The 72,089-nt window shown below is 40.8% G+C and overlaps 1 protein-coding gene across 2 annotated transcripts; it reads right to left on the reverse strand.

Annotated features, from left to right (window-relative positions):
• Positions 1–15,529: 15,529 nt before the first annotated feature.
• Positions 15,530–51,265, reverse strand: RAD23B (RAD23 homolog B, nucleotide excision repair protein). Of its 2 annotated transcripts, none has more exons than XM_048930772.1 (10): positions 51,026–51,265; positions 38,940–39,021; positions 35,402–35,481; positions 33,228–33,481; positions 29,902–29,957; positions 26,527–26,654; positions 21,608–21,731; positions 20,474–20,601; positions 19,921–20,097; positions 15,530–17,702 (listed from the first exon to the last, which is right to left on the reverse strand). In XM_048930772.1, the coding sequence occupies exons 1-10, from the start codon at positions 51,089–51,091 to the stop codon at positions 17,589–17,591; spliced, it is 1,209 nt and encodes a 402-aa protein (XP_048786729.1). In that variant the 5' UTR covers positions 51,092–51,265; the 3' UTR covers positions 15,530–17,588. The 2 variants fall into 2 exon arrangements, with proteins under 2 accessions (XP_048786729.1, XP_048786730.1); XM_048930773.1 differs by lacking the exon at positions 51,026–51,265 and adding an exon at positions 44,095–44,210.
• Between the last annotated feature and the right edge of the window lie 20,824 nt (positions 51,266–72,089).

Below are 72,089 nucleotides of genomic sequence, written 5' to 3' on the forward strand. Positions count from 1 at the left end.
TCAATTTCTATTCAGTACTACATGGTTTTGTAATTATTTTGAGACCTTAGTGGCCGCTGGGAAATAAGCTCAGGATTGTTCATTCTTTTAAGGATTATACCTCCCTCACAAAACAAAATTAAAATAACAAAGCCTGCCGGTTAAAAAGCACTTGCCCCAGGCTCAGAAACACAATAACATAGTTTGACTGCTAAAAAAGGTGAAGACCTCACCCCAGATTGTAGAGAAAGTCAGATGCATAGGAAAGCATTGATGTTTCTCGAGCACTGAACCAATATCCCGTCTACAGGCCCAGAAGCTCCTTGAACAGTACACTCAGACTAGCTTCAAACCTAATCGATGCTCTAAGAAGTATTGCTTATTGCCTAGCAGTGGCTGTGGGTGAGGGCTGTGAGCCCAGCAGCGCATGGAGATACTTCATTTCACATGACAACTGCTGGGATGCCTAGGTACCTCAGACCTGCATTGCTGAGGGTCCACCCATAGGGTTAATCCCAGCTCCCACATACAAGAGTGGCACTGAGTGCTGCTCCTGTGCTCAAAAGCAATGTCAGCATGTCAGGATCCTGCCCTCTGTGCACAGACCACAGAGAGTGCAATTAATGTTACACTCAAAACACTTTGTTCCCTCAACTTCTGAGCTCTCCTTGGGGGGTTAAGGGGGGGATGGAGAGAAATCAAAACTCTGATGTAAAAATGATTTTCCTTTTGAGGAGACAGTTACTGAGCACTAAGGTTTTGTTCTCCCTCCACCAGCACATCAAATCCAACCAAGAAAAAGCATATGAGAACGAAATCACACCGCTGCTGCCTCCCTGAGTACCACAGGCTATCACAGCCATTTTTGACTTCATTTCATACAGCAACAATATTGTCACTGTCTTGGTGGGTGCAATAGCAGACAACTATCTGTTTCTACAGGTGTCTAATTTGTAGCTTGTTCTCCTCTAGAAATGTTCAAAACTTTGCTTTTTGCTTTCTGAATAGTGCCATATCCATATTGCTTAACAGAGGACATAGAATCACCAAGGTTCGCAAAGACCTCTAAGATTATCCAGTCCAACTGTCCACCTATCACCAATATTTCCCACTAAACCACGTCCCTCAGTACAACATCTAAACATTTCTTGAACACCTCCAGGAACTCCACCACCTTCCTGGGCAGCCCTTTGGTCAGCCAGTGCCTGACCACTCTCTTGAAGAAGTATTTCCTAACATCCACTCTGAATTTCCCCTGGCACAACTTGAGGCCATTCCCTCTACTCCTGTCACTAGTTACACGAGAGAAGAGACCAACACCTACCTCACCACAGCCTCCCTTTAGGCAGCTGTAGTGAGTGATGAGGGCTCCCCCGAGCCTCCTTTTCTCTAGTGAACATGGTGGGATGAGCTGACGGTTGGACTTGGTGATCTTAGTCTTTTACAACCTTAATGAGTACACGATTCTCCAGATTGAACAATCCCAGCTCCCTCAGCTGCTCCCCATAAGTGCTTCAGATCACTCACGACTTTGTTGCCCTTCTCTGAACACACTCCAGGGCATCAATGTCTTTTTTGTAGAGAGGGACTCAAAACTGAACACAATACTCAAGGTGCAGCCCCACCAGTGCTGAGTACAAAGGGATGATAACTTCCCCGCTCCTGCTGATAACACTATTTCTGATACAAGCCAGGATGCCATTGGCCTTCTTGGCCACACTGCTGGCTTCTGTCAGCTGAGCACTGACCTACATCCCAAGATCCATTTTCTCTACACATTCTTCCAGCCACTGTGCCCCAAACTTGTAGCATTCCCTGGGGTTGTTGTGGCCAAAGTACAGAACACAGCATACGGTCATGTTTAACTTCATCCCATTGGCCTCAGACCAGCCATCCAGCTTGTCCAGACCCTTCTGTAGGGCTTTCCTACCCTTAGGCAGAACAACGCTCCCTGCTAGCTTGGTGTCATCTTCAAACTTGCAGACAGTGCACTCAGTGCCCTCATCATCAATAAAGATATTGGATAGGCCCCTCTACTGACTCCAGGGGAGCACCACTCATGACTGGTTACCATGTAGATTTAATCCTATCCACCATCACTCTCTGAGCCCAGCCAACCAGCCAGTTCCTTACCTCTCAAAGAGCCTGTAGTTCTTTTCTGAACCTTCAGACTCTTCTCCGTAACATAGCACTAAGTTCCGCAGGAAAGCTTGGCTCTTGCCATACTTCAGAGATTATCTTGATCTTCTCTCAGCCAAGGTTGCATATATTTGAATGAACTTTTCATGCAACCCTTCAGCAACAGTTTTGTGGAATGGCTGAACAGCTGTACACTTACCTCAAAAACCACCACTCCTCCTCTCTGTAATCTTAGTAACTCAGTTGTGATACAGAGTGCCCTGAACTGATGCTGCAATGCTCATATAATTGGGAATAAACTTTTGGCCAAGGAGAAAGGAACACATTTACTATTAAAAGAACAATGTTTGTTATGAAAATGTGCAGTGGGTATCTCCAAACTTAGTCTCTACTTTATGTGGTTATGACACATTCAAGAAGTGTTTATGGGTTTATATATAACCATTATTATCATTATTAGACTTTCAACACTCAAAGACTTCAAAGGTTTCAGGTGAAATGCTATGTCTTCACATCTTGGGCCAAGCTTTAATGAGGGATTCAATTTTTGGAGGTACAACTAATTGCTAGTACCAGTGGTATAGCTTAAACAGCTGAACACATCATGGAAGCCATAAACCAGGCAAGATCCACTAGGTAAGCTGTAAGTAAGATAGAGGGATGAGGGTTTTTTGTTTTTTGTTTTTTGGTTTTTTTTGTCAACAATACAACAGCAGAGTTCTCTCATTTGTCACATCCCTTTATTTATTTCTGTATGAAAGGAACAAGACAAGACGCTGCTTCTCACCTCTGAAAGTACACTTAATGCTCACTCTGTGAGGCTTGAGCCTTGCAGGAATTATCCCCCTGAACTGAAAAAGACACACAAGGGAGAAGAGAACTTGAAACCTTGAACACAGCTACAGACATCACGGTTTACTTCAGGAGAGTGGCTTTTCTCTATAAAGGGCTGTCTGCATTTTGCCTCCGTACCACAGAGAAGCCCATGGCTGAGAGGTAACTTTGTTTCAGAACAGGGAGAATCCAACCATTCAGAAGCAGATATGCAACTGGTGCCTCTTCAGATCTCCTTCATCAAATGTTACACATGACCTCTGCTGAGGTTTATTTTATGCTGAGTAGGGATACTTACAGGTTTAAAGGAACAGGGAAAAAATTGTACTTATTGGGGCAATCAAAAACATCTGAAGAAATCACAGTGGATGGCCACGCACATGTTGAAAAGCTGACCTTTCATCTTTGCCGCTCATACCCAGTTAAAGATGGGGACATGTAGGATAATGGAGGCACCGGTACCTGCCAGACTCATTGTGAAACATAACAAATGTACCGGAATAAGAAAGAGCAACCTACTACAGACTGAAGTACCTAGGCACATGGGAACAAAGGCTGGGAAAGGAACAACAAAAACGGGCCTGGGATAACCAGTTCTGAGGAAGAAAAGCTTAAAGACTCCCACTGACTTGAGTGGAAGTTGTGTGAAAGGCTTGATTGTGTATGCCTTGGTGAAACAATGAAGGCACGGATGCAAGGCTGCAGAAGTGTTAAGAATCAGTCATAAGAAGGGGTCTGCTGCAGATCGAGGAGGCAAGCAGACCAGCATTACTTATCTGGATAAGAAGCAAAAAGCTGAATGTACAACAGAGCATATGAAATTACTACAAAACTTCACTTCTGTTGGAATTAAGGGAAACAACATCCCCCTCACTACTTTGGTAGCATCTAATGCTTCTGACCCAAGCAGGATTACTTACCTGAATTAACTGAGCTGTAATGCTCCTTGGTTAGGTCACATGGACTTGCTCTCAGAGCCACATCTGCAAACCAAGTCACTTGAGCCTTCTGAATACAGAACACACCAGTAAATATGCTGTAAGAACAGCCCTGCACAGGTGCTGAACAGGTTTAGTGGGTTTTCAGCCCACAAGATGTCTGCAAGTCCCTTCATTGCCACTCCCAGCCCCACATGGCTGACTGGAGCATCACAGAAAGGCAGCAGAGGCAGGGGTAGGCACATCTGCACCAAGTCCACCAGCAGTGAGATGGGCCCCTTGCTAACACAGCCATAAGTCTGGCCTGCTCCAGACACCTGCTTGGAACCAGGAGTGTCCCTCTGCACAGAGGAGCTGGCCATTTTCACACTGTCATGGCACAGGAGCACGAGATGAGGGATGCATCTGTCATGGCTGTGAGGTCAGACTGGTCAGACTGCATGTTCTGAAAGGTGCGTCACCAGCCAGAGGCTGATTTCAGCTCTTCAGGGCCCAGGAAGCAATACAATACGACCTATTCTATCACGTGAAAAGGAAACAAAATAACTTTATTAGCAGATAATGGGATTAACACTGGGAATTTCCACAGTATTTCAGAAGGACACTAGTCTGATCCTCATGGTAAGGCTTCAGAGGTTACACTGGGAGACACCAGCTTAGCAGGTGAGAACACAACTGTGCTGCACGTCATTTTCGATCATGTGAGTAATCACTTTGAAGTCTAGGGACCGAGTTACATGCATACTCAATCTGCCAGCAAAGGGCACTAATTTGCATGTTCCGAACTGTATTTAATTTCTGAAGCCAGTAATTACAAGTACAAACAAAAAGCCTCAAATTTAACAACACTGCCTGCCCCTATAATCACACAACTGTAGGAAGTCACTGCAACCCCATTCTAAAAATCAACATGTAAGTTCTTTTCTTGTTTTAAAGCAGGCCTTTAACACCCCGTATCAGTGGATTTCTTCAGTGTTGCTTTTTGTATCTGTGAAAGCTGGTATATCACTAAACCATCTCCCAGTGGCACATTCTCAGCCAGGATGAAGGGATACGAGTCCCCTGACAAGTAGAACTGTGGTAATTTACATCAGCAGATGCTCTGGCTGCCGCAGTAGCCTTTGTTGTTCTATTGCAAAAAGAAAATTAATGGCTGTGTTTGTTATCCCTCTGCACTTTAAACAGTGCCTGATTCTTATTTGCACTCAGCCGTCCTTACATCACTCCAGCTTTGGAAGAGGCCTCTGAGAAAGTGGGATTTCCAGAAGGGAACCTCATGGTTTTTGTTACTGTTGCTCCTGGAAAAAAAGAAAAAAAAATCATCTGGAACTCACACAGAAGCTGCCATGTCATTGTGAAGAGTACTGGATGTGTTTAAAATGAACTTCTATAGGAGTGCTGACAACAGCTTTGGAGGGGTTAATGGGAGATATGGAGAAGGTTTTTGAAAGATGTCTGTGCTGTAATTATGCAAACAGATTGTTCCATGTTTTAGAGTGAAGGTCGCTTCATTTTTTAATCAGTCACTTTAAAAATAATAAAGGACTCTTTAAAAAAAAAACCAAAAAACTCTTTGGAAGGGCAGTTGTACAACGACAGAAGGTACTTAGCAAATAGAATAGCTCAATAACAGGTATTCATCCAAAAAGTTTGCTTATTAAATGCTTAAGCATTTAATGCGGAGGAAGCTTGTGACAGTTTGCAAAATGGCACACAGGAACTGATGGCAACAAGTACAGATGGCACTGAGGATTTAGGACTCAGCCGTTGGGTTTGGTGTTTTCACTAAGATTCTGAACAGAACTTTTTTTTCCTAACAGCAGTCACATCAGTGAGATTGACATAATTATTTGCTGTTCTCATATCTATCCGTTCAAACAATTCCAATCCTATAAACCCAATCAACAGTTTTGATGTGGGCAGATGTTTCCAGCCTAAGAAAGAAACATTCACAGTATTTCAGAAAAGCAGAGCTTAGTGCAAACTGGAAGCGTTGGTGCTGAGAAACCGAAATAACAGATAAGTGAAAGAAAGTTCTATAAACATCTCAATAGAAAGCTTCTGTGAAGCCTTAACGTACAGCGATATATACGAAACTACAGACAAGCTGGTTTCATTGTTTCTGACACTCAAAGTTAATAATCTTATTTATTTCCATTGTTACGATCTGAGTAAAATATGCTTCCCCAGTCTTCCTCCCAGCACTTCAGATGGTTCAGAAGAACGCTAGGATGATGCAGGTTAAAACAGAAGAGGAGCACAAAGGAGTTGTCAGTTCATCTATTCTTTACAATACATTTTGTTCTTTGCTCAATTACTAAAACACCCATAAAGCTAGTATGCAGTTACACCCTTTCTAAATCTCTTTTTATGAATGACACAAACGACCCATATACCAAGAACGTAGCACAAGTACTCCATGTTCTATGTATGTTCCATCTGAGGATCATGCCTTAAAACACCCACACCCCCAGGAACACTCAGCTGCTGTTTTGGCAGCAAAAGCCCTCCACTTCCCAGGAACTATACAACTCACATTCAAGCTGAGATGTCATTCAAGCGCCTCAAACAGAGCCTGATTTTGCTTGTTATCATGTAGGTAAACACCCTCTCAGGCTGGCAACTGCCACAGCAAGAACAGCTTTGGGTCAGCTAGCTCCTTGAGAAATGGAGACCTCCACAATGACTACAGGAGGTTGCAGGGACAAGACAAGATCTAACACGGTGGGGTCCATTACTACACAACAATAGAGTAAAGCTCTGGGCCAACAGAATGTAAACCACATTGCTATTTCTAATTAGGAACCACCAGCTTAGGAAAGAACACAATGCACTAGAGATGACTTGGGGACAATTGGGAGTATTTTGAACAGGAAGGTGAGGGGGAGAACTTTTTAAATTTACTAATACAACGAAACAGATGTAAAGCAAATTGCACCATGCAAACAAACCTCTGCTTTATAATGTGCAAACCTCTAAAAAATCAGAGAAGACTATTTCTGGACTCCCAGATTGCCATAAGGGAGCAGCTTAATGGTGTGAATTATTCTTACTGTGTCAGAGTTGCATCTAGAGACCTTCACAGCATCAAGCCCATTGTTCACACACATTCAGCAGCATCACTGTTTTTCCTTTCAGCAAATGCTCTGCAGTATGATACTGTCTGGTCAGCAGATGGCTCTTTTTTCTCCTGAATACTCATCTAGTACGTGGCATGTTTCTTTGAGTTACTGCCTCCTCCTCCATCTGCTCACGCTCAAAATCAGAGAAAGCCAGACAGGCAGGGGCCCAAAACACAGAGCAGTGGTAGCACTTCACTCGGAAATACAGCCAAGCAGTCCTTCAGCTCCAATTTTTTTCATATCCACTGTGCAAAGTTCTGTTCATTGGTTTGTCCAGACTCTTCTAGAACTCAGGAATGAGTTCTGATTTACTGGCTTGAGTTAGCTCACACTGTGCACATTTGCAAGAAGCAAATGCTTTTCACCATCCTTCCTTTTTGTCAGTGAGAAAGGTGCATGGTAACTCCAGGGCTGATAATGAGGGGGTCCTTTGAAGTGAGACAGCAGACAGTTAAAAGCACCCAATTATCTGCACTTTCCTGCTCTGTCGTTCCAGCATATGAATTCCTCTTCCTGTCACCCAAGCAAACACTATAAATTGAGAAATCCTCTGAGAAGCTTCCATATGGACATTCATTTTCACATTGTCGTTTTCCAGTGGAACAAAAAAATTAAATTACCAATGTCTTAGTGGCACAAAGACTAAAGCAGTTCAACCTAAAAAAGGAATCAGGAGACATTTTAGTAGGGTGGAAATGTATTATTCTTGTGGCTGAAAGGAAGCTTTGACCTGGCTCCTAAGAGTCCTGATAAACTCTCATGCTGTTTCACTCCTTATAGATTGCCAGACTGATTCAGGATAATGAGATTCTCATTCTTCATTCTAGACAGCTGGAATTTGCACATTTCAGAACACAAAAACCTGAAATAGGACATGACAGAGGAAGTCACTGCACAAACAGTTAAAGACTTGTTCTGTTCCTAAATTTTCAGCTTTTGCAAATAGCCTCCTCTCAACTTCAACTCAAATAGCTTTTTGACAAAGAAAAGTAATTTTGTTAAGAATAATACATCTCCCTCCTCCCTCCCTCCTTCCTTCCCCACCCTCACCCCCCCTAGTCTTCATCCCAATCATCACTGTTACTGGCTGAACTTAAAATACACCACAAATTAAACGAGCCCATCTTGGCAATCCAGTCAGAGAACATCAAAGAAAATGACACTTAGGTAGGAGTCAACCCAGGGCAAAAAAAGGAGACAGCAAGCACTAGCTTGCACATCTGCTTTGTTCTACAGTCATCAGAATGGTCTAACAACTTCACACAGGCACATGGAAGAACATTCCATGACAGATAACCCTGATTTTGTAACAGAACAATTGCATGCATATCATCTGAAGGAGCCTGTACAATTTTATACTGAATAATAATGAGATGCAGAGGACTTTTACCTTACACGCTATTCAGATTCTTTCACTTTACAGCATATTCTTGAATAAGACCTGTCAGCCTACTCTACACAATTCTGGAATTTGGGATATAGAAACTAAAGATGAACCTTCTCCTAAGTTCTGTCTCCATCACAAAAAAGCAAGGTGTATGGCAGTTGAGATGCTGGAACGATCAGATTGGAAGGGGCTTCAGGAGGTTCCTGGCCCAACTCAGAGCAAGATTAGCATTGAGGTCATACCAGCATGCTTAGGGCTTCAACCAATCAGCACCTGAAAAGCTCAAAAGGTGAATGCAGCACAACCTCTATGGGCTGTATGTTCCAATGTTTGACTTAAATGAATTTTATTTCATCACTTAAGAATCATGAAGTGGCTTGAATTGGAAGGCACATTTAAAGAGCATCTAATTCCAAACCCTCTACTGTGGTTAGAAATATCTACTGTCAGATCATGATGCCCAGGGCCCCATCCCATCTGGCCTTGAGCACGTGCACGTAAGGTGCATCCTTCGCACAACCTGTTGAGTGCCTCACCACCCTCATAGTGAAACATTTCCTTCTTATAACCAATCCAGTTCCACTTTCTTTCAGCTTAAAACTATTGTCCTTGTATTGTCACTACATGTCTTGGTGAAAAAAAAAAAAAAAAAGTCTTTCTTATAAACCAAGCCCCTTTTATATTCCGGAAGGCCACAGCGAGATCTCTTTACAGCAATTTCTTCTCCAGGCTGAACAAACCCAGCTCCCTCAGCCAATCTCTGTAGCAAAGGTGCTCCAGCCTTCTGGTAATCTTTGTGGCCCTCCTCTGGGACCCCATCTAACAGCTCCACACCCTTCTTGTGCAGGGGGCCTGAGACCTGGATACAATAGTCCAGGTGGGGTCTTCACAAGAGTACAGCACACGCAATCACTTCCCTCACTCTGCTGACTATGCTGCTTTTTACAGAGTCCTAAATACCACTGATTCACTGGACTGCAAGCATACATTTCCAGCTCAAATCCAATTTTTCATCTATCAGTAACCTTAAGCCATGCTTTGCAAGTCTATCCTCAATCAATTAATCTCCAATAACGCTTGGTTCATGAATGGTGATCAAAACCACACAGCCTTTCCACTTCATCTAAGAATTAAGCTTGTAAGTGTAATAGAACATTTTCCTTTATGGAAAACAGCAAAGCCGGTAAGATGAGAAACTTTGCTAGGAAGCCTTTACAGCTATCTGCACAGTGCAGACAGTGTTGTGATTCTCAGATGCCATTTCCAAAGCTGAATGTGCCATAGCTTGGTGATTCATAGCCTGTGATCTGTACGGTATCTGCAGACAGTCCCACAAACTGCTGCCAACCAGAAATGGAACGTTTCTAACGCAAATATAAGGAGACAATAGAAGGACAACATAGAAATTAATAAAAGTAACATCAATTGAGAGTCCAAGTTTCACATACTTGTAAATGTAAGCTATTGTATTGTGACACTGCCCAGACACCAAGCCTACAGATCTCAGGTGCTCCATTTTTTTAGGGCAATCACCCTTCCATGCCTACCATACACAATCTGTGCACAAATGGTAAAAATCAGAACTGGCCTGCACACAGAAGAAATACTAAGCTGCTACGTGCAAGATCTCAAGTTTGTTGAGATGGGTATGATGAACAGTCAAAAACCTTCAGACTTCTTGTACCACAGCCCATCTACGTGGACATGAGCATTGGAAGCCAAGGGAAAAACTCAGTTTGTTTTTTCCTCTTTCTGGCCCCAAGTACACAGGTGAAAAAGAGACCATATCCAAAAACATCTACGTATCTTGTACCTCTGCTCAATGAAACAAGCTTGAAATTGGAAAAAAAAAAGAAAAAAAAAAAGTGTTCCTTTTGTCCCAGCATTGTTTTCCAAAACAGCAGAACATTTTTATGTGAAATATATCCAAAAAACAGACAGTATAGACTGTGACAAGGAGACATCAACCACGGAAAGTTTCCTTCCAGATTTTTTTCAAATGGAAAAAAAAAAAGAAAAAATAGAACAGAAGGATTTCAGAACAGAGAACGTAAATCAGTTTTCTTTACTGGCAAGTATCTTCAAAACTCCCATCCCACCTCCTTCATCAAGCTGCATATACCTGCATATGTCTACAAAAACTCTCAGATGCATACTGTTAAATTCTTTAACCTTAAGCTCCAGTATCAGTAGAGCCTCTCAGATTGCTACAAACCTGTATTTTATCTTCTCTTGCTCCGAGAATCATCCTGTCTTTTTCTCCTCTCCTAGTTACCTCATATGCCAGCTTCGTGTAACTTCTGTCTACATATCTGTAACTTCCATTTAATTTCACGGATGAGCTGCACAATTCTCATCTTCCTAGTGTAGCTTACTCTGCAATTGCAAAATTAATTGTTAGCATGAGAACAAGAAACAAAGCTGGTGGGGTCAGAGATGAAGAAAATGATATAGCAAAGCAGCTAAGATTTGAATTTTATTAAAGCCACTGTATGTCATTCCTATAAAAGAAGTTATAGTCCTTTTCCCAGTACTGGATTGTCTACATATACACAGAATTGGGTATTAGAACACGGTAAACAGCAAAGACCCATATAAAAATGGGTTTCATTTGTCTCACTCCAAATCGTATTCGTTCCACAAAGCAAAACGGCCGAGGAGAAGCTAGATGAAAAGAGACAACATTCTTCCACACCCTCTAAAATACACTAATTGTTCCATGCATGCTATGAAGGTGATGGGACAGCCAAACAGAAATCTTTCTCAGTCGGAAGAAGTAAGATGGGAAGCTTGCAGCTTCTCCACCCACCAACCACAATCATGCAAATGAGATCTTATGACCAAAAAAAAATTTAATGTTTAATGTATTTTTAATGTAAACACTTAAATCACTCGGATACTAATAAGGCATTATTAAAGCACAGTAAGGCTCACTAAGGCATAATAAAGCATTCTAAAGATATCACAAATTCCAGCAATGCTAGCAACAAGAAACTACAGCCAGTGTCCTCAATTCAGCCTAAACACAATAAGGCGAAAATCTGCCCATGCCCTAGTTAAACATTATATATATTGTATATGTACATACATACATATATATACACTATATACACACACACACACACACACACACATATATATATGCACCTTTGCCACACTAGCTTCCAAGAGGTCCTCCTCTCTCAATTTTTTCTTTCCTTCAAAGGCAAAAGAAAAAAATTGGCATCCGGTCCATCAAGAGCTGGAAATTACTGGATCATATAACCTCCACCAACTTGTATTCATAATACTTACGCTTACATAAGGCGAACTCCACACAAACACAGATTTCAGCACAAGGATTTTTCTCCCAGGTGATCTTCTGTGACTTGAAGAGGACGCATGCAGCGATTTAGAAGCAATTTGTTTTCACTTCCCTTAAATTATGCTCTGCAGACTCACTGAAAACTTTATCTCTCTGCCAAGTGATGATGTGAACACTAGATATACTGCATCACATGCAAGATTTCAACTTCAGATCAACTTACATTACTATGCTCATGTAATATAGCTCTTAAAAAAAAAAAAAGGTTGAGTTCTTAACACTTCAGGAAGCCACAAGTAACATCACAGAATCACAGAATCACAGAATCACCCGGGTTGGAAGGGACCCCAAGGATCATGTAGTTCCAACCCCCCTGCCTAGCAGGGCCACCAAACATACACATTCAGATCAGGTTGCCCAGGACCCCGTCCAACCTGGCCTTGAACACGTCCAAGCACGGGGCATCCACAACCTCCCTGGGCAGCCCGTTCCAGGGCCTAACCACTCTCCTAGTAAAGAACTTCCCCCTAACATCTAACCTAAATCTTCCCTCCTTCAACTTAAAACCATTTCCCCTAGTCCTGCTGTCGTCAGCCCTTTTGAAGAGTTTACTCCCCTCCTGGGTGTAGGTTCCCTTCAGGTATTGATAGGCTGCAATGAGGTCACCCCGCAGCCTTCTCTTCTCCAGGCTGAACAAGCCCAACTCCCTCAGCCTGTCCTCATAGGGGAGGTGCTCCAGCCCCCTGATCATCTTAGTCGCCCTCCTCTGGACCCTTTCCAAAATCTCAATGTCTTTCTTGTACTGAGGGCTCCACACCTGGACACAGTACTCCAGATGGGGCCTCACAAGAGCCGAGTAGAGAGGGACAATCACCTCCCTGTCCCTGCTGGCCACCCCTCTCCTGATGGAGCCCAGGATCCCATTTGCCTTTCGAGCTGCCAGAGCGCACTGCTGGCTCATGTTCAGTCTCTCGTCCATCAGGACCCCCAGGTCCTTCTCTGCCGAGCTGCTCTCCAGGCCCACTCCTCCCAGCCTCTACAGGTGCCTGGGGTTCTTCCGGCCCAAATGCAAAACCCTGCACTTTGCCGTGTTGAACCTCATCAGGTTCACCCGAGCCCAGCCCTCCAGCCTGTCGAGGTCCCTCTGAATGGCATCCCTTCCTTCCACCGTATCAACCGCACCACTCAGCTTGGTGTCGTCAGCGAACTTGCTGAGGGTGCACTCAATTCCCTCATCGATGTCATTGATAAAGATGTTAAAGAGCACCGGTCCCAAGACAGACCCTTGGGGGACACCACTTGTTACCGGCCTCCACCTGGACATAGAGCCACTGACCACCACCCTCTGTCTGCGGCCTTTCAACCAATTGCTTATCCATCGGGTCGTCCACCCATCAAATCCACTTCCCTCCAATTTGGAGATGAGGATGTGGTGGGGGACCATGTCAAAGGCCTTGCTCAGGTCCAGGTAAATGACATCGGTCGCCTTCCCTTCGTCCACCAATGCCGTCACTCCATCATAGAAGGCCACAAGATTAGTTAGGCATGACCTTCCTTTGGTGAAGCCGTGCTTCAACATCTTCAACATCTTCAATTCTTCTCTCTTGCATTCTTAGGTTTAATTAGGATCTCTTTAAGGAGTGTAGGATATACAGCTCAAGTGACAAAGCTCACTTTCTTAATCTTGCAGAGCAATAAATCCTTTCCAACAATTCTGAGGCAACTTTTTAGCCTGAATTCAGGAACACAAGGCAAGTTGCATCACTAGCAGAAGCATACAATACCACCATTAAATGTTACGTTTCTTTCTCACACACTGTCATTCCAGCAACCAAGTCTCCATTCAGCTATCCTGCATGTGAACAAAGTCATCTCTCGTCCATGGCAAACCAAGGTTACATAAACACCAAGGTTCATAAACACCATTTGTCACCACTATTCAAAAGTAACTTGAACACTGCATCAATTCTATGATTTTATGAATACCTTAAATGAGTGTTAAAACTGGTCTTTCATCTACTTTACCTCCTTTGTACTTGTGTACCTGTGAACCAGTTCTTTTAAATTCCAAGAAATGAGAAATTAATCAATATAGTTATGTCCTTATTCATTGTAATAAACAAATAAATAAAAATACTGCTCCGTTGACTTACAGCCCAGTTTCATACACCAGTAGCTTCTCATCCTGACCTTTCCACACTGTCGAGATTAGCTAATTCCAGTTTTTGACACAGCTTCCTACAGGTCACAGTTTACAGTTTAAGACATGCACTGATGGGCCATGAGTTATTTATCCAGCATGATTCCATCAGAATCAGTTCTAAAAATGAAGTTTGCAGCACTGGTCTATTGGTACACTAAATAATTCTGCACCTTGCTTATGGAAATCTGATATTTTGCGAAACTGTATAAATAAACAGAACAGCGCTATTACTAAGAAATGCACAGTTTAGGTGGACCACCCATTTTTCCAACCTTGAACAACAGTTTCTGAAGACTTGAAGAGCACTTCAGGTCATAACAATGCGGTATGTAGTTAGAAGTGGGAAAAAAAAACCACTTTTTTTTTTTTTTTTTTTTAAATCCAGCTTTAAACAGGAGCACTTCAGTGGGTCTGGACAATCCAAGACTCTATGTTGGCAGAGGTCTTGCAAACAACTGGTTAACTTTGTCATTTCTTTCCCTCTGCAATCCCCTGGAATGCCAATTCTGCCCATGCTTTCTCTGTTAATAAAAATCTTGCTTATTTATGTGTGCAGTCACACCTACAGTTCACTCATTAGCTGACTCTCCACTCAGTCCTGTGGCACCTTCAACATGCTGAACTCTCCCAGGCACGCAGAGTCACAAGCACTACTGTTCCTCTTCCACTGCTTCCCCTGAATACCCAACGTATTCAGCACTCACTGTTTTGTTTCATATCCAACCATTTCATTACCCAACATCTCAGCTTCTGAACTCTCTTCTTTTCTCTAATGTGAGTTGATAGCACTCCTTTTTGCAGCTTGCATGCTTTCTCCAACAATAAGGAGGGAGGAAAGTAGGGCTGGGAAGCACATTTAAAGGGTATGGGGTGTGTAGGGAGTTAGTTTAATTCAAAAGATATCTTTGGCAACAAGAATCTCAAAGATTTTGCTCTTTGCCCTTTGTCATACAGTATTCACATTAATACTTAAAAATTTACCAAAATAAAAGTACCTATTCTGCAAGTAAAATGAAGTTTTCATTCTAAGTCTCCACACACAGCTGAAGTGTATATATGATACAAAAACTGTCCCAGATCCCTAAGAGATCTGCAGAAAACAAGCCAAAAAGCATTGTGTGCAGACCATTCCTGGTAGCATTTGATAAGACGTAGGGCACAGCATACCTGTGCAACTTGCTCAGGTCACACTTACCTTCTCAACACGAACTCTATATATTCCTTCCCTTTGGCTGCAATTAGAAAGATACTCGTTCTCCTTGGCATATATTCCAATACTGAACAGAAACAGTTTTTACTAGCATATAAGATCATACTGCCATTCATCAGAAGTCAAATGAACACTACTTCACTGCTGAAAATTGGAAACATTAACTACTACTAGGTCTTCAGCCACAGCAGCTACAAACCTCTCAGTCAGTTTGTTGGTTTTTTTTTAAACAGAGACAATGCTGAACAGTCTTTAATTGAAATGCACTTAGAACACATAAACATTTCAGAATCTTAACTACAGGGAGAAGAGCAAAACATTCACAGGCATCCATTTCCTCCACCACCTTCCCGAGAAAGTATGGTTATTTCTGACAGCAAACAAATTAATCAGTACAGAAGACACCCACAAGCTAAAGGCTTTTTTTTTATTTAGATATCAGCTATGTAGTAGAGTACATTCAAGAAGTACTTGCATCAGGTTTGGCATTTCTCAAGCACCTGACAGCTGCTCCTTTTACATATAACAATTATCCCCTTTTTTTCGTGCAGAGTGTTACATCATTACAATCAATCTCTCCAAGTCCATAAATACACTGATATTCCTGCTTAGTTAAAACCTACTGGCTGACTCAGGTATTAATGTTAATTTGTGCAAAATGAAACATTATGAAAGATTTATTTTCCATTTAGCAGTATCACTTCTACTTATACAATTTTGGTTGCATCACTGATAACTCAAACAATCTGCACCTATGAAATTTGAGTATAATGAAATTTGAGCAACTAAAATACACGCTATCTGGAAAAACATCACAGATGTTTAAGAATAAAGAAAAAAGCAAAAGGCTTTATTACATTTAATTATTTGATGCAGATAATTATTTACAGACTACAACAAAGCAAAGAAGAAACAAAATACAAATGCTTCAGTCTTTCTCGCTCTCTTTTCTCAGGACTTGACTTCTACTCTGAGCATAAGTAGTTTTTGAATCCACTTCTGCACCAACAAAGCAGGAAATCATTCTTTGGTTGTACCACTAAATCATTACTATCATTAATGGCACAACTCACTGCTGTACCACTAGTGATACTAATAACATCTTCGTTATTAAATACAGAGATAAAATTGTAATTCAGTTAATTGGAGTACAACAGTAAAAAGTCAAAATATCCCCAAGTTGTGTTCAGGAAAGGATGCATGAAGTAATTTTAGCCAAAACTTGAATTTGCCTTCACCAGTAGCATTGCAAGATTGTCTCTGACAGAGAATGTATGATAGAAGGAAAACTACATTTTATTATGACTAAACATAAAGTGGTAAGAAGGTACCAGGATCTAAAAAAATCAAGAATTCTATAATTGGAGTTTATTTTCAATAGAAAGGAAGGTATGCATGCAGATTTTTTTGGACAGCAGAAACTTGTCTGTTTGCTGGATACTTCAAATTCTGAACTCTGTTCCTCAAAGTGAGAGGAAAAAAATCCTTACTTAACAAAAAATAATTTGATTTTTACAATCTCAACATCAACAGAATGCCAGAATCTTCAGATGCTTACAACTGTATTTTTATTTTCTTTTGCAAAGGTTGGTCCAAGATAAGTACGAAAGTGAAATCTGATTTGATGATTCAGTCTCATTGCAATGGACAAAACTAAAACTTGTGTTTTGTCTACTGGCAAAAAAAGGATATTCAGTTCACTATAAAGCATACAATAAAGTCAAAAATGCAGTCTATTGCTTTTAACACTTTTACTGAAACATAACACCAAAGTGAACAGTAATAAGGTATCTATGAATTTTTCCCAAAAGAAAACAAGTGAACAAGGAGAATCTTCCTTGTGTATATACCTTCCCAAATCATAGGTGGCATGGGTGGGAGATTTTCTCAATTAATAATCAAGATTAGCTGAAATAGGTTTTCATTTGAATAAATCCATTTAAATTCAGCATTAAAATAATGTGCTTCTTGCACTCATTTAACACATTTCAGACAGTAAAATAAGTACCCACATGTTGGCATTCATGTTTATATCTAATCAGATCTTTTAGATGTCATAAGGTTGCTTTCCAGTGTTGCCATGAAATACAGACTATAGAGTCTAGTAGTGTAGGCTATTTCTGATACCAACAGAAAGGAACATGAAGCAAGGCATTACACTACCTTTCTATAAAAAGTACAGCAGGAATGAAATCCTAGAAAAAATGTTAAACTACATTACAGAAGGAGCTAAATGTCTGCAGAAGCTCATTTTTGGTTGTATTTTACACTGTGTGGTTTGCTGCATCTGCTAATTTAAAGCAGAAATGCTTACTGTTTTCTTTACTTGGTTTACCACATTTTCTTCTCCCTCCTCATACACCATACCCCAAGCATTAAGAATATAAGCCCAAATATCCCAGACAATCCAGTGAACAAAGTTAGTGTAATGCACTGGTGTGAGGTGTAGCATTAAAAAAAAAAAAAAGTCTCTCAATCTTCATCGAAGTTTTGTTGTAGAAGAAAATTGGCGGCCAAGTTTTCATTCTTCTCACAAGCAAAATATGCTTGTATCACAAGTCCTTCAGGAAATCCTAATGCCTTTAGCTGAAGAAAAGAAACATATTTAGAATGTTTTTTCTATTAAGCTTACTTGTACGTCTCGTATCTTCAGATAACATTTAAGCAAATGTCTTTTTTTTTTTTTTTTTTACACAGACACTGCTGCCACTGAAGGGAAGAGGGTAAGAAAATGTTGCCTCTATCTTTAGAAACCAAAAGTTAAGTTTCTAAGTTTGTAATTGAAGAGAGATTTCCATGAATCTAGACACCGTAAATCACAACTTTGTTCACTGCCATAGTAAGTCACTAAAATAAACTTGTGCCACAGTAGTGTCAGAAAGTAAGTGCACATTGCTCTACTGTTGAAAAAACATTGTTTTGATGTCTTAAATGATTAAAGGTACAAAGCTCATGGCTTCTACCAGAACTTGCCTGCAGTAAGATCCCCAGACTCTGATTTGGCTTATCACTGGTTGGCTGCACAACAGACCACATGAAGCCATACTGGACTTTCATTAAAATTTCAGCTATGAGTATCAAGTTGAGAGTAGTCTTTTTTTCAAAAGTCAGTGGACTTATATCTAGGATACATTAATAACTGGGCCTTAGAATATTTAAAAGATCCATTACTATGACAGGGAAAATGGGTTTAGCTTGTATTTAATATGCTTTCAGCAAATCAAATTTTGTTTTAGCCAAAGTCCAGAAGAGGGCAACAAAAATGACTCAAGGGATGGAACAAGGACAGCTGAGGCTATTCACTCTGAAGAAAAGAAGGCTCTGGGGAGACTCACAGCTGTCTCTGAGTATCTAAAAAGGGGGGCAATACAAAGGAGAAGGACAGAATGTTTAGCAGGATCCGTTGTGATAGGACAAGGGGAAAGGGGTACAAATGAAAAGAGAAGGAGATTTAGACTACATATAAGGAAGAAGCTTTTACAATAAGGGTGTGAGGCAGTGCCACAGGTTGCCCAGAGAGGTGATGGATGCCCCATCCTTGGTGATGTTCTAGGTCAGGCAGGACAGAGCTTGGAGCAATCTGATGTAGCTGTAGGTGTCCCTGTTCACTGCAGGGGAGTTGGCACAGACAGCCTTTGAGGGTCCCTTCCAACTCAAAAGATTCTACAGTATGCTGTCATTTACGGATTTTATTAAAATCTTCACAGCACCTGCAAGGTATTTCTTTGCATAGGGCAGGTCAAATCTCTGCAAGAAACTACTTCCTACTATGCTTGTCAGCCATTCTTAGTTTTAATTTCATGCTTACAAATAGCATCATGTGTAGCAGCATGATACCTAAGTTTCCTGTGAATAACAGGAGAAGCTCACAGCCCCAGCCCTCTCTGTTGGGTTTTGCAACAGGTTATAGAGGTAATATACCACTGCATAAATGGTGTTGTAAGTAAATGCAGCAGACTGGAGAGGACGAGAAGTATATGGGAAGTATACAGGCAAACAGTTTTGTCAGTCAGCAATTGACCATTTCCTTGATATCTAGAAAGTTGACACATACTGAAGGGCTCTTCTGATAATACTTAGGAACCTTCTGATTTGCCATTAAAAAAATCCATCTCTGATAAACAACAAAAACATTACTACAATATGACAATTCTTCACTATTTGCTTCCGAAAAGAAAAAAAAAAATCAAAACTTCTCAAGAGGCACAACCGTCTAGGTAAATACACATTTTAGTGTTACATGCAGTACTATGAATGCAGTGTAACCTCAAAAGTGTATTTGATTAACATCTTTATCTATATATTAAAAGATAAAATTAATTAACTCTCATGATGAACAAATGACAGAGTTAAGAACAACTTCAACTGATCTACTTAACTACGAGAGCTTTAACTATCCCAACACTTTGCAAAGAAGGATTACATAGACTCCTTTGTACATGGAAATCAATCACAGTTGGCATTATCTTAAATAGCACTCTCTGAGGTTTTTGCCAGAGGGACTGTCTAACATCCCTTTCCTTAGGGAAGCTCAATCATCTACTATTTCAGATGGTCTCTGATCACTTAGAGGACTTAGCACCTTCAAGTAGTACAAACTCAGATTTTAGACTTAATGGCTAAAAGGTATGTGATTTGAAAGAAAACTACTGCAGCTATGAAACAGCAGAAATAATTCATAAACTACTACATGCATTAACTAACAACAACAACAAAAAAAAGCTGAAGTTAAGGCACATCTTAAGCATGCAACAGCCAGCATCTTAGAGCAAGAGACAAACATTTCAAAGGAGAAAAGTCTCACCCGTTCAATAGCTTCTTTTTCCTGAGGTGTTACTTGAATGTAGCTCATATGACCATTTCCAGCATCTGCTACTCCTCCAGTGCTGGCACTATCATCACTGCCACTTAAACCTTGTCGAGACTCTATAACTGGCTCATTCAACATATGAATAAAATGCTCCTGATGTTGACTTATTTGCTGCAATGTGCAGGACAATAAAAAAAAGAAATATATTAAAATAAAACATGTTTAGTTCTTCATTGAATTAAGCAGTCAAAAAAATGTGTAAAAAATGTGAAAAAAATTATTAAATCTAACTGTAAGAGATGCAATTTCACATTTAAGCTCAGTTGTGGCTACCCTCTCCTCTTCTCAATGCTCTGCATCTCTCAGAAAGAGTAAGTCTTATTTCTAATATCACAGCACTATATTCTATACAGTAAGACAAGCTGAAAAGTCAAAGGTAGTATTATGGAATTCTATTAATATTTTATCTTAGGTAATGGCAACATTTCCCTTTCTTGTAAAACCTGCATCAGAATTAGCAGCACTCTTTTGTTGGTTTAAGATTCACCTGCAGTAGTTGAGGATTTTCCCGTCCAATCTGTTGCAGCAATGCTGGTAACAGAGAAGGATTTTGCTGAATGATTTGTCTCATCTGCTGGAATTGAGGCTGATTTCGCAAGAACTCAAGAGGATGTCCTGAAAAACAGTAAGATAATGCTTTCAAAAGGTTAGCAAGGCTGTTGTAAAGTACATATCTAACATTTGAACTGTAGAAAGAAAAAGGATTCCAAATTGGACAATAAACCCTTCACTGAAGAAGAGCTTACTTCCTCACACTAAGTTACTAAGGTTAAAACATGCATTTTCATCTTACTCAGCTTTCTCTGAAAATCCAACAGGTTTCTGTATCTGACCTCCAGCAGTTTTCTCTTTATGTCTCATCTCTGAGTAACCTCATTCAGAGGCACACAGCCAGCTACTGTCTTTCCTCTAGACCTACAACTGAGTTCCAATTACTGTAATAGGTCAGTTCTTTCCTTCTCAAGTAAATCTTAGAATACCATATATTCTGTACTATTAGATGCTGCAGTGAATTCAGCACAATCAAAGCTGCTCTGAAACATTCAGTTCTCCAATTCTCCCTCCTTACAGATGAAGCCTGTCAGTCCTACCTGTATTTAATACTCTGGATGCTAAACAGGCTTACAGCTTAGACAATGTCTTTGCCATAAACACTCTTAAGTCTAAATTTTCTGCTGTGGGTCCAAACCATTCTGTCCACTATGCACTGCATAGAGAAGTGACCTAGTGGGTCTACTAGGTGCTACATTTAACTGCCTTAATTTGTGGTAAATATGTTAGTATAGGCACAGGCAACAGTACATAATGAGATAAAAAGGAGGAAGCCAGATCCTATGTGAGAAAAAGTACAACCGTCTCCACATTTGTGATCTTGTAAGCCTAGTGGGGTTATGCGTATGGTCAAGATCACAGCATTATTAGAAATTTCAAGTATTATTCCAGATATATACACATAAAAAGCTTTTCATTGCAAGCCAATACCACACTCAGCTAATTTTTGTGTTACAGCTCTTATCAATTCACTTTGATCAGTTCAGAATTACCAGGAACTCGAATTCACAGAAGCACAGAATGCTTCAATACACGTTTATTCTATCTCCTCAAGAATAGTCTTTCTTACCTCCAAGTGAAGTAGCAGTTGTAGGTATGGTTGCTACAGCTGCTGCCACTGCTGAAGACTGAGAGGTACCAGTGCTTGCTGCTTGAGTTGGTTCAGCCATAGCCTGATTATCTCCAGGTATACCCTAAAGCCACAGTTGACATTGTTACCTACAGAATACTGCACATATTTAGATTTCAGAACAAAGAAAAATATTACTATTTCCACTGCAAATACAAAGCAAGATGCTGTGACAGGTATGCTTTTACAAGTGGAGGAGCATTCTGTGACAGAAATAATTCGTCATGGTAAAGCATCTAACACATCAGTTTAAAAGCACATTTCAGTCCATGAACAAATAATTATGTTCCAAGATATTTGATATGAATAGAATAACTTACTTACTTAACTGCTTACAGTGTTTATGTTACGGTGTTTTGCAGACAAAGTTACATCACAGCAACAGGATTGTATATTACACAATGATAATTGAACTTAGATCAGTTAAATTAATTTTTGCTGATAAGAAATTAAGAGGTAGCATAGCTCTTTCAACCACTTTCCTCAACAGAACAGTTTGACAGTCAGCATTCACTAAATCTTCTGTGAAAATGCCTGAAAAATTACAGTTGTACTGTTACTCACAGGGATAATTTTCTTGATTACAGCTGTATGATTCTGTGTCTTGGATTTGTGATGAAAACAGTATTGACAATTCATCAATGCTTTAGCTGTTATAGAACCACAGTATTTTCAGATTATTGTGCTGCCTTGCCAGCAAGCAACTGGGGATGCACAATAAACTGTGAGGAGATGCAGCCTGGTCAACCAACTCCAACAACCAAAGGATGTTGATGCGCTCAGCAATAAAAGTTGGGTAGAGAGGGAGCAATGTTTCAAATCAAAGCACTTGCTTTCCCAAGCATTTTTTTTGTTTGCTTTTTTTTGTTATTTTTTGAAGTGTGATGAAAACCTGTTCACCTGGAGATGGTTAAATACTTGCCTGTCAGTGGGAAGCAATGAACTAATTCATGTTTTGCTTTGCAAGTATAATTTTTGCATTATCTATTAAACTGACTCTTATTTCAGAATATTTTTTCTAATTCTCAGCCCTGTGTCAGTGCAAGGAACTGAGCAAGCAGCCATCTGGCTTGGCTGTCTACCACAGACAAACCACTACATCAGTGCAACCGGACGAATAAGATGCTTGAAACACCTATCACAGAAGTCAGTGGTAGGTAATGTAAATTGAAAACTCTGCTGTAACGTGTGCTCTTCACACAATGCATTCACCACTGTAGCTGTACTAAAGAAATAAATATACAATGTGACAACCACATATAAAAACACAGAACCGCACAGTGACCCAGGAAAAACTTTGCCCTATCTGAGAACTAACGAAAACATCAAGGTATAAGCTGCCTAAAACATCAAGTCTGTATTTAGGCCACTCAGTGGAATAAACACAAATGTTCCCACTCACACACTTCATTACAACTTTGACTCCATCAACTGGCTACACATTCTTCCTTCCACAAAGTGGTGAGAAAAATACATTTATTACATAATTCTGTGGTAACTCTTCTACCACTGTTCTACAGAGCACTGCTTAAATACCTTTTCCCATAAAAATCAGTTAAGCTAAATATAAACAGTAGGAAGAGAAGAGTAAGACTTCAGGGCAGAGTTGTACTCTGCTTACAGAAACATTGCCCAGCATCAAAACCTGCTTGAGATCAAGAAGCATTTAGATAGCACACTCGGAAATATGGATTTTTGGGACGCCTTGTGTGGAGCCTGCAGCTAGACTCCATGACACTTATGGTCCCTTCCAACTTGGAATATCCTACCATTCTAAGATTTTTGGGAATTCAATTATAATGCATGAACTAAGGTATGATGTGGAGTGTACCAACATGGCAAAAGGGAATGTTTTTTAACTGAAAGAGAGGCAATTTAGGCTACATGTCAGGAGGGAATTCTTTGGCATGGCTGCCCAGAGAAGCTGTGGCCTCATCCCTAGAGGAGCTCAAGGCGAGGCTGAATGGGGCCCTGGGCAGCTGAGCTGGTGGGGGGCAGCCCTGCCCATGGCACGGGGTTGGGGCTGGGTGGTTTTTAAGGTATCTTCCAAGCCAATCTGTTCTATGACTCCACAGAATCACAGAATGGTCTGGGTTGAAAAGGACCTCAAAGATCATCTAGTCTCAACCCCCCTGCTATGTGCAGGGTCGCCAATCACCAGACCAGGCTGCCCAGAGCCACATCCAGCCTGGCCTTGAATGCCTCCAGGGATGGGGCATCCACAGCCTCCTTGGGCAACCTGTTCCAGTGTGTCACCACCCTCTGAGTGAAAAACTTCCTCCTAATATCTAACCTAAATCTCCCCTGTCTCAGTTTAAAGCCATTCCCCCTTGTCCTATCAGTATCCATCCACGTAAACAGTCATACCCCCTCCTGTTTATATGCTCCTTTCAAGTACTGGAGCATTATCCTACAAACATGGGTTAACCTTCTGGAATTACCGGTTGACTTCACATGTTCTCAAGCATGTACTGTCACTGCAATCTGTACCCAGACCAAACAGTGCATGTTTGTTTAAACCTTAAGTCTGTCCTTGAATGGAAACAATATGGAAACTGGCCTAACCAAATTCAGTTAGAGATAATTTACTATTTTGAATATTGTCTCAATTCTTAAATACAATGTTGAAGTATCACTATCAAAAAAACAAACAAACTACCAAACAAACCAAGACTATATGTGATGGTAATCAGTAAGGTATATACACCTCCTTTATGCAGCTATACAAGCATGATATCAAGTATTGTAAACTTAAATTTGAAGTGTAAACATTACTTGAACTGTGAGAAGAGCATTTTTTGCCTCACAGTGGGTAAAACGTTTACAGTTTCACCCAACACCAGAGTGGTTTTTTAGCTGACACTGTTCACCACAGGTGCATGTAATAATCATATCAGGCACAGCCCAAGGAACATACGCATTTTTGGACAAGGAGGTTGTAAAGAATTAGATGGTTGAATGACTGATAGAACATTTCTCTAATTAAGGCGTTAAGAAAACCTTTGGTCAAAACCAGATTTGAATCTAAATGCCTCTCAAAGACAAGCCTGAAGTACAGAAAAAACGTGTTTTAGAATCTGAAATCTCCTTCTACACAGCTCAAGGATATAGGACAATATAAGATTAAGAAACTAAGCCATAAAAATTGAATAGCTTGTTATTTGATCCCACTTGCTGTCAGTGATTCTTCAGTGCTAATCTACAGAACAGCTACATTAAGTACTGATACTGCCTTCACCTTTCCTTTCCAACAGTTTATAGGCTATTTTTTTGGTACTGATTCTTTAAACCACAATTATTGTGTGTACTTAAGAGCTCCTAAAACTACCCTGCACATCATTTGGAGGCTGTTAAATTAGGAGATCAATTAGTTATCAGTGGAATAATACTAACTGAGAAAACATTTTCCTGATGCAGCAGAATGGTCATGAGCTTATTTAGTTAGACCAAGAACAGTCTAAAAGATCAACTGTACCAATAGCATTTTTCTAAGTCTGTCTACTAATGTTATCCAAGAACAAGAGTCTTTCTCCTCACTCCTTTTTCCAGCTGTCAGAACAAGGAGAGCATACTTTTCCGCAGAAAAGGATAACAAAAAGTAGAAGGGAAACCACATATGCATGAGAAAGACCCACAGGCCTTCTGAACTACTACATTAACTACTCAGGACAGAATTGATCTGTATGATAAACAAACATGCCACCTGTTAAAACTCTACTTTAAGGACACTGTTTTTCTTCAGGACTTCCTGAACACAAATAAGCTAAAGCAGGGAAATACTATTCTGACTGGAAAAGCCCTACACACTGTATGTGGCTGGGAAATGCACAGCAAATGCAACGCTTCTAAGGGGCATTGGATTCATGCACAAACAAAATGCACAGTGAGCAGACAGTAAAATCAACACTTTTCAAGGCATGAAAAAGAAATATCTGAGATTTCCAGATTAACGACAGCTGGAATGAAACACCACCCCTCAAGGTATCAAGAATTCAAAGCCTTTGTTTGCTCCCCTACAAAATGAGAGTAACTTTTACATTCATGTACTCAAAACATTTGTTGCCCACTTAAAAACTGCAGGTTACAAAGTCTTGGGATCATTCCTGTGAGTAGCAACCATGCCAGTGACTGGTAGTTGTATTTACTAATGAAACATTTTATTTACAAAAGGGAAACTGCAGCTGTAGATCAGTTTTCATATCAGTCCCTCAGAAATTTCATTTTCGTGTTCTGCAGGGATTAGTTCAAGCCATCTAGCTTTAAAATCAGATGTAATTAGAACTGCAACAACAACAAAGACAGCAACAAAAAACCCAAAAACAACTTACAAGATTTCCATTAAAGTGAAGTTACTGTTTTATTACCTCTCAAGTCAATCGAGTCCATTTCACTTTTGAAATTGTGTTTTTGAAGAAGGAAATTGTTTATTGTCCAGAACGTTGCATAAGTAAAGCACTTGTTAATAAAAACAAGTTCTTCTGTTTGCAAAACACATTAATATGATTGTTGTGTACACCTAGTAGTAATGATAAACAGGAATTTTTGAAGTGCTGCCTTGGTGATGCTATATATGCTAATAAAACCAATGTTAACAGTGAAACATCACAACAATCATGTCTGGATTGGTCATTGGCCATTTGAGCTACCAAGGGAACTGGGCATACCTAATACATATAGCCACAAAAATCCACATGGAATATGAACAAAGAAGAGACAGATGTAGCTAACAGTAACTTTAGTATTTCCTATAGCACATGATTAAAACAATATTCAAAATAACAGGTAAATAAAACAAGAAGTTCTTGAATGAGGACAAAAGAAACAGCAAAAGAATGGAGTATACACAAGAAACTGCTCACCATTAAAAGGTATTCCACTGCTCTGTCCGGATTGTTGAAGCTGGCTCTCAGCGCTGCAATTACTTGCTCACGTTCATAACCCATGGACATGATTTCAGTCACCATATTTTCATAGGACTGACCTGTCACTAGAAGTAACACGATGACCATTGTAAGTGAATAAGGTACCAAAAAAATTAAACATAAAAAGCTTCCATGAAGAAATGTCACTTCTATCCAAATTCAAATCATTCACCGAAGTGTAAACAGAGTCACATTAACTTTGCCATGGTTCTATCAAAACATGTTCTTGTGGTTTCATTATGCATTTGGTTGGAATAGTACAGAGTTCTAGGATAATGAACATACTACAAACTTCAATTGAAAAAAGCAGAACATGTAACAATTCTGACTTCATAATTGAGATGCTATTCCCTTTCTATGCTTTTCTCTAAAGCTCAAGGACATCATTACAGCTAATATTCAATTCCTAATATAATTAAGAAAAGTCTCCTGCAGCTTAAGTTTGGAAATTAAGCTTTTTAGGCAGAAACCTGCTTGTCAGACTCTATTAGTCACTGAGGCTTTTCCCTAAGAAAGACCTTATACTAAGCTACAGTTAGAAAGATAACAAAGTTATCATCAAATTATAATTGTCTATTAACTATGAGCTGGTGACAACAATCAAAGTAATTTAACTGAACCCGGAGCAATTAAGGTCATGTAGAAGGCTAAAGGAGAATCTCAAGACCTGAGTGAGGATTAAATCATCACAATGTATTTTTGACTAGACATCCATCACACTAAGTTTCCATTTTTTTTGAGTACAAATGGACTAAACCTGGTTTGTGCCTGCGGATATCAAGACAAAAAGGTACAAATATTGTATATGGAACAGTTTAAGGACAGCTCATGATACTACAAGTATAGAAATAAAATCATTTCTTCACAAACTGCTTCTTTTACACTTGTTGAAAACAGAGACAAGGTCTAAAAAAACCTCAGAAACAAAAAGGAAAAAACATTTTAAAAATATTCAAAAGAATAGAACAGCACTAGCACGAAGATACTTGTGCATTATGCATAAATAATGATTTAACATTTATTGGCTAGTCTGGGTACCCACTGTTTAGACTTCAAATCAGAAAATTTAATCAGCTTAAACAAAGGTACATACACGTCTTTACATATAACCATTATTTTATATATTCATTTTCTGAAAATAAGCAATCATGCAAACTTTGCCTTAAAAATATATATTATTGTACATATCTTTAAAAAGTAAAAAAGCCAAACAGTTGACCCAATACAGTAATTTTTTTTAACTTTTTGCTCATATTTTCCTATCCACCAACAGTTTATTGTTACTATCGATCATGGACTAACGAAGAGCACACAGAATACCTTTTCATTTAATTAATTACTACTTAAACATTTCTGTAGTGCTTTTTCCAATAAAAGCTTGCTGGAGACCAGAGTAGTATGATAGATTTTGTACAGAAAAAAGAAGCAAGAAGGAAACAGAAGTACTGTGAATCTAAGCACATGTACTCCATACACAGCCTACTAACATGAGACCAACAGCAGCAATTCAGGAATTGCACACAAGCAGTATCACTATACAGCCAGGATTCCATTCTAAATAGAATGTTTGTGAGACTGCAGCTGAGTGTGCTTGCCTGCTGGCCACAGCTGCTCATGCTGGGGTATACACCAAGACACCAGTGCCATTCAGCGTACACATTCACTTGCTCTGCTGTTTAATAACACACAGCCCAGGCCAGATTTCATAGGATCACAGAATGGTTTGGGTTGAAAGAGACCTTAAAGTCCCTCAGAGGATGAGGCTGCCCAGGGCCACATCCAACCTGTCCTTGAGTGCCTCCACGGATGGGGCACCCACAGTTTCTCTGGGCTGCCTATTCCAGGATCTCAAAACAAAAGCAATTCAGCAGAAAACAATCTCTGCTTTTAAGTGAAATCTATTATGTTCAGACAGTATAACTGAGAAGCCACGTACAAACACGTCTAGGATTCCATTTAGGATGCATGAATTTGGGCAAGCGAATTCCCTTTAAAATAAGGAAACAAGCTCATGCCTATTGCCTTTAGAAATCTTTTGGCATATAACTCGGCAGCATGCTTCTCTGGAAAACTACATTCGGTGTCTTGTGCTTTCAAATGTTAGGGACATGAGTTTATTATACTAGAAACCAATCAAAGAACTTCATATAAAACAGATACGCACGGTGGTCCCCTTCTCCTACACTAAAAAGAAAGAAGTCATTCCATCAGCTTCGTAGGTATCTGTATCAAGACAATCAGTTTAATTAAGATAGTTGGTCATTACTATTAACAGGAGTATTTATGATGATCACACCTCTGTCATTAAGCAATAATTAGTATTTAAGGAAGCTTGTAGCACCTCTGGTACTTTAAACACAACAGAAGTAGACTGACAGTTTCCTACAGTGCCCTGTTAGCTATTTCAGTTCACACAGTTCATCAGTCTACACCAGCACCATAATCCAAAACCCTAAACAGACTAAACCTTGTGGTTACTAACAAAGGTTAAGCTTTTCTTGCTTTTAGAACATCTTAGGCCGTTTAGTCATAACACCTGCTTCCAATGCATCCAAATACTTCTATACAAAAATGTATGTGAAAGATATTTTGGTTTAACATTTTGTTCTAAGATACAGGTTAACGCTTACTGGAAAAGACAATAAAAATCATTTATTTATTTCTGTGTGCTAACTTGCTACACTCAAAAAATTCCCTCCAAAAATTTAAGTAGGGATACTGTTTATCTAATAATTTCCTAAGTATGAGAATAAGCACAAGAGAAGTACAGTAATTTCTATTGTTTTTATTCTGTTTATTCCACTGAGAAAAAAAGACATTTAAACCATCAAAGTAAACTGAACATTAGTATATGAAGACATTCAATCCCCAACAGACAGTAGCAGATTCACTGAATCAAAGCAGATTCTCTGACAGCACTATCAAAGCAGAACAGGTGAATAATAAATGCAGACATTTTATATGACCTGCTCACCAGGAAGCAAAAGTAAAAAGAAAAGCATATACATATCTACTGTTTTATTCCCCACCAATTCAAACTGAACAGTTAGAAGAGAAATTAAGGAAAGCATTAAAAAAAACTAGGAATGATAAGGATCTTGCTTTTACACAATAAAAATATATGAAGTGAAATATTCTTCAGTAAAGAATTCTTGATGCTGGTTCTAAGATATTAACTTCCATTCAGTAAAGTGTACTTTGATCATAACTTTACCAATGACAGATATAGAAGAAAATATCAACATCTGCTAATCCGTCATTTGTTTCTGCTGCACCAAAATAATGTCTACATTAAAGAAACACTCCACTTACCAAGTGCACTTATAGCATCCTCAAAAAGATTTGATCGAGATGTATCACCTGTTGTACTGTAAGACGAAGACAAGTGCAATGGTAATTACAAAACTTCGGAAAGCTTCCTATTTTTATTTTTTTTTCAAAAAAGCAGCAGCAGCTGTAACTCTTAAGTGGCCCCTTTTGCTTTTTTCTTTAAAGGAATAAAAAGGTTTTCCAAAGAGCTCTAAGTTGGATATATAGTAAGACTAGATTTTAGAAACTTACAATACTACCACTTTTAACACTGATAGACCAACCACTCCCTCTACCCCCCAATATTTTGGTTCTTGCCCATCCGCTCAGGGATTAGCCATCTGTTTGCTAGAATGTTTTAAAGAAAGGGAGAACAAGGTTTTTCAAAGCAGACAGCAGTCTCCTTAATTACCTCCCCTTATCCAATGGTATAATTTGGTTTGATCTCAGCAAGGACCTAAGGAGGTCATTGGGAAGCACTTCTTAAAATATCAGTATCTTACTTTTCCAGTAAAACAGATTGCTGGTATTTGCAATTATTTTCTCTCAAAGTATCAAAATTATTATGTTACAGGAGAAAAGACTCACCAAAGAGCACAGAGGTACAACAGCAGGCAGATGAACCCCGATAGCCCACTTAGAGCCAAAGGAGCCCCTGTCTCAGCTCTTTCCTGGGCTGCAAGCTGAAGCTCATCAGGCTGATAGGCTGGGGGTGACACCCTCAATGGGTCAACAGGAGATGATCTCCAGGTCACCACGGGCACTACTGCCTACAGGGTGATGGGACTCACCATGTGTGGCCAGAAAAAGCATTTGGAGCTTGTGAAAGACTTATCATGACTATCTAGAGGAAGAATGAAAGGCAGGGAAAGGGAAATATTAAGGCGTTCTGTGAATGAAAAGTATGGGGTGAAGAAGAGGGAGAAAAGACAACTGAAAAGGACCAGTCACACATAAACAGTATTTGACTGGTCATGCCCTGCACCTGATCACCAGTCTGTCCTAGGCATAACCTTAAATAATTTTTCCTTTACCAAGAGTGCATCCATTTAATATGCAAGAAAGTATGGAGGTCTAGATGCCAGCAACTGAAGAAGGGATGGACCACATGGGCCTACATCAAACTGAAGAAATTGGAGTGCATGCACGCTGCATGGGGATGTGTACACTGGCATGCACTCACCAGTGAATGTCAAGGCTGAGCAGGATAAGAGGCGTTGGAGCCAGGTATGTAATGGCTGGGAATCAGAGTCAGCTGCTGGAAGGACTGTAGCACCTGAGCATCAGCTACAGGTAAGGGCATTAGCCTCAGTCAGGTAGCAGAGAGACCCATTTGTTTGTGTATCCATGCAAAAGAGAGCAGAACATCTAGGGACTAGGTATTGGTACAACGCATGCCTACAGCCACAACAGATCCACTGTGTGTATGTGCATACGAGTAGGTACAGAATATGAATAGCTAGAATGTGTTTGCTGGGCTCAGGAGGTTGGCTGTTTGTACAAGCACCAATGACTGGAGAGACCGGGAAATCTAGGAATCAGCTATCGGAACAGATTATGGTCAGCTACTGGATGGATTCATTTTCTGGGTATACATGTGTGTATTCTTCAGTACTAAGCTTTGCCTTTGAGTACGAGCATGAGACTGCTGCTGATGTATGTTTGCTTGAGTACTTTTTTTTTTTTTGGTCTTTGCTGATCTGCACAGCCAGCCATACATATAGGTACAGATACACTGTGTGCAGGGACCATGTGCTCCATCTCAGTACTTAACAGTCCTGGGGACATGAAGCTGCAGCTACTTCATATCTAAATCAGGCTACAGAGCTGGCAACTCCTAACAACAGCAAGTGTAAGATCATACTATACCGAATCAGTTTTCAGAAGATGACATTAGAAATACGACAGGTAACAAAGTATGCCTCACTATCTATCACTACTCAGATTTACAACCGCAATTGATTAAAGGCAAAAAAGAAAAATAGTTGGCCAGGCCAAGGGTAAAAAAAAAAAAAAACAAAAAAAAACCACAACAAACATGCTCTATCAGCCTCAGTAATTTAGCTTCTAAAGCAAATCAAAACCAAGAAGTTGTCAGCAAAAAAATCAAGGCAGGTAATAACAGAGTATTTCTCAGGTATTCTTTTGCTTTCTCCTTATGTATTTACACTGAGACTCCCTTATTGCAGGTTCTACAACACTGCAGTCTCTACATGAAAAACATGGAAAGTTGTTTTAATACTAAAGATATAATTTTATCTTTGAACCCACTGTACAAACTGAGAGCAAAAAAAGCACTCATTAAGAATTTTAAGTTATTCTACTGACAATTGAAGACTCATTTCTAACTTGTTATAAACAGATGTAATTTCTCAAATTAATGTTTTTGCAAAATTAAATCAACAATTAAGGTATTTAGTGCATGGAATCTGTTCTAAGATTTTCAGGACATTAGCCAATTAAAAGTTTTGCTTCCTCTACAACAAATCAATATTGGATAGCATTTAAGTACAACCATTTCAAAAATTAAATGTCCTATGCACTGGTATTCACGTAAATAATACAAAAATAATTGCAAACCAATATGAAAAATGAAGACCTGATGCTAAGCAGCACTCAAAGGCCATTAAACTATAGTTAACACGATTCTAATCCCATGCAACACTTATGTAAATTCAGGTGAGCAAAGTCCAGAGTATAGAACAGGGAGGTAACCTCTAACTTTGCACTTGATTTTCCTGAATGTTGAGAACTGAGGTTAAAAGTATCCCAGTTCTCACAGCTACCTGCATATTGGCCAAGTATTAGTCAGAATGACTGAAGTTTGTGGATTTAAGTTATTACATGATTAAGAACAATGTTTTAATTTATGCTTTGGAAAAAAATAAAAAAAGCTCTTTCTAAAAGTTAAGAGCAATACAGAGCATGGTTCAAAGCTAACCAGTATGACGAATGATTCAAAACACAACCAGAGTTCTATGAACAAGAGAGGACACACCCCTTTGAAAAGCTTTGGTAACAGAAGTTCTCCACACAGTTGAATATCACTATAACAAATTTTGGGCCACAGTCACTCTGAAACACCTGAAGGCAGAACTACTCCTGTGACATTAAATTCCCCATTCCACAGGTTCAGTCAAAAGACCACATTCCCATGTGTGAAAAAGTATAAAGTAATACTGTAGCTGAGTCAGAGACTGAAGTTACAGACAAGAAGAAAAGTTACATATAACAGAAAACAGGATTGGACTAATACTGTAATGGAAAACTCAAAGCCAGAACTAGAAGCAACTGAAATGGAGAAGCCATTTTTGGCGGTCCATTCATACCTTTCATTTGATGATAGGCTGACAGCAGTTGGTGCCTCTGGTGGTTTTTCTGCTGGCTTTTCTTCATTAGGAGTACTCACAGGTGCAGATTCACAAGCAACTGCAGCTGGTGCTGGAGTGGTAGGGACAGGAACTGGCACAGGAGCAGCTGCAGGAGCTGGTGCAGAGACTGGTGTGGGATCTGCAGTTGTTACACTAATGCCAGTAGTGGAATTAGTCTGCTGAGTTGCTGTAGTTGCAGTTGCTGCTTTGGGCTATTGGAGGACAAGAGAATTCAGACACGACACAACAAAGCTATTAAACTAATGCTTCCTATGGTGAATACAACGATTAAGTTCTATTATAACCATCTACTGTTGAGGCAGCAGTGTCAAACACAACCATAATATTAATATGTTCCAAGACAATCTACACATTTTTTTGTGCTTAAATTGGCAACTGGTAGTGTCACTCAAGTAGTTATTTAGACACCTAAGCACTCACTGTTCACATATGATGTGAAATGCAAAGGTGAGGTCCAAATATTTACCAACTGCATTTCTAAACATGAGAACAATCTTGTGTCTTGTAGAAGTGCATTTTTTAGATGAAACAGTTGTCAGAAGACATCTGACGAGCACAATAAACATACGGTTTTTTCACCACTCATGTTTGCAAAGAAGTGATAAAGACAGAAATCCCTTTTCATTATTAATATTGTTTTCTGGAAAACAAGATGCTAAGAGTTAAGGGTAATAAATTTAAGCTTCACCCGTAACAAGCTTAACTTACACACTGTTGACTGATTAACAGCATCACACAAATAACACTTCACATGCTTGAGTTTGATAGTAAGTACTGGAAGTCCAGCAGAATCAAGCACTATCAGACCAACCACAAGAAATTCATATTTGCACAACTGTGCTTTAATCTTCATGCCTAACTATTGGAAACATGAATTTCTGATATAGTACTAAATCCATCAGAAAGAAATCACTTTTGGAATTGAATTTTTGAAAGTCGTATCCCTGTAGTCCCTTATCTACACATATCTTCATGGTCTGGCCACATCCTCACCTCACCATGAGAAACAGCATAACACAGCTACTTACTCTAAGTGAACGACTTTCAGACAATGTTTTTGTGTGTGGGGGTTTTTTTTTGTTTAACTTTTTTTTTTTTTTTTAATAATTAGGGAAAATATTTCCTCCCTTTGTCTGAAAGTCTGAAATTGAACAGTTTCCAGCAGGTACAGTAAAGATGCCTTTAACATGCATTCACAGAAAGAAAAAAAAGTCAGTAATTCTGATCATTAGAAAAAGTTTGCAGTTGTGCTGATGCAACAGGCATCTCTTACCCAAGATCGATTCACAAGTAGGTAAACTGAACTTGAACAGAAAGGCCGTAATACTTCAGAACTGCTAAACACTGAAACACTAGTTGACATAAGAAAGTATTGTATTTAGCAGTTTTTGTTGGCTCTTTGTTTCATACTATAAGCAAAATGAAAAGCTACTCTGAAAACATATCTGCTTCTACTGATAAATGCCACAAATTGCATACCACAGACTAGAAAATTTATTTACTCACAAGTGCAGCAACAGCTACATTCAAATGAGGAATCTTAGGAATTAATACTGGACACGTGTGAAGTGCAAATGAATATAGGTTTTCTTCCTCAAGAGGACATCTAACTCCAGTTACCCTCATATCTCAAGACATAGATGAAGACAGTTTAATTCAAACCCCAAATGTCTGGAAGAAATAGATAATCAGTGTCTTGCTTCCCCAACAGCAATCTAATAACTGGTCAAAAGCAGGGACACATCAAGCACACGTCACAGCCATTTCCTTTAATTTGCCAGTGCAGCTCTTCAAGACTCAGATTTATTGATGGAACTTTTCTGTTAAGCCACCAGGTTTAAGCTTCTGTGCTTGACAAAAGAAACAGCCATGAGTTTTGAAAAGCAACATGGCAAGACTGGAATAAATTCTGTATAGACAACTGAGTAACAAACTTACCTAGTTTCCTTTCTTCCTCTTAAGCAAAGCTTTGGAGGGACCAAATCTATTCAAACAGTTACATTAATGTAGAATAAAACCTTCAGAGAACAAGTTTCCACTGCTTTTGGTACATAAAAACAATGAAAAAAAAAGTGGAAGGAATTTTCCTTCCAAAAATAAGGATTACTCACTTTTGTCACCATAACCACCACGAAGTTCTTCTCATCTATTTTGTACTCTTTAAGAGCAGTATCATCATTAAGAATTTTACCTGGCAAATGAAACATGAAAATTTGTAAGAAGTCACGTAACGGGTTATTAGATTTGGTATTCCCTCACATAAACACAGATCCAAAAGCATATAAAAGTAAGTCTTTTGCATACTTATGAACTTAGTAATTTTGAAGTGTTTCAGCCATTAAACTTTGGCAGTACAGCTCCAACTATTTTTCCTCCTATGATGTCCATTGTTAGCTGCAACTCTGCTTTGGTACAGTCTGACACTTCCTCTAAGTTTTGAATATGCTTTTAAGTCATTTAAAACAGAAGTGTAAAGTCAACAGTAGAACAAATCTTTCCGTAAACGCAGATACAAGTAATGCAGAGAAAAGGTATTAGCATACAGTAAGCCAAACAGAATAACTTATATCTATTTACATACACAATACACAGCAAGAAAACCCGTCTGCTCTTTTCTGCTAGCCCTTCAAATTTACTACACTATCTACAGTTGCCTGCCATAGTTTATCCGCACGACGCAGAGTCATGACTTCACAACTTCAACAAATTATTCATAAAAGAAGGCTAAAGCGTTAGAAAATTCTGGAATTGCTGCACATCTGCTACCCATGGACAGAAGTTTTTTTTGTTGTTACACTACCACTTCCTACGTTTCATAAGCAGAGATGGTACTGTGGCTATTTACCTCACTTCTACAAGAACTTAAAAATCAGAACTGAATATTCAACAGTAAGTTTTATAATACTTACTTATTCTATTACAGAATTTTCAGTATGTATTTCATGACTTTAATCAATTCATTTTTTGAATACATGCCAATGGCTACTTCCCCATTTCAGCATTAAAATACAAATTTTCACAACCATTCTCAACTGTAGCATAATATACCATTTAATTGTATCTAGCAAGACATCCTTTTATTGATTGCAAGGAAATTAAGACATACATACACATTACAGCTCTTAAAACATAAATGAGGTGCAACTGCCCCATTCCCTGCAGTTTCCACCATGGCCTTTCAGGTCAAATGACCAAGAATATGTTATGCGTAAGGTAGTAGCAGTAATGGTAATGCATGTAGCAGATGGTGCAGCATCTGACTCAGAACCTATACAGGCTTATTTACATTCTTCCAGCACTTCAGGGAAGGAGCTTGCTTCTCAGGACATGCTGTTCTCAGGGGTTTTAGATTCTATGCTAGTACGGATGACAACAGAAGATTTACCTCACTGCTAATTAGCCTTATTTAAAAAAAAAAGAAACTCTTTTAGTTACAAATGAGTGTTTTTTCATCAGGTACAGGTGAAATATCAAGGTGCTATCACTTACACTTTCACCAAAATATGGAAAGACTTAAATCCATTTAAATGTAAAAATATCAATACAACCTTGTATCTCTTCTCCAAGAAAAAAAAAATTAATCAAAAGCATGATGTTGTTATGCAAATATGAGAGAATCATTACAAAGAGTAAAGTTTCATTCTATATGTTATTTTCTACATCTTCTAATGCTTCTGCATCATACAGAATCTTGTGTATCATACAACAACTTCTCCATCAGAAGAGGGGTGGCCAAGCAGAAACAGGGAGGTGACTGTCCCTCTAAGTCCCCCTGACTGTGTCCAGGTCTGGAGCCCCCAGGACAAGAAAGTCAGGGAGCTGTTGGAGAGGGTCCAGAGGAGGGCCACCAAGATGATCAGGGGACTGGAGCACCTCCCCTGCAAAGACAGGCTGAGGGAGCTGGGCTTGTTCAGCACGGAGAAGAGAAGGCTGCACAGTGACCGCATTGCAGCCTTTCAGTACTAAAGGGAGCCTATAAACAGGAGGGGAATGAACTCTTTGAAAGGGTAGATAACAACAGGACAAGGGGAAATGGCTTTAAGTTGAGGGAGGGGAGATTTGGGTTGGATGTCAGAGGCAAGTTCTTTACAGAGAGAGTGGTGAGGTGCTGGAAAAGGCTGCCCAGAGAGGTTGTGGATGCCCTGTCCCTGGAGGTGTTCAAGGCCAGGTTGGATGGGGCCCTGGGCTGCCTGGTCTAGTATTAAATGGGGAGGTTGGTGGCCCTGCATGTGGCAGGAGGGTTGGAGATTCATGATCCTTGAGGTCCCTTCCAACCCTGGCCATTCTGTGATTCTGTGATACAGTGCATGCAGATAGATTCTGGCTTTAGAGAATACGCAAACCATATTCTATGATCTTATGCAATCCAATTTATTTTTTTGAATCATAAATTATTAAAAATGTAATATGATAATATGTATTGTACAAGGCCTATTATATGCCTTAATTATATATGGGACTCTCACCTTCACCTTCATGTGCATTTTCTTTACTTAAAGACATGGATGAACTTTGCTAAGAAAAAGAGTTGTGAGAAGTTCTGACAAACAAATACAGATTTCTGACTTCTCTTCTGATTACCACCCTTCTATCGTAAGTAGTCCTATCTAGATAGGACTAGAGGGAATGGTTTCAAGCTGCATCGGGGAGATTCAGACTGGACGTTAGGAAAGATGGTGAGGCACTGGAATGGGCTGCACAGGGAGGTGGTGGAGTCATCGATGCTGGAGATGTTAAAGGAACATCTGGATTTTGTGTTGAGGGATATGGTTTAGTGAGAACTATTGGTGATAGGTTGATGGTTGGACCGGATGATCTTGTAGGTCTTTTCCAACCTGAGTGATTCTGTGATTCAGCTTATTACCAGTGAAAAACTAGTACTGCTTACAAAGTAGTAAGACTAGGGAGAAAAAAAAAAAAAAAAATTGCCAAAATTTCATTCAGGCATGATGTAAGAGAAAAAAGCAGAACTGTGGGTTTTGTGATGAAATGTTTTGCATTCTGACTTAAAGCGAAAGCAAGAACTGGCTCTGTGATTTAATAATCATTGAGGTAAAAAAGTAACAGGAAAATATTAGCATAAATCTCAGTGAACTATGTTAGTACTAAAGGATTAATTTCGTATCTTTATCTGCTTTTTGCTACCACAGAACACACACTTTTAAATGACTGTCTGGAAGTACCACAAATTACAAAAACAAGAACACTTGGAACTAGAAAAAACAGTTTTGGTGATGGTTTTCTTTCGTCAGTCTCAAAGAAAAACACTGTTTAATTGCCTGAGATAAACGGAGAAATGCTTCAGGTAAACACAATATAAGCTGAACGAAAGATAAGAGTTAACTGTAAGTCCCAATTTCTTGTAACAAAAGCCATTTCAATTCCACCTAGTTCACATCATCCATAAGTGAAGCCATTAGCATATCACATTACAAGAAGAGAGGTAACAGCAGAAACACATACATTAAAACCTGCAAGAATTTTATTTAAAGTTAGGAATTCTCTTTAGCAATGAGATCTGTTGGGTTGGGTTTTTTTTGCTTAAACTTAGTTTATGTTTCAGAACTTACCTTTATAAGACTTAAGATCCAAATCAAAGCATAACAAATATGGTAAATTCAGATAAAGTATTTTCAAAATCTTCATTACCTGCATAAATTAGTTTTTGACCAGCAACTGGAAAAGCATCTTTCCCCCTTTCTGATTCTATCTTCTCTTTCAGCGCCTTCACCTAAAGCATAGAAGTCTTGTTTAAAAAAAAACCATAGGTTTACAATATAAACATTAAGTGTACTTTGTTCCATACAATTTTATTACTAAAAAGTAATTTGCAGTTAAATCTTATGTACTTCATTGATAAAGTACAGCAGTCTTCCAAAGACATCAGCACAGACACTTTATCAGTATGAAGTGTACCCCCCACAAATAACCCATTTATCCATAAAATTCTTCTCTCTCATCTTAACTGCATTAGATTAAGCACAAGCTTACAATACAACGAAAAGTTGAGAAATTTGGGCAGAAAATACTTTTACCTACTTCCATTTTCTGTTCTTTCAATGTTGGGGGCAGACCATGCACAGCTGAAACATTTATCATAATGACTCTTTATGGAATGTTTGATGGCTTGCTTTATTTGTTATTGCTTTATTTTTGTTAAGGTCACCATGACATTTGATTTAACTCACTGGGATTACCAGAACCACTGATAAGCAGCAATTTGTGCAAACTCTCTCGTTGTTCATTTTACAGAAGTAGTTTCCAACTCTTTTCCCTTCCTGGTAATATGCAGACCTTTGCGTATCAAATTTAAGCCTACAAAATTAATTTTGTCATCATCTTCTCCAGAAAGATTGCATTACAATACAATAACCGAGGAGAAAACATAAACATACAGAAACATAAAAACACAGACAGATGAAGGTTGTTCCTGTAGAAATGTCTGAACTAACACATTTGCAATCATATTTTAATGCCTGCATCAAAACATTCATTCCTGCTTCTTGGCAGATTCTCCCAATACAGAGACAAAAGACAGCCAATTGATTATGAACTGATTAATCCAAACTAATACCACCTTCTGTGTTCCTGTATATTCATAATTTTTTTTTAATTAAAAGCTTGATCCTGTTATTAAGTTCCTATCTAGCAATTTAACCAGCTACACATGGGAGAATGCATTTAACCTGACAGCTGGACTAGACTAACCATTTTTTTTGCACCATGGGTTAATTGCAAAATTATCATTTTTGTTAATTTTTAAAGCAGTAGTTCACTGCTAGGGTTGCTTAAGTAGTAAATACACTAAAACATTTTCACATGTCAAAGCTAAATTTACTGAGACTCACAAAGGCCAACTTTTCAACAAAATTAAGATCTCTCATCCACTCAACACGCAGCCATACTTCCTAACTTCACATCTTTCTTCTGTGAATGTCTTAGACCTTTGTGTTATCTTTCTCCTTTTCTTTTCAGCAGCCCCCCTTCCTCTTCCTCTTGGATTTTTTGAGGCACCTTATCACGGTAATCCCTGTCCACCAAGGAGTGATGAAATTTGAACACTGACAAAGAAGCAGCATCTTTTCAACAGTAATATAAAAAGCAGCGCTCGTTTTACCATGCTTTATTACCTCACAGAACAGGCCTTCAGAATCAAACCTAATACCCAAGCCTGCACCCGATACAGGTGATTAAATCACTAGTGATAGAAAGATACAGAGGACAAGATATGATGCTGTCAGTGGGACAATGCTGAAATAAGAACCCAACTCTTTTTTCCCCCTCAGCAGTTGGAAAGAGACACTATTGGTACCCTTACTGAGTGTGCCACTTCAGGACCTGACAAAAGCTTTATGATCCACCTCCAGCTAGTCACTTGCTTTTCCACAGCAAAATTAAAAGCAGCTCACAACTAGGTATCTCTCCAAGACATTTAATACTAACAATTCACTGATAGCATCACCATTCTCTTGCATTTAGTTTGACAAAGGTCCACTCTACCCCTGGATTTATGCTTGTTTAATGGCTTAATGTTGTTTCTCCCAAGAAGTAAAAACTGAAGTTATGAATTCCTACCCAGCTATTACTTCAAGCTGACAGTCATTCACAACACAACAGTTCTGCCTAGGCCATGGATAGGCAAAGCAATTTTTCTGAATTCAACATTATGTACCAGCACTGACTGAAGTTCCCTGCTCCACCAGGGAAAACTGTCAAATCATGTTGAAAGGGACATGTTCTAGAAGCCTACATCTTAACCTACTGCTTACCTGTTTCATGTACTTCTGTACTTGTACTAATGACTCAAAGAGTGATGTCTCAAAAATGCTCCTTCCACTTAGTCACTGGGTTTGCCATAGATTAGAAAAATAATATAATGTGATCCTTTTTGACAGTGAAATTCAAGGCTCGCTTCACATCCTCTGCACTCAGTCAAGCTATTGTTTTCAGACATCTCCTGACTTCTATTTTCCTCATGTTTTAGTTCTATTCCAGAATACTTCTATTTTTTTCCTACAAGGAACAAAACTAAAAGTCTGCTGTCTCAAATAGAAACATCTTAACAGCTAAATATAATTTAGGTTGGGACAGACAAAACACACACATTAACTGCTACACAATAATTGTAACTATACACAATAATTGAACCCTCATGTAAAGGAGTTCCTTACTTTGGTAAAATATTAACAACAAATTACAAGGATGCTTTTGCTGTCCAACTCATGTGCAATGATATCACTGACACACTGCAAGTGACCTGCCCTCACTCAAAGCCTTTTGTGCAAGCCCATTTCAACAGACAAGGTTATGCTGTCTTCCTTCTGGCACGTGGCTGGAGGTGTACAGCGCACCTCTCCAGATACAGAGAAACAGTACTGCCAACAAAATTAAGTTAAATGTGTTAGCTGTGATGATGACCAAATAATAAGCAGTACTCTTTGCTTCATATTCATGCTATAGTAGTAGCACATTTGGAAATGCTGCACTCATGGGTGGTTTTACATCACATTCAATAAGTAAACCTTAGTAACCAACTATTAATCTTAAAAACCCACTGGGGTTCACAATAGCGGGATGAAGGTGCTGAAGGGTAAATGAGTTTAGACAACCACTCTGACTCTTCAGTTCTTTTATATATTATCTCTGATGTTGTCATCACTGCTCCATACGAGTAGCAGCCAGCATAATCAACAGTGATTCTCCTGTTCTACTATCCACATCCCTTCTGAGAGACCAGGCCATCGCCTCAAAGGGTGCAATGCCAAATACTCATCAATGTTTTCATGGATCATTATAATAACTGCTTCTCCAAAATGTCAATGCCCAAGATGCAAGGACAAGTCCCTTTACAGTTTCCAGTTTCCTTCAGTTAACACTAAACTCAATTTCTACATAAAACTTCTGCTGGCTTCAGTGGAGCCGGGGTCAGTGCTGACTTTCCTACAAGCTCATTCTACCCAATTGAAACTGTCAACCCATAACCTCCAGCGGGAGCACTTCCTGCTAGACTTCTACCCTGAGCACAGCTCAGAGCACAGGATGATGTTCACATACACAAGACACCAGCAGTGGAATCCCCTTTTCACAGTCCAAACACTCCCTATACACCCTACTTCTCATAGCCAGTGTTTTATTACTGTTTTTTTTTCTTTTTTTAATGACCTTTTACAATAGAATGGACTTAATTTCCCTAGTCGCTTCTTGAGGATCAAAGACTTGAACAATGGGATTACTTCTGAAAACCTGCAAAAAACTGTTGAGTATATCAGCCATCTCCCATGTCAGTTGCTGCCAGCCCCTGTCCTGCTCATCAAGGCGGGGATTACACTTTCTTTAATATTCATTTTCTGACCAAAGTACTTGCAAAAGCCCTTCTTAGTATTATTCATACTCCTTGCCAAATTCAGTTCCAACTGTTCTTTAGCTTTCCTGACCCTACTCCTACATATCTGGGCAATGTCTCTACAGTCTTCCCAGTATATATGTCTCTGGCTCCACTGCCTACGCATTTTCTTCTTAGACGTTAGTTTTACCAGGATATCCTTATTCATCCATGCTGCTCTCCTGTTTTCCTTACATGACTTCTTATACATGGGAATTGAGAGCTCTCATACTCTAACAATATCCTTACACAGCTGCCAGCTCTGTTCCGCTCCTTAATCCTTAAGAGCAATCTCTGGAGGTCCCATTTAATAATTCCTCAAACAACTGGAAATCTGCTACAATTCAAGACTGTAACTTTAGTCTTCATCTGACCCATATCCCTTAAGTTATGGAATTCTACTAGGACATGACCTCTGTGGCTCAGGCAGCTACTAGTCCTGACCCCTCTAATTAACTCATCTGTGTCGGTAAGCAAAAAGTCCACTAACACTTCTCCTTTGGTTGTACTGTCACTTGGATCAAGATATTTTCCTCAGTGCAGCCCAAGCCTCCCGAACTACTCGTTGTTGTGCCACTTTTCTACATGTAAGTCTGCACAGAAATACAGTCAGCTGCAGATGTTATCATCCAATTGTTAGAGACAGATGTTCACGAAACACCGTAAAGTGTATTTTTCTCAAGAGTAACTGGCTGTTCTTCTCATTTCAGCCACTATTTAGCCTGAAGGCCTGACTCCCTTCACCTGCAAAGAATACAATACCAATTCAAGGAAATAAAAAGACATAACTGATACATCCAATTCAACACTAAGGTGCTAAAGATAAAATTTCCTCTTGTAGCTCTAGCTGGAGTGACTTAAGTCTGGGCACTCACTGAAGCTATGATACCTGTGCTTCTAGTACATCAGCAGAAAAGAAGCACTCCCCAAACCACCTGAGTTATGTCAGACACAGTAGTCTGAACCAACTTCGCTTAGACTTGAAATATAAATGCTCATTTTTCAAGCAAAAAAGAGAAGCCTGTCACTACTGTTCAGAAGGGCAGCAGTATCTTCCAACCAAAGGCATAATGAGACACTGAAAACAGTAATAACCTGAACTTTGCCTCTACCACATTATATCTCCAACTCTTTAGATTTTCTAGACACTAACACAATCATCAATGCAGAGTTATTAAGTAAAAATTACTTTCTGGAAAGAAACAGCAGCAGCAAATTGATCTGCTAATTTGGGAAAATAGGTTTTAAGATGCACAGTAAACTTCTACATCCATAGAATCATGACATTTTTCACATAAAACACTGTCTGCACAAGCAGCCCACGTTTCAACAGGCTCTCTAAGAGGGTCTTATGGGAGACCATCTAGATCTTACGGAAGTCCAAGCAGACAGCATCTGATGCCCCACCCTTATCCATCATACCAGTGATTTCATTATAGAAGCTTATCAGCCATCCTGCAGGCCACTGAGTATCACACAGCCTCTTGCTCATGCGCCCGAAGCAGGATGGAGGAGAAAGTGAGAAAGAACTCCTGTGTAGAGATAAAGACAGTTTATCACTGTAAAGCAAAAGCAGCGTGTGCAACCAAAGCAAAACAAGGAGTTAATTCACTGCTTTCCCATCAGTGGGCAAATGTTAGAGGCTTCCTGGAAAGCAGGGCTTATCACGCTTAACAGTTTTTTGGGAAGACAAACAGTACACTATGACCTCCCCTTCTTCCTTTTTCCCAGCCTGTATGTATGAACATGACTGCCTCTTGGTGAATACATACTTACTGCTCCTGGTATTTTTCCTCCCCTTTATGTGCACAGAAACAGCTTCTAGAACTCTCGAAAGACCGTTCCCTCACCTCTCCAAAGACTGAGCTGAGGCTGACCAGGTCCTCCTTCTTGCTTATTTTGAAGACTAGACAAGGTATCTGCTTTACTTCAGTCTTCAGTCATTTCTCCTCATTGCCACGATCAAACAAAAACTGTAGGAAGTATCTCTGCAATCGCACTTCTAAGCAATCTCAGCACTCATGAGTGCATGCCATGAGGGCTCACAGACTTAGGAATGCTGAAGCATTACCCTTCAACAAAGATACACCTTTCTCGCTCCAGCCTCTCCCCCAACCTCTGGGACCTGAAGCGTAACTTTGCTGGCAAAGACTGATGCAAAAGTGGCATTCATTACCTCAGCCTTTTTATTGTCCCAGGTAACCAGATCTATTTTCTTGAGAACAGGGCCCACTTTTTCCTTTTGTACTTGTAGAAGTTCTTCTTGTTGCCCTGACTATCCTTGGCCAGATGTTATTTTCTCTGATTTCTGTTAGTTTTCCCTAACTTGATAACAGCTGCCCAGATGTTTTGCATTTGAGCTTGAAGGAGGTGATCCTTGAATATCAGCCATATTTCTCAGGATCCTCCTCCCTTCAGGGCTTTATCCCACAGTACACTCACAAGATCCTTGGAAAGGCTAGTTTGCTTTTCTGAAGTCTTCAGTTATGAGCTTGCTATACATCCTCCCTGCCATCCTAAACACCTTGAAAACCCAACATTTCATAGCTACTGCAGCCAAGGCTGCCTTTGACCTTCACATTCCCCAACAGCTCCCTCTTGTTGGCTAGAACAAAGCCCAGCACAACACCTCTCTCAGGGGTTCCCTTTAGCACATGAAGAAGGAAGTTATCAATAACACATTCCAGCAATATCTTGGATTGGTTATATCATGCTGTGCTGCCCCTCCAACAGATATCAGGCTGTCTTAAGCCCCTCATGAGGGCGTGTGAACATGAAGCTGTTCCTATCCTTCTGCGAAGTGACTCACCTACCCTCCTTCATTCTTCCCAATAAGATGGCCTGTTGTAGACCCTCACTACAATGTCACCTAGCCCCATCCTCTCTTAAATCCTAATCTATAAACCACTGGTCAGCTCCTCATCTGTACCCAGGCAGAGCTCCACACACTCCAGGTAGCCAGTAATACAGAATAAAATACTCCCTCTTCATCTCCTCAGGTCTGTATCCTTCCATTACAACACTCCAGTCAGCCATCCCACCACATCTCCTTCATGCTAGTAAGATCAGAGCCCTGCAACTGTACACATACGTAACTCATCCTGCTTATTCCCCAGTGTTTGCTGGTGTATAGGAGCTTAGAGCCGCCGTAGCATGCTAAGTACACATTTATTCAGGACAATACCAATTGCTTGGGACACTTTTTCCATAGCGGTACCTTACAAGCACTTTCTTGCTAAACTCACAAGCATTGGAAGTGACCTTGCTTAAACTTTATTTAGCTGATTTAGTGATCTCTCCTGATTTTAACACCCCAATGTCCCTTGTTCAGCAGCCTGAGGCATCGCTCCATAGCGTGGTTGCTGATAAGTCTATTCCCCACTAATTGTCTTTGAAACAGCACAACATATTTACCTGTTCTCATAAATCTTTAATATGATAGCACAGCTCTTCTAGGATAGCACACCTCCAGCACAGTAGATTCTACCCTTAGAGAGAGAGGCCTAGGCACCCTCTGGAGTCAGGGACCTGGAGGGCTGCATATGCCATCGGAAACCCTAGATGAACAGAAGCCTCCACCCAAGCAGAGATAGGTATTCCAATGCCTGCTTGACTGCAGCATACTATAACCATATCCAAGACCATATTAAGGACCTAACTTTAACCGCTGGCCTCCCTTTCTGACACCTATGAATGCAACCTGCTCTGCAAGCTGTTTGTTGACCACGGTCTTAGACAGGCCTCTTTCAGGCCCTCACTCTCCCTTATCAGAGGACAGCTGCAGCAGAAGCTCCCGGTACCCCAGATGGTTAATTATGCCCATTAGAAACCCTTATGGATTGCTAGAGGACTCTGGAGCTTTCTCAGGCTCAGACCCTAGTGGTGTCCCTGATTTTATCCTTGCCTAACAGCAGCAGACCCCCTCAAGTTTCTCACAGGGCTGCCAGGCACTTCCTGGACCTTGAGCCTAGGAGGACCTGAAGTCTCCCAAAGAGAGCCAAAGACTGCTGTATCTGTTGGCTGCTTCTGGGAGACCCACTCTCTATAAACACTTAGCCTGAAGATACACAGCAGGAGTCACTTTACATGACAAGCTGATTTTTTCTGCTCCCTATGAATTTAAGATGTACAACTATCCCCCACCAACCAAAATACTGAACAATCCTCTCGAGAATGATGCCATGCAATTTGTTCAATTAAGAGTTACAGCTGATAAACTCCTAACTGCCAAACAGGTCTTCCAAAGAAATACCAGTCCCTGAGTGCATCCCAGATGAACATCCTGAAAATGGGTTACATGAAACAGATAGTGCTAAGTTGCCCAGCTGTTGCCCTTAGTTATTTCAGCCAGCTAAGTAAGCAGGACGTGAACAGTTCCTTCTAGGCAAGTAGTTCCCATGACCCAAGTGTACAGAACAAATTCACACCCTTCACTCTCCCACAGCAGTTTCAGCTCCTCTCAGATTATACTCTGTGCTAAAATGGGCAAGTTAAAAAAACAAAAAAACAGCTTTTTCTCATTTCCAGCCCAAACTAATTCATTAACTATTAATACTACAGTTTTGACGCCAGTGTTATAATTTAATCACAGACAACCTTTCCATTTGCCATGGTACCTACCTATGTAGAATACTTAGCACCACCAAATCCTCCTCCCAGCTTGTGCACTAAGCTTGCCAAGGCCTTTTCATTTACTTTCGACATAACAGTCTCAGTCTTCCATACTGTCTTTGCCACACTGTTCTAATAGAAATTCACTCCTCTTGGGAACAAGTGGCCAGTGTACATATTGAAGATGTTAAAGTCTAGATCTTTAATTTGTTGTCTGAAGAACTTTCCTTGCTTGAAAAGTCAAACTCCAACACAAAACAGAAGAGACTAACTACAGAAGAAAAGCAAATGCAGAAATAGCATATGCTTAATAAAACAAAAAACCTAGTAGGATAGAGCATAACTTTAAAATGCTGTAGTGCTTACAAGGTGTTAAAATGATGAAAAAACTGCACGTGCTTCCTGACACTTAGTCTGCTTATCACCAAAAATAATGTTTTTTGCAGAGTCATCTATCAAATCTCAAGCAGCAAATACAAGCCCTCTAAACTCATACCTTCTGCGACCTTTTCCTACTACCCCAGCAGCCCCTCCCCTGACACAGCAACATGCCATTCCCTCAGGCCCTGTCACGGTCACCAGAAAACAGGCTCCAGTGCTGCCCCTCTGCACACCTATAATACCTTGATGCCCTTCCAACACTGCGGCAGCCAACGTGCATGCAGTGCTGGATGTGAGGGCACACAGCACGGAGCAGAGGGGGCAGCCCCTCCTCTTACCCAGTGGCAGCACTAGGCTTGCTGCACTCCAGGGTACAGTTGGCCCTTTGGGCTCCAGGGCACACTGCTGCCTCATGTCCTGCTTGCCAGAACCCCCATTCCTTTCCATGGGGCTGCTTTTCCCCTCCCTCATACCCCACTCTGTACACATAGACGAGACTGATTTTTGTTGGAGCACATTCCTGGGATATTCAGTACAGCTTAGGTTAACACCTAGCCTAAATTTCTGAACGTCAAAAACACAGTACAAGAGGGTATGATATGCACATCCTAAAATCTCTCCACATCTAACAATAAAGCATATTAAGTACACATGAGAATATTAAGAGGTTCAAAATTCCCTAACCAAGCATCCTGTGAATCCTGTGCAGTGTTAAACAAGCAGGCATCTCACTGTGTCAAAAAACCTTTATGTAAAAGCCCACCGTAGAAGGATGAGACTAGCAAAGTTTTCTTCGCATAGTGAATGTATCTTTCACTTCTCCCCTTTGTGACAGTGAGGATGTTAAGGCTAACAGCACAGGGAAACTGATAAAGAAACAGGACAGCCTTGCTTAAAATTATTATCTCACGTTAAAACAGATGTTAAAAATATTTGTTGAATTTTTTTAGAAAAGCTTATTTCAGACTTACACAGCAATAACTGGCACAAGACTTAGAAGTTTGTAATGCCAATCCTATCGGTTCAGATGAGATTTATCTAGACAGGTCTGCATCAGTTTCAGACTACTTATTCCCTTCTAACACATAGCTTAACGTATTCTCTTCACAGTTAGTCAATGAGCACAATAACCAGCTTGTGTCCATAAATGCACATTCTGATTTGACCTGGTTAAGTCTGAATGCTCAGGTACTGAACTGCTTTGTGCAGAACTAGAACTACTACAGCTAGTAAATCCATCCTCTATAAAAAGCACGATGAGTACAGCATTGATTCTGATGTACTCTTATAGCTTTGTCTCCTCTCCTGCCCTTTCCCACCCAGAAAAAGCCACGCTTGCAAAAATTTCTTCATTTGATAATAACCCCTCTCAGACAAAATGGCCTGAGGCTAATTTTTTCCCAACTTTTATTCAATTAAAATACTTGACAGTCCTTATCTACTGCTTCCAAAAGCAAGAGTACTTCATCCTCTCAGTCTGATTTTTCATCAGTAAAACGGCTCAGTGGGCTAGCACTTCACAACATAACAGCACAAAATAAAGTCAGGTTATTAAAAACACATTTTGAACTACACATTTTAACTGCCTGATCAAGCAGAAAATTAATCAACCTTTTGTGTAAAAGCTTTAAGAAGCCAAATCAGTTATTTTGAAGCATATTTCTTCATATTCTCCCCAGAAAGTATATTTTAGTGCTTTCCTTTCTACTGATGAGAGTTATCTATTACAAGCGTAAACTCTTGCTAGAATACTGTCTTGCATTCTAACATCAAATCTCTTCAGACTGATATTTACTCAGAATGCAAGGAGAAAGTGCTAGAAACAGAAGCCAATTTTAGCGCAACAAGTTTCCCCAGCCTATCACAACTAGATCATTTTTGGCCTTGTCACAGCATAGGGCACAGCTCCAAGTAAACAAGTCTACCTCCAGCAGCAAAACATGCAAGTGTAGTTCAAAGACTAAAAGCAATGTTCCCTGAACTCTCAGAGTGGACACATTTATTCAAAGATGCCAGAAAATTCCCTAAAGGATTCAGTGCTATCTACTAAAAGTAGTATTTTTCAAAGTCTGAGAAAACCCAAACAGACATTTGGTTAGTACTCTGGGTTTGAAAGTTTCCCCATTCTCCTTATTAATTTCTAATATCCGCAGCACTTTTTACAGTAAGTCTGCCCTTAATTTTCTAAAACACTATCCTAGGAAGTTTAAGCACATTTTCACCTTGACGCCTCAAGGACTGACACAGCCAAGGCCTAATCCTGCACACCTTTATGGAGAGTGTTCCCTAAATCCTAACCATGTTGCATCTGCCTGAGCACCTGCTCTTAGCCAAGGCCAAACAGACTGTGCTCATAAGAAGCATTCCCGTCGCTGCTGTAGCTCAGTGGGAACACATCTGCATGCAGATGGTGCAAGCAAGTTTCACATCACATAACTTCTTACTGATGCATTTTGCTGTCTCACAGGCTGGCAACATTCTCCCAGCCCTTCCCTTGCCCTCCTTATTCCAAGACTTTCCTCAAAGAAGAGAAGAGCAGATAAGATTACAGGAGAATTTCTCCCAGCAGTAAGTAAAGAGCAACGTTTCAGATCGTTGGTGGCTTCTAATACATGCTTCAGCGAGCAATTCGCCATCTGCCCGTCACACCGTTGGGCCAAACGAGCTCAACCAGATTTTGGCTGTCCTCCTGGATTGTTTTTACAGACGGAGGAGGGCAAGCCAACAGGCCTGGCAGCAGCAGGCACAGCACAAATTTAAGGCTGCTGCAGACACCTCCACAGGCCCAGTTCACAGTTCTGCTCCAAGGAAAGCACTTGCACAAGTGCGCAAGTACCTTCCCTGGGACTCCCTCCCCTCAAGGAGCTCCCGAAGGCACCCAGCAACCTGCAGCGTGCCAGCAATCACCCACCCGCACCACCATAGCAGTAGAGCGGCAGGGGCGGCCCCGCCGCTTTCTCTGCTCGTGCTTTTTCGGCGGGAAGCCGCGTGCCACCGCCCCGCTTCCCCTTCCCCCTCCAGCGCCGTGCCCCCAGGACGGGCGAGGGCCGGAGCTCCCGCCATTCTCCGCGGCCGCCGCCTCGGCGGAGCCCACCTGCCCCGCGCCGGAGCGTACGAGCTGCCCGGAGCGGAGCAACTCTACCGGCCCAGGCCTCCCTGCCGGGCCAAAAGGAAAGTATTTCCCTGCTCTCCGCGCACCGGTAGCCCAGCGGTCCTCCCAGCCCCTTCCCCCGCAACCCGGCCCACCCTGCTCCCGTCGCACCCTCCCGCAGCCGCGGCTCGGGCACGGCGCTCCCGGGACGGGGAGAGGCCCGCAGCTCGGGAGAAGCGGATGCGTCCTTATCCCCCCCCGCTCCCGCACCGTCTCCTCGGGGTCGATGTCGATGCGGAACGTCTGCTGTTGCAGCGTCTTCAGGGTGATCTGCATGGCGGCGGTGGCGGCGGGCCGTCCGGCACCCCGGATCGCCGTACGACACGGCACAGCGGGAAGAGTGGAGGCGGAGCGGCGGCGCGCTGTCGCCTCACGGCCCCGGGCAGACGCGGCGGCTCCCGGGACTGAGCGAGCGGAAGGCAGCGGGTGCGAGGAGTAACGGCTGCGGGCCGAGCGGGGGAGGGGCGGGGGGAGGCGTGGGACGGGCGGAGTGCGCACGCGCCGTCTCGTGGGGGTGGCGCGTGCGTCGTCGCTGAGCTGGGAAGCGCCAGGCGCATGCGCTTCTGGGCTTCCCGCCGGCGCTTCGCGCCTGAGGGGCCGCCAATGGCGGCGGTGAGGTAGTGCGGTGGCGGGGTGGGGCTACTGCCTTGGCTGTGGGATCGAGTTCTCAGCGATGCGGTGGGCCGCGGGAGAGACTGGAGCGACCGGTTACTTGCTTAGGATGGAGGCGGGCAACACTAACCGGGCAGCGTGGTGGCTGGATCCTTCTGGTGCTGCTGCTGGAGTTACTGCTGCCCCGTGAGGAGCTGCTGACCTCCTTTTCCCTCGAGATTCCTCAGGCAGCGAAGAGCGATCCCTGCTGTGCATAGCGTTCAACCCACTGTTGAACCAGCTGCTCTGATACGAGAAATACCTGCCCTTGTTCCTTACAGCTGCTTCCATTTGTAGGTGTGGGACCTTGCACTGCGTTTTCTTGGTCCTCAAGGCAAAAGAGGATGCTAATACTAGGTGAATATAGGGCATAGACCCTGGATGTCTTAAAACATGCCTTGGCCACTCACCATAATTTTCGTTAACGGAAGTCACGCTTTAATTCATTATTAGGAGTTTCATAATAACTTCCTACAGGCAGTGGAGGTGCATCACAGAGCGAAGGGGAAGGGGCGGCTGCCTCCCTGCAGCGGGGTGTGGGTACCTGTGGGCTGTACATACAGGTGTGCTGCTTTTGTCCTCACCCCCCTGTGGCCATGGTGCACAGCTGCTGGGCAGCCAGAGCCTCCCGGAGCTTCTGCACCCGAAGAGAAACTGCTGAGTGTTGCTGGTAGGAATCCGGCGTTCTTGGCAGCGCACAGTAGCTTGCTTGCGTTGCAGAGCGCCATTCAGAACTAGAGGCTTGAGATAAAATATCACTTGCTATTTTTTGCATGACTGTTTACAACCTGAAATACACTGTTTGCTCACTTTCACTGTTGCTTGATCCCAGATTTAGTTCTTTTGCAGATAGAAAGGATATTTTTCTCTACTTAGCATTTAGCAGTCCAACGTACATTCTGCTGAATGAATGCAAATGAAAGTACTTTGTGCTGAGCAATTGTATTAGTTTCACTACTCCTTTTTGTTCAGACTGTGTTGAAAGGAAACTACTCATACCCTCATTTTTGTGGTTGCTGGTTGTAGTACAAAACAGCTCTGCACAGTTTGTGTTGGGGCGAGTGTTCATTTACATGTGGTTGCTTGGTTCTGCCCTGAAATCTTGTAAAAGCCTTAACATAACTGAGAATCAGCTCCGGAGAGGCTGTGAACTGGTAAGGATGATGTTTTTTGTGATTTTGAGCTTGGAGCAAAAAAAGAGAATGTTGGTGAAAAAAAGCTGAATGTTTTTCCACTTCAGAGTGGTATGGAACTTAGGGACAGCTCACTGTATGGAGCCCACTTCAGATGAACAGGTTCTTGATGTTTTCTGTAGCTCAAAACCTTCAGCTCCATAAACAAGTTGTGGCAGGGTTGAAATTCCTTTTTCAGGCTGGCTTCTATCATTTATAGAATTGAGGTATTTTTCCAGAGTATACTGAGTGTAGTTTCATAGTACTTCTTAAGTCAGTGCTTGGTTTTTGTGTTGCTGTTTTTTTTTTTTCCATTTTGTATGGAAGTAAATAAAACTTTTCATCCAAGAATAATTTAGTTATTTAATCATTAATTTCCTTGGAGCACTAAACAGTTGGAAGGGAAGGAAATAAAAATGACTTAGGTATGAGAAGCACCGATATTTTTCTCTGAGAACGGTTAGCTGATGTCTGGACCTGAAAGGGCTGTTTATACAGTAGGAGGATTTTACAGTACTTCAGAGTACAGTCATACTGCAAGCTATTTTAATATTTAGACTTATTTTGAGATCGTGTCCTGTCTTTGGTCCTGTCTGTGCTGTAGTAACAAGCACAAATGGAAGCTGAAAGCTGCACGCTGGTCTTCTGTAGCTCAGCAGAGCTGCACTGGAAAGGCAAGACATCTGAGTATTTCCAAAACAATACTAATTACTGTGTATGACATTAGAGTGGCAAATAACATAGTGAGTGCATTGCTATTACTGCAGTTGGACAGTGTAACACTAAAGGGTCTTCCTAACTTCATGGCTGCACTGAGGAGCTGTTGAATGGATTGCTCTCTGCCCTACAAAGAGCTCCTAGGGAAATTATGTCAGAAGTTGGCAACAATTAATCTGGATTATTGAGTCAAGAATAATATTTATCTAGAAAATAGTGGATCAAATCCTGCAGGTCTAACCGGGCCTACTATGAATAAATTAAAACAGTGTATTTTTGTATGAGTCATAAATCATATTACAGTCATCACTGTGGTTAACTAAAAGTATTTTAATCTAATCAAAATACAGTTAAAACTCACTTAAAGAAGTTTGATTTCAAATGTACTGCCTTACACACAGATTAATTCTTTCAATGGTGGTATGAAGAATTAAACACCAAAATAGATCCTGTTACACATACGTGACTATGGATTTATGCATTACTTGCTTCTGAGCATGAGTTTCCAACACTTCGCTTTTTCTCCTTACATTAGGATAAAAGAGAACAATATTGAGACTTCTATTATGGCATTCATAGCTTTTAACAGGCCATCTGCTTTGGAGTAATGAGCTCTGCGGAAAGGGACCTGGGTGTCCTGGTGGACGATAGGTTGGCCATGAGCCAGCAGTGTGCCCTTGTGGCCAAAAAGGCCAATGGCTTACTGGGGTGCATTAAAAAGAGCGTGTCCAGCAGGTCAAAGGAGGTGATCCTCCCCCTCTACTCTGCCCTGGTAAGACCTCATCTGGAGTACTGCGTACAGTTCTGGGCTCCCCAGTACAAAAAAGACAGGGATCTCTTGGAAAGAGTCCAGCGGAGGGCCACGAAGATGGTGAAGGGCCTGGAGCATCTCTCCTATGAAGAAAGGCTGAGTGAACTGGGTCTGTTCAGCCATGAGAAAAGGAGACTGAGAGGGGACCTGATCCAGGTCTATAAATATCTAAGGTGTGGGGGGCAGAATGGCGAGGCCGGACTCTTTTCAGTGGTGAGTGGAGACAGGACAAGGGGAAACGGCCAGAAACTGGAGCATAGGAAGTTCTGCACAAACATGCGCAAGAACTTCTTTACAGTGAGGGTGACGGAGCACTGGAACAGGCTGCCCAGGGAGGTGGTGGAGTCTCCTTCTCTGGAGATGTTCAAGACCTGCCTGGATGCCTATCTGTGCTACCTGGTGTAGGGAACCTGCTTTGGCAGGGGGGTTGGACTCGATGATCTCTGGAGGTCCCTTCCAACCCCTACAATTCTGTGATTCTGTGATTCTGTGATTCTGTAATGTAACTGCTGCGGAGCATTGCTTTCCTGGTATATGCATAACCTGACAGATGGAGAATGTGAGCCCTCTGGATTCATCAGGAAATCACTTTTATGTGTAGCTTCTCTATACATTTCTAGCCATTTGTAAAACACTGCTAACTCCTAGGTCACAGAGACTACAAAATCACAGAATCACTGCCGTTTGCAGAGATATATAGGTTGTCTTTACTCCAGATTTCTTAGGGTGGAGTCAAAAACAAATTCAGACCTGGTGTGCAGAGCTTTGTCCAGCCAGGTTTTGAAAACCTCCAAGGACAGAAATCCCACAGTCTCTGTGACTCCTACCAGAGTGCTTATTCTCACATTCATTTTTTATTTTCTGTCTGTGCTGAACCTCTCTAGTTTCATCTGATGTCATTGTGTTGCCTCTCTGCAAGGCATCACTGGCAAGAGCCTGTACCCATCTCCTTGTCCTTGTTCATCCGTAGGTATGATAATGTTGTTTTGTGCCTCAAAACCTCTGCTCCAGACAGTAGCTGTCATGGACACTGCAGGGATTTCCACTGCCCTAACTCAACTCAGATACTGTCGTGCTGTAATGTTCTGTATACAGACTCCAGAGCTGCTACACAGCACGGCTCTTCCAGGAGCCACACCTCTTCCAGGAGTTCCTGGGTCTATTGTAGCCCCAGTTGCCCTGGCTGCACCAGGAACTGGGGCAGGTCTTTGTAGATGATCCTTTGGAAGCAGATGAGGAAAACTGCATCTTGTTCATGTTGGACTTCCTTGACCCAGATGAGGAGGTGCTGAACCAACTTCTGGACTTGCCCCTGCCAGCACAGGCAGCTCGTTGTTTTTGAGTGGTGCAGTGAGAGGCTTGCTGCCTGAATGGCTTGAGGGGAGTTTCTGCTGATGGGATCAAGAGAGCAGCTCTGCTACCTGCCCAGCAGGCTCAGGGACTCCTGCCCCCCATGTAGACTGCTTCAGGAGATGTTCTCTGTCAAATGCAGGATCTCCATCAAAGCACCTCAGCTTCTGTTTCATGTGGGTCCCACCCATCTCTCTTGCATCTGTGTTCACATCCGCAGGGAGCAAGAAGAGACTCAGGAGGTATTAGAGAGTCCCCTTGCTTCCAGCCAGGGCTGTGGGCACTCCTCAGTGAGTCTCCATCACCAACAGAGGAGAATGTCCACCTGTCCAGCCTCACTGCCACCCAGCAAGAGGCCACACCACCATCAATACCAGCAAGAGGGTACCTGAATGCCTTGCAAAAACAGCTGGTCCAAGGGAAAGTGGCCTCACAGTTTGTCAGTCAGCTCAGTCAGCACCATCAGAAGCATCCCGCTGGTGCAAATGGAATCATATGGCTCAAGCTTATTTGTTGGAGCAAATGTTCTATTATGAGTTCCCTGTTTAGCAGTGCCAGTCTCCTGATGATGGTTGTTGTTTTTTTTTTTCTTGAAAATGAATTGTTGTTGTTGAAGAGAAGATTGTAGGGCTTGCTAGTCCTTTTGAGCTCCTTTCCAAGCTGGCTCCCATAAGAGCCATTTCCCAGCTATTAACTGAAAAAGCCAAAGCTGTCACTCTTGAGGATCAGGGCTTTCAAGTGTTCTGTTACTCTGGTTACTCACCTCCTACACACACCACAGGATCTTAAATTCGTCTGTATAAGAGTCAAAGCTGCCACTGATTATCATGACCCTGACAAGTCCTTCCACATTTGTGTGTTACAGATTCAGGACAGCATCACCCCAGGTTGGTCTATCAGCATCTGTGTTATCCCTGCTCCCTCCAGAAATGTCTGTGATGGCCTTTCACTTGCAGCTGATGCCAGGGAGATTGAAGATCACCACAGGAACCAATGGCAGTGACTGAAGAACCCCAGCAACACTGTCATGCAACGGAAGTGCTCTAGCTCAGGGTTAGCAGTTGAGGGTATAAGAAGACAGTGCCAAGAGAGCATTCCTCAGGGATCAGATGTACCCTCTGAAAATAAAGTAAGGTGGTGTGTTCTGGTGTTAGGTTCATTGGTTGGATTTCATTGTTGTCATTATTTTGTACACACAATAAAGTTATGTTGGGTCAGAAACTAAATGCTTGTCTCCTGTGTGAATGTGAATGTATTTGCGATCAGTTAAGCCTTTTTGTTCTTGGGCCAGCACAGCCTTTCAGGATTCATACAGAATTCTTGTACTCTAACTACATGGCTTTCATGTTGTGAGATTCCTCTGATCATTTTAGTTGATCTTCTCTGCACCTGCTCCAAATTGATTTAATCTTACTTGGACTTGAACTGAAGCCCACACAAATCTCACTGGTACAATTTGTGCCTATATTTTGTGCTTTGCACTTGCCCTGCTAAGCACTTCCCCTTCTCACAGCACTGTCTTACAGGTAGGTACCATAGGACCAGCTGTACACACTTGACTGCTTGGTACTTTCTCAACAGTTGTCAGCCACCAATCTCCAAAGCTGAAATTTTTGCTATTGTTTCTGAAGCAATATGACTTCAGTTGACTTTGGGATCTGGGTTGTGGTGGCTTCACCCTGGTGGAGATCTGAACAGCCCCACACGTTGCCCTCTTGCCTTCCCTCTTCAAAGGAGGAGGGGGATGGATATACAATAAAAAACAGCTTAAAGTTTGAAAGAAGGACTGGGAGATTGTTCAACAGTTAGTTGAACAGTAATAGGCAAAGGCTCAGCATAGGGAGGTTAATTTAATTTACTGCCTCTTAATAACAGATTGGAGCATGAGAACTAACAGTAAACCTACCTACCCACCCACTCCTCTTCTGCCTCTTCCCCCAAGCTGTGCAGGGGAGCAGAGTGGGGGCTGCAGTGACTCCATGTTCCATCTCTGCCGCTCCTCCATGGTCCTTCCCTGCTCTTGCTTCCATGGATGCCATCTTCTCTGAATTGATCCAGAGTGGACTTCCCATGGGCGGCAGCCCTCCAAGCACTGCCCCAAGACGGCTCTGTATTTTCTGCGTGGACAATATCTGTAAACTTACAGCTAATCATGGTGCACTTTCTTACCACACAGTTATTTAAGGAAGTTTTCACTAAGGCGGGTCAGCAGCCACCTTACTGTGTAATAACTCAATTCTGAATGAATTAGCTTGTGGTGGTCTCCCAGCTCTTAGGACTGTTTCTATGTGAGTGTAATGGAAGGTGATACATCCTAGACTGTGCTAGTAACACGGATTTTAGATTCCTTCATATAACTTGGGCTTGATGATGCTGTTGTCTCCAGGCACTTTCTTACATGCAGATGAGTGCACAGACATGTGGTTGTGTGTTGCATTATGCACATATAAACTGCCACAGCAAGCGTTTGAAGACTGATGGGTCAGCAGGCTCACTTGGGAGTGTGCCCGGCTTCATTAGGTGGCTGAGAAGCATGCTTGGTGCTTAATTTTTTTAGAAGAGAACTGTATGGCTTCTTAGCTGGCTGTGGTGCACATTCCAGTTGAGCACTTCTTACAATTTCAAGGTTCAGCAAGCAATTCAGCTGGGGCAGAAGAAGTAATTACGGAGTTGTGAGAAGCTGAAATGCAAAACAGATGGATGGATTGTTCCTTCCCCTGCCAACCACAGAGAAAATATAATTCAGACTCTTGATAGAAGTGAATTCTCTTAGTTTGAAGAGATCTTCTCTCCCTCCCAAAGAATGACACTGCACACTTGAGCATCAAATTCTGATACTCAGTTTGCCATCAGGATCCCTGGCGTCATTGTGGTCAGCACAAGTACTAGGTAGCGGTGCCCAGTGGAGTACTGCTGCCTGCTGAGCTCTTCTGATGGATGCCTATTCAGCTGACACTCGGGTGGGTGACTACCCATCTCCTCAGGCAAGGCCTTTTCTGGTGCAAACGAAAGTGGGGATATGTAGTGTTTAATTCATTAACCCCTGCCATATTCATGGCAGCCTTCTTGGCTCTGTCCACTGTCTTGGCAGTGTGTAATTGCAGTGTATGTGAGATGTGAAATTGACTCTAATTTTGCATGACTATCAGTAGAAACAAATACAGAGGAAAAACAAAACAAAACAAAACAAAAAAACCCCCACCATTTCTTGGGATTTAACAGCATGTTTTCCCTTGTTAACTCTGAAACGATTGGTTTCTCACTGGCATTTCATTGGCAGCAAAGGAGATAGTTCAGACCATGGGCAGGGTGTCATAGCAGGCATCCAGCAGCCTGCTGCTGGTTCTGCCCAGCACAGCCCATCAGGGACTGTTTGTGATTTGAGTTCTCTGTGGTATTGTGGTGAGAGCTCAATAGATCTTCAAAGTTGCAGTTACTTAAAATTAACTTCAAAATATATTTTTTTTAATTAAATAGAAGAAGCAAATTAAATTACTAACACTGAGAACAAGAAATAACAATCATCCACTAATGATTTGTCAGAAGACAAGTTCAGTGAAGAGGAAAATCAAATTAGGTGCTGCTGGATTTATCTGTGCTTTCTTGCTTAAATGGTGTTTTCTAAAATCAAGGAGAGGACAGATCAAGCTACTATCCCATTTCAGGATCTCTGTGGTTCTCACTTGCATGTCTAATTAAAGATACTGGTGGTTAAAGCAACACTTGCTGCAGCAAGAGTCACAAATAAGATTGTTAGGAGTGTGAGAGGACTGAAAGGGATAACTGGTTTGCTGGGAGAGAGGATGGTGAGAAAGGCTTCAGAGCTGTAAAGTTGACCAGAAACATGTTGACATCAGTGGCAAACTTGAAATAAGGAAAAGCAAGCAAAGCTAAACCAAGTAAGAAGCAGTGGTGAGATCATGCTGTCCAGGTGAGCCTACACTGAAGAGAGAAGCTGAAAGTTCAGGAGGTACCAGTAATTATGAATTATTTTTTCTCCTCACTGCTGTTGCATGGCTGCTATAAGAGCACAAAGGGAGAAGATTCACTTAACATGAGGGAGCAGTGGTGGGTAGATTGGTGTACATGGGGTGAAACTGGTAGTGCAACTATACTAGTGCACAATCAATGGCATTTCATACTGAGAGGCAAAAGAGCAAAACTAGCAATAACCCTCTGCAGTGTGCTTCTTACAAGAGGCAGGGCTTCGTATTTCCAGCTGAGGCATCACTGACAGTACATGTCAATTACACACTTCAACATGTACAAAGGCCACCTGGTGCACTCAAGCTGCAGCAAATCACTTACACCTGCTGAAAAGACATGTCCATGTGTGCCCTGATCATGGAAGCACAAGAGTTTTCAGTTGTAGCTGTTCAGCACAGTAGTCATGCAGAGCAGCTACAGCTGGTTGCCATGGCTCAAGCAATGCTGTGGTCTCATCAGAGATTTCCAGCAGGACAAATGCTGCTCTTAACTTCAAACTGGGGAAAAAAAAAGCAAAGGGCAATCCAGATAAGTCAATGTTGGTCACCTACGCAGTAAGAATGTGATTTTAATATGATAACTGATTATTTTGTCCATTTTAATAAGCAAATATTTACTGTGTTTGGTTTAGCATTTAGGTCATGCTAAGAGCACATTTCTCAGATATCTGATTGCTGCTTTAGTAAGAAAACTCCTAAAGCTCTCTGTTCACTTACTGCAGACTCATTTTTCTCCCCCAGGTGACCATTTACTGTTGGAAGTGGCAGTATCCCAAAATGCTTGTTACTTTTGCACAGGTCGCTGTATTTAAAGCTTGTCAGCATGTAAACTCAAATTTGCACGCAGCAGACATCTGGAATCCAGTTAAATTAAAAATCTTCTTCTTTTGTGCCTTCAAAGGATATAAACTTCAGTAATTTTTTAATCTCTAACAACTCATTTGTCAGTACTTTACAATTAAAAAATAAATAATCTTGTAGTTACGATCAAGTTTCTTCTTTATGTCTCTCAAGGGCTGAGTATTCTTGCATAAAGCAAGACTCAAGTGCTAGGTTTAGAGCCCAGACTGAAAGACTACCTTGAAATGTGTTTTGCTGGACAAGTGTTTTTTCAAAACATGTGGATTTGGTTTGCCTTTTTGTCTTTCCTGAAATGGATGTTCCCTTTCTAAATGCTGTCCCTTTGCAGTTTTACATCTTCTTTCATTCCTTATTCTTTCAATTTCTGGTGATCTCTCCAGTAACAAGAAGGGTGTTTTGGTTTTTTTTTTCCCCTAAATCTGATGTTATCATTTAGGTACCAGCAATTTAGGGGATAGTCCATCCTCAGATTTCCATAAGACAGAATTATCACTTAGATGCCTCAGGCCCATTGCGTTCTTTTTACCCATCCAGCAGATGGCATCTAAGCTTTAGAAAAGGTCATCTTCCTTCATACTCTAGATTCTGCGCAGATTCTTTTTTTGTTTGATATTTTCAATTAAAAAAGATGCAAACAGGATTATTTTAGAGAACTATCATCTCTTATTAATTTAGAAGTTTATGAGCCCAACAATATGTGAATTTTAAATTTTTTCTTCAGTCTAGTAAATATAAGAAGAATTTATCTTATACTGCTTTCATGGAAGGCTAAGTTTTATTCATCAATTTGAATCTTATTTCTCAAGTTCGTTATTAAATGAACGTTGTTACTCCAATTATATTCAGTGTGTCAGCTGTTACGGATTCTGATGCAGGTAACATAGCAGCTGTCAATCACATGTTTTGAAACTTGTGACTTCTTGTTTCCTGATGTTAGGTTTCCCAGTGGTCAGTTCATATACATATAGAATACAGTAACTTATGAATGCCCAGATCAAAACTACTGCTTATAAATCAATATAAATAAAATAAATATAAATATAAATGAAATAAAGTTGCTAATATGAAAGCCTATTTTGATTATATAAGCTGTAAGAAATTAATTTATTTCATCATATCTTTATTTTAGTTGATTCTAATTTCTATCCTTTGTTATGGGAAAAGAATTGTAATTCTCACTTCAGCACTTACTAAAATCCATTTGCACTTTCATTTCCAGGATGGCAAAAGACAGCTGGCTGGCTGTGCCTAATCTGCAGACACCGATCTTCACAGAAGGATGCTTGTGCCAGTTCCCTTAGGAGGAACATCTATAACAGGTGTCAAATACAACAAGGAGTACTAAATTACATTCTTTCCTCTTCTTCTCCTCCTTCTCCTTCTACTCTTTTTTATTACTTTAACCTCTAACCAAAGGAATGCAAAGTTACGTGTTATGTGAGGGGGCCCAAAATTCTTTCAGTTTCGTAGAACTCATTTTTGATAGAGGGCATTTTTTAATGCAGTTGTAATAGTCCTCAAGTAAAGGAGTATTGAGGTATACATCCTCTTGCACCAATTAAATCCTTGGTATATATATAACTCATTCTCCACTTTCAAGTTAGAACACTCAAAAGTGAAATATCTTCAGATTTTATTTGAGTCAACTTTCTGTCAACCATGCTATTCTAACAAGTCAGCTTCAGGACTCAAATGCCTGTTTTGTGACATGTCAACAGTAACAATAGACAATTAATTAGGTATCAGAAGTTTAAAAAGTTAAATCCATTGGGTCCATAAAACACATAACAAGCTAACTTTTCTGACAATGGGAATCATTCTTAATCATAAATTTCTTGAGCTGGACCTAAATACTGGGTATGTAATTTTCATTTGTTCTCTGATCAAACAATGTTACCTATGAGATTTGTCAGGTTGCTATACTAAAGTTTCCTTACCATTTGGAAAATCCCTGGTTCAAGCACGAGAAAAGATTGGCTGAGTATTTTAGACTTAAAGCTATTAGTGGGACTTTCATAGTACAGTCCCACTTGCAACGCAAGAGTGAGTTGAAGTAGCAACCACCAGTGGTGATTTCACCCACCTAGAAAGTAAAAATCAGTATGTCTGCTAGTTATTAAGGAATCTGCTACAGATCTTTCCTAGCAAAGAGCTTCACTAAAAAAAAAAAGGAAAAAAAAAAAGGATTAGGTGATGCTGATCAAGCAGTTCCATTCTCATCACAAATTCAGATGTTTTTGTTTCAAAGACTTTGAATTTTCTCCGAGGGATAAAAGTGCCAGAAGATGTTGATCAAGCAGCTTTGGGTTGAATGATTGTCTAAGACAGCATATCAAAGGATGGGAATCTAAGTGGTACTATGCTACAGTTTTTGAGATTTTTTTTTTTTTAGGGTTATCTTTTCACACACTCATCTTCTTTCAGGGCTTTTCTAATTAGAGCTACAAAATCTCTAAGGAAACTGACTGTAAAGAATGACCATGAAGATTTGTCCCTCGATGGAAATATGCTTTGGTGAATCTACTGACTGTAAATTTTAGTATCATTTCCTTTTGCTTATGTCAGCTCAATTTTGCTTCAAAATATGGTAGGAAATTCATACATCCATCAGTGGCATATATTCTCAATAAGCATTTCTTGAAGTATTGCTTAGGTTTTGGACAGAACTTATGTATCACCGTCTTTACCTCAAGCACTTCTCTTTGATTGTTTTCAACATTGTTAAAAATTACATCCAATAGAAATTCTCTTTTTTTCTTAACTCCACTCTTTGTAATTATTCTAATTCTTTATACGTAATTCTCTTTCACTAAGGTTTCCACGTTGGTAAACAGCAGGTTTTCAGAAGAGTAGAATATGTAATTTATTGCATTCTTAGTAAACAAATATTTAATATATCAGTTATTAATAATATTCCATTATTGCATATCTATACTGTTGCATGTTTTCATAACTTTCCAAAAACACAAACAATACTCGGTCTTGAAAGACATTTCTAAAATCTTTGTTTTTTTTAATTACTCATGTCACTGACATGCTCATTTCATGGTTACTCCATCACTGAGGTAAATGAAACCAACAACTGGAAAAAATAAAGTTTAATACTCCTTTGATATCCAGACTGTGCTAAAATTCCCAATTTATACAACTGGAAGCCAGTGGTCCATCCAAACCATTCCACGTGCATGAGTCCTTGGGGAGGGCTTGCAGTCTCCTGCTAGCTGGCCAGCTCTTTGGGACAGGAGTTTAACAACCTAAAAGCAGGTAGATGTCTCCCTCTGTACTGTCCCTCCCTGCTGCAGGGCACATAACATTTCCTTTTGCTCAGGCAGAATTCCTGTTTGGATGAACCGCCGACAGCTCACATTTCTGTGATCTGGAGGGTTTTCATACCCAGATTGTCAATTCTTCTGCAGAATCAGTGGAGTTTCCTAGCACATTTCATCTGTGGGCTCTTTTTTTGCCTTCATCAAAGTCAGCAAAATGGTAGGGAGGGCCAAACAAAGGTGAGGCTTGCTTGCAACCAAATTGTACTTTAGTCCCCGACTTCTTTCTTTGTCATGGAGGCAGTGCAGCCTATGACTCAGCTTAGAAGGCAGGGTTCAGTCAGTTTTTACTGTCTCTTGCAGTGTCAGCAGTACAAAGTAAATGGTAATTAAAAGACATTCTCTATTCCTTCAGCTAGTAGCTTTAGTTCCGAGTCATCCTATTCTCCTACATAAATTGTAAGTGAAAATAATCTTTATCTCCTGCACATTTCCAGGTCCTCCTGCACATTTCCAGGTCCTGAGTGCTCACCTGCTGCCATAGTTTTGGATTGGGTCTATTTTATGTGGTAATAATCGGCTCTCAACTTTGCCTCCTTACTTCAGCTTTCTCCGGGAATAGCATGCAGACTAGCAGCAAATCCTGCGCAGGCATCCAAGGCAGGCTCTGCTCCTATGCCTTTTGTGAGAAAACTATCCCTTTGTAAGAAGATGCTTCATGTCATCAGCAGCAGTTGAAGCACGTGGCACATGCAGGCAGGTGCACATCCTTCAGTTGTCCCGATACTTGCTGGGAAATCAATTTGGAGTTTCACAAGGAGCTCAGGAATATGAGAAGGCTGTCAGAGAGAGCCTTTGCAAGTCATTAGAGGGGTCCACACCCTTTATCAGAAGAAAAGAACAGTTGTAACAAGAAAACAGCCTCCTCAACAGTGAGCTACAGGGAGAGCTTCCATGCAGAAAAAGAGTATGAAAAATATACCAAAGACAAGGCTCACACAAATAAATACAGAAATGCCACATAGATGCTGTTAGAAATGTGAAAGGTCAGCTGAAGCTTGATCTAGCAAAAGGTATCATAGGAAGAAAGACTCCAGTGCATATGTAGCAAGTACAAGGAAGCTGTAGGTCTATGAAGCTGCTATATGGGACTGGAAGGTTAATTTAAAATGCTCACAGTAAAAAAAAAAAAGAAGAGTATTTAGTGTCAGTGTCTTCCTCAGTGCAGTCCTCCTGAGTAAGACCAGCCCCAGCTATAGTAGTAGTGATGTATATAGAACAATAGAGGACAAGGATTGAATTAGGGACCAAAAATTGAGACACCTCCTCAGGGTGTCATCCTGTTTCCTTAAGGGGAAACTTATATATATAAGTTATAAATTATAATAATTATAAATAACCAAAAATGGAAAAATATAAAAGAAATAGATTGAAGAAATAGAATATAAAAGAAAAAGATTGTTGTAAGAACAGTTAGACATCAGAGCCCAGAAAAGTCGTGGACTTAACTTTGAAAATACTCAAGAGTCAGTTTGATACAGCTTGGATAGCTTAATCCAAGGCATGGCTTTCCACAGAAGGTTGAACAAGGCGATCTCTGGAGTCGTCCTCCAACCTGGACGTTTCTGTAACTTTCTATGATCCTCTTAGTTTCCTGAGACAGGATTACAATGAAAATTGTAATTGCAGTGGAAGAATTTGGAGAAACAAGCAATCTGATTGGAAAGCTCTCTGTTATCACTAGGGAACACTTGGGCCAACACAAATACATACTCATCCCTTTGCCTTCAACTGTATTTCATGCCTTGCATCTCTCTCAGTCCTGTGCCCCTCTGCTACAGACCACATTAGGTGCTCAAGAGAAAGAGTTCCTTGTTCATCAAAACACTGAAATTCCTACTTTGAATGATCTGTTCACAATGTTCAAACTTTGGCTTCTGGCAATAACTATTGTCTTCTGTTCCAAAGAAGGTGAAAAACACCCTAATGATAAAGATTTTGTTTCTGGTACTTGCAGCTACTCAGCTTATGCCTTATAGGATGCAATGTAATAACCTCTTCATAGCTCTCAGTTGAATAATTTCTGGTTTTAAACTTTTGATACATTTGTCTCTGCATTTCTGAAAGCTGTTGTGCTACCACATGAAAAGAGCAAGGCAAGCATCTGTAACTCAGTTCTGGGAAATTCAGTCCTCAAAATACTCTCTCTCAAACCTTTGGCAGGTATCCTGATTTTAAGGTCTTAGTGAGGAGCATGTGAGTTTCCAACTTAAATTATAATAATATCCAGGTAACATCTATTATTACTATTATTTTGCATAAGTGAATAACATTTGCTTATTTGAGATGCAGTGGAGCCAGTTGAGGGGGTTCACCTGACAGCATTAGTGTATTTATCTTATATATAGGAAAAGACTGTGCTGCCAAAAAACTGCAGATGCTTACCCAACCACTGCCTTTAGTCACAGTAGGCTGTGTCAGTGTACAATGCAAGGTTCACCTAGGCTGGGGCAATCCCAAGCACAAAAGCTGGGAAGAGAATAGACTGAGAGCTGCTCTGCAGAAAAGGAGTTAGGTGTTCTGGTGGATGAATAAGAACGTGAGCCAGCAGTGTGCACTCACAGCCTGGAAGACCAACAGTATCTGGGCTGCTTCAAAGGAGGGGTGGTAGCAGGGACAGGGAGGAGATCGTCCCCTGTGCTCTGCCCTCATCAGGCCCTTCCTGGAGCTTTGCATCCACACCTGGGACACCCAGCACAATGAAGATGTGGAAATGCTGGAGCAGGTCCAGATTATCAAAGGGTGGGATTATCAGATTGTCAGAGGGTGGGAACATTTCTCTCCATGAAGAAAGGCTGAGAGAGCTTGGTTTGTTCACTCTGGAGAAGAGAAGGCTCCAGGGAGATCTGCTTCCTTCCTAGTAGCTAAGGAAGTAGCTGCAGGGAAGCTGCAGAGGCATTTTTACAAGATCTTACAGAAACAGGAAAAGGAGTAACAGTTTTGAACTGAAACAGGGTAGATTTAGACTACACAAAAGGAAAAAAGTCTTTAGTGAGAAGGATCAGCTGGCTGGGAATGGGTGGGCTTTGAGGCCCCTTCTAGAACAAATTGCTGTAATATTTTTTGATCCACACAGAATGTCATTACAGGCTCTGCTTCTGCCTCTTGGAAATACCTCGCCATTGAAACTTTTGTGGCAAAAGAGCCTCAGAGGCCAGCATCAAGCATCCAGGGCTGATTGTATGCCCAGCCAACTCATCTTCCCAGAGCTCCAAGCACAGGAGCTCTCTGAGCTGTCTGTTCAGGGTCTCCCAGGACACACACTGGTTCCAATAAGCCTAATTACTTTTTGGCTGATGCAAGAAATACAGAATAAATAAAACAGTGACAACAAAAGCAGTCTATATGCATTGGCCTTTACCCTGGTTGCACAAGGAACTTTAGGTTTATGTTAGAGGCTTCTAAAGAGTCCTCTCTTTCTCCTCTCCCCTTCCTGAAAGTAACTTTTCCCCTCTTCTTTCTCAAGACATTTTTCTGCCCCCAGCATTTTCATGTCTTTTGATGTGATTGAAGAGAGAACCCTTCCTGGATTGCCATTGGGCGTCTTGTCACAAGTCCCCCACATCAGACCTTTGAGATGTTCAAAATCCATCACCACCTCATTCGTAGCTCCCTTGTTGTCCTGCTGAGTTTCAGATTGGAACAATTAGTTTGCCTTGAGTTGTTGCCTATTATTTTGCTGCTGTATGATTAAATGGACTGTAATTGAATAGCTGATCACCAAGATTTAATGACCTCCACTGTTAAATCTAGCCAAGTTAAAGATTTTTTTTCCTTCTGTCACCTCCCAGGGGACTCTAGCTGAATCCAGAGGCAAAAGGTCGCAGAGGAGACAAGCAAACACAACAATGAGAACAGAATTCGCAATGTGATATAAAATAGCATCAAGAGTCCCTGATATTAAACAATTTATAAGCAGAGTGACTCACAGGTTGTTTTTGTATGACACCGACATATGCACACACTGATACGAGGACAATGAATGTGTGTGAGAACCATGTGTTTTTCTTCCCAATCAAGAAAACCTTATTATTTAGTATATAATTGGATTGAAGCATACAGTTAAATATATGATATATACTTAGAAAAACGGACTCTTCATTCATAACTAGGATCCTCCTACTAATAAGAAAAATGTGTCTCTTTTCTTTTGTTCATCTCCTAGAATTTAGACATTTGTTATCTGTTTGCAAGTTTAAAAGAAAAAAAGAAACAAAGCCTCAGCAAGACAGAACACTGTTTTGTTTTGTTTTGTTTTGAATGTGTCTATAACAGGTTTTATTTAATGTACATGTAGCTCAGATGTTGGAACTGTTAGAAAATTAGTGATTTTTAAAAAAGTTTTGGCCTGAAACGTGAGTAACTATCCTACAGTCTGAACCACAGCAGCTGAGCATATCAGGAACATATGTTAATGGCCCAGTGTTGTGTTTAGAAAACAAATCATGATGCCTCTACAATACATTCTGCTAAGCAAAGCTTTCAGCAAATGTTTGTGCATGCTCAGCATCAGCACTGATGTGATTGTCTTTTACAGTTTTGGGGTAGAACTGTTAAATCAATCATATGCATGCCAAGCAGCCTCCTTTACACTCTTTGATACTGCCAACAGCCATTCAGTGATTCATCGCACTGGAGACTTCTTTATGAGAAAACTGAGTCACTGGAGGCATTCTGTGCTTTAATGAAGAAAAAGATGCTATAATTCACTCACATCCTTCCTGCGTCCTGCATCTGTAGGTGCCATTCACACATGTAATGGCACGTTCTTTGCCATGAATTATTCCTGGCTCAGAAGACAGATTTTTCATTGTGCACTCATGTTGATTACACTACAAAGGTCCTGGACCAGCAAGGTTAGTTCAAGTTGTATTTTTGGGAATATTACTGATGTTTGTTGTTTCATAACTGTCTTTACCAGGGTCGACAGGACTGCCAGAACTTTGTTTTTTCTCAAAACTTCAGTATAAGACGCTAACCGAAAAATAACTGAAAAAGAAAAAAAAAGTCACAGCCAAAGCACAAATATTAAAACCAAATTTGATGTAGCCAGTGTTAAATCCTATTGACCATGACAAGAAGCTAGGTAAGGAAGCGTTGAAACAAAGTGCACTGGGTGAATTTACAGACAAGTCATTCCATGATCAAATGAAATAGAACAGTGTTTGCCTACGCTGAATCTCCAATATCCAGTGGGATAGTGGCAATGATGCGCTTTTCCCTGTCAAACCACATATCATAAATTTAATGAGAACACCATTATGAAGATGGTTGAAATTGACAAAAATTTTGGAGGTCATGCAGGCCACTTTCACAGAAGCTTTATCTGATCAAGACCTCGTTATAACAGGTCCTTTGTGCCTTCAGTTCTTGTGTGTGAGTGCATAGATTAATTGATTTTTGCTTATTACAGTTATTCAGGTGCAGGTACCAAAACCATTGGATTTAATGTAATCTCTAGGTAGATCTAGATGGGAGTCAGAAATCTCATTTTGCACCTTCAGAAGGTGATTATGTGCACATCCATCAGCGCAAAGAAAAATGACTCCCTCCTGCAGACAGCTGGTAAATATCCCCTCAGCTGCAGAATTCTTGGCTGATCTAGTTATCTTTCTTTTATTGTTATTCTCACTGGCAGCAGGAGCCCTTTAGCAGTCCTTACTTCAGGCCCTAAGTGGGAGGTAGTGTGCAAGGCACTCAGCTACAGCACCCCCAGGCACGTCCTCATCTCTGGTTCACCAGGGACCAGCACTGGGAACCTGAGCACAACACTTCGTTTATGGTCTGCTGGCTTCTTCTCCACATTTTTTTTTTGTCTCTCTTGTCTATTCAGCCCGTAATCGTTTCAAAGGCTGGGACTGTCTCTGACTGTCTAGACACATAGGACCTCTTACAATGAGACATTGATTTCTGATGGGGTCTCCATCTGCTTACTGTATTGCAAATGATTACTGCTAACTTTAAAAGCGCTACATTTCAGCATCAGTGTTCAGCAGTAGTAAGAACGTTTGGACTTTGTGTATTACAAAGCTAATAATGCCTCGTGCTACTGAACTGAGAAATAATTTATTTCAAAGTCAGTGTTTGCAGGCTGATGGTGAATGTCTTGTTGCTTTCTCTCTATCTGCTAAAAACAACTGAAATGTCTGATAGGTTGCTTCATTTTTCTGTGCAATATTTCTTTGCTTCTTTTGTTTTGTTTTGTTTTCCTTACTGCTGCAGCATCTGAGCATCTTCATTCAGCTGAAGAATATGCCCTTGGAACACACATGTTATTTACACTCATTTTACAGGCAGGAATAGAGGTATGAATTAATTTATCCATAATCATGTAAAATGAATTGCAAAAAATATGTTGCACTGCTTGGAAGTCCAGAACTCTGAGTCCTTGTCTAATCCTTAATCCTGCAGGATTTAACTGCAAAATCTCAAGGAAATCTCTCAAGATCTCTTTATGTCTCCTTGACATGCAAAAATTACTAAATGTAGTTACTCCCTGGGGGGTTTTTTAAGTTGACAAAACCACTGTCAACCTGAAATCAACTCACAGAATTGCGTATTTTGTCTGATTTTTCACGTCTTTCACTTCTGTTTGCACAAAAAAACAAGAAGGTTTTGAGAAGATGCAAAATCCTTAAAAAAATACTCCTTTCTCCCCCACCTCGCAGACATTCTGGGCAGCCAGAGTGATTGGCATGAGGTAGTTTAATAGGAAAAGATAGGTCTCTGTCCCTTTATAGGATAACAGCTGCAATATTATCACAGGCTCCAAGAAGACAGAGATAATGTGTCTGTGGTCACTGTTCAGCTTTGGCAAGCGACTCTGGAGATTCAGTGTTTGCAGCTATTGATACCAAGAGCAATGCTGTCTTCCTGCTTTTGTGAGAGTACTCTTTGGATTACCCAGGGTGCTCTGCAATTTTGCTTTTGAAACGTGCCCGGCTCACAAGTTGTCACAACCCAGAGAAAAAAATCAGCAAAGCCTGCTATGTAGACCAACGTCTGAATAGCTAACAGCCAATTTGCCAGCACAACAATTCTGCATTGAGCCAATGGCTAGGTATGAATATCCCTTTCAGAGAGAGCTTCCCAAATGAGGGAAATCCAGAAGCTGGCTTTTGAAAGTGAAATTCCCTGGGAATTCAGCATAAGGCTTTGCCTGGCAACATTCCCACACAAGAACCAACAAAAAGCAACTGGCTCTAATCCTTCTCCTTATGTATTTTGGCAGCTTTCTTCCATTTAAAAAAGAAAATAAAAATAAGAATCCATCTTGCTCCCATACTGGAAACAGTCCAAGATACACACATTGGGAGTACAGGAACTGGCATTTAAAGTCCTCCTGATGCTTTTTATGCTGGGTCTTTGATCAAGAGAAGAAGGCAGATTATTTTTGCCTTTTACAGCCTTAAACAAAAAGTTGCTCTTGGAAGCTGTCTGTAATGCAATTTGATGTTCAGCTTTCCCGATTAAACTGTTCCAAATAGTGCCATAAAACAAAAAGCACCCTAATAATACTGATTCTGGCATCCCTTATGTCTCTTCTGAACCATGAATTTAGTGAAGATTAAAACAAGTATGAGCTTTTCATTTTCTTTTGTCATTTCTGCTGCCATTGAACAGATTTTATAAGGTATTTTTTTTAAAGCAACAACTGTTGGTGAGTTCAAGACTGCTCTGTGATGCACACATGCTTTTAATGTCATAAGTGCTATTGCTTTTCAGATAAGATGAGTTCCAAGATAAAGCTGTGGGGAAGATACAGTGTGAGACGACGGTGAAAAGCCATTTATGCCACTTCTTCTGCCCTTCAGGCATGCTGCCTGCAGACAGCCATATAAAAAAATCTGACCCAGGGTGTTTATAAACTCTGCTGCTATGTCTGGATCTGCTGTAACTGATGTGTTGTTTCTGTCAGGCATTTAGTCATGCAGAGTGTTAGCTCCTACTATTTGTAGAGATCTTGTATTCACTAGGACACTTTGACCTTTACATGAGAGCAAAAGTAAGAGAATGCAGTTGTCCAAGTGATAGATAGTAAAGATATTAGGAATTGACATTTAAAATAGGTATCTTTCTCATGTAACAAATATCAGGTCTCGCCTTTCATCAGATATCACATCTTAATTTTGATGTTAGGAAAAAGTGAAATCTTACCAATATGAAGGAATTTTATTGATTCCAACAGTATTTTAAGAACAGAAACAAGCAGATACACCTAAAAGAGCAATACTGAGAAGGCCAGCTTTAAAGGGCAGGTCTTCAGATGATATAATCATTTAGTATCAGTCCAAAAATCTTAGGTTTACACCTGCAGAATGTGCAGTGACTGTGGAATTTGAGAACTCTGGAAACAGCAAATTAGAACTACAGAATACTAAGTGAAATGTACGCTCTATC

Source organism: Lagopus muta, chromosome Z (assembly GCF_023343835.1).
Source record: "Lagopus muta isolate bLagMut1 chromosome Z, bLagMut1 primary, whole genome shotgun sequence".
NCBI lineage: Eukaryota > Metazoa > Chordata > Aves > Galliformes > Phasianidae > Lagopus > Lagopus muta.

Bases quoted from the DNA above. Each gene is read 5' to 3' on its own strand.
- RAD23B (XM_048930772.1), bottom strand. From the start codon at position 51,091: ATGCAGATCACCCTGAAGACGCTGCAACAGCAGACGTTCCGCATCGAC. The intron at 33,482-35,401 runs GTGAGTAATCCT...GTCCTCCAATAG, and splicing joins TGGTGGTTATGGTGACAAAA to CCCAAAGCAGCAACTGCAAC. The intron at 20,098-20,473 runs GTGAATCTTAAA...TGCACATTGCAG, and splicing joins AAAATCCTCAACTACTGCAG to CAAATAAGTCAACATCAGGA.